The sequence below is a fragment of the Eleginops maclovinus genome, chromosome 9, assembly GCF_036324505.1.
Source record: "Eleginops maclovinus isolate JMC-PN-2008 ecotype Puerto Natales chromosome 9, JC_Emac_rtc_rv5, whole genome shotgun sequence".
Lineage (NCBI taxonomy): Eukaryota > Metazoa > Chordata > Actinopteri > Perciformes > Eleginopidae > Eleginops > Eleginops maclovinus.
This window is the reverse complement of record NC_086357.1, coordinates 28839759-28908865: the sequence shown is the minus strand read 5'-3', so window position 1 is coordinate 28908865 and position 69107 is coordinate 28839759. Positions and strand designations below refer to the sequence as shown.

The 69107-nt window shown below is 46.3% G+C and overlaps 5 protein-coding genes across 19 annotated transcripts in view; 2 read left to right on the top strand and 3 right to left on the bottom strand.

Moving 5' to 3' along the window:
* Window positions 1-2197, bottom strand: part of tbc1d23 (TBC1 domain family, member 23) — a 14001-nt gene extending 11804 nt beyond the window's left edge. For 2 of the 5 annotated variants that reach the window (XM_063891438.1, XM_063891439.1), the window contains exons 1-2: window positions 2080-2197; window positions 746-848 (exon numbers count right to left, since the gene is read on the bottom strand). In XM_063891438.1, the coding sequence (XP_063747508.1) occupies window positions 746-848; window positions 2080-2120 (144 nt within the window). In that variant the 5' untranslated portion in view covers window positions 2121-2197. Of the gene's footprint in view, window positions 1-745; window positions 849-1459; window positions 2046-2079 lie in introns of those variants that run through there. The other 3 variants (XM_063891441.1, XM_063891440.1, XM_063891442.1) reach the window with 3 other exon arrangements.
* Window positions 2198-3396: 1199 nt separating this feature from the next.
* tomm70a (translocase of outer mitochondrial membrane 70 homolog A (S. cerevisiae)) lies at window positions 3397-14846 on the bottom strand. The gene is made up of 12 exons (XM_063891807.1): window positions 14541-14846; window positions 13012-13185; window positions 11414-11540; window positions 10774-10883; window positions 10536-10684; window positions 8600-8807; window positions 8189-8323; window positions 8004-8111; window positions 7764-7880; window positions 7188-7285; window positions 6983-7105; window positions 3397-4885 (listed from the first exon to the last, which is right to left on the bottom strand). Exons 1-12 carry the CDS (start codon window positions 14772-14774, stop codon window positions 4732-4734), a joined length of 1737 nt encoding a protein of 578 aa, XP_063747877.1. The 5' UTR covers window positions 14775-14846; the 3' UTR covers window positions 3397-4731.
* Window positions 14847-19573: 4727 nt separating this feature from the next.
* On the top strand, window positions 19574-36898 carry cc2d2a (coiled-coil and C2 domain containing 2A). Of its 3 annotated transcripts, XM_063891482.1 has the most exons (39): window positions 19574-19654; window positions 19792-19873; window positions 20207-20260; window positions 20432-20512; window positions 20592-20736; window positions 21225-21316; window positions 21395-21496; window positions 21613-21693; window positions 22083-22259; window positions 22331-22484; window positions 24370-24506; window positions 24586-24717; window positions 24949-25158; window positions 25344-25450; window positions 26029-26169; window positions 26246-26402; window positions 26732-26985; window positions 27110-27290; window positions 27459-27612; window positions 27965-28112; window positions 28209-28347; window positions 28422-28625; window positions 28717-28809; window positions 28882-28973; window positions 29489-29503; window positions 30202-30369; window positions 30454-30511; window positions 30967-31076; window positions 31436-31532; window positions 31825-31923; window positions 32970-33140; window positions 33344-33547; window positions 34345-34434; window positions 34544-34657; window positions 34753-34887; window positions 35132-35308; window positions 35380-35438; window positions 35780-35954; window positions 36041-36898. In XM_063891482.1, exons 1-39 carry the CDS (start codon window positions 19641-19643, stop codon window positions 36224-36226), a joined length of 4989 nt encoding a protein of 1662 aa, XP_063747552.1. In that variant the 5' UTR covers window positions 19574-19640; the 3' UTR covers window positions 36227-36898. The 3 variants fall into 3 exon arrangements, with proteins under 3 accessions (XP_063747552.1, XP_063747554.1, XP_063747553.1); XM_063891484.1 differs by lacking the exon at window positions 29489-29503 and having other exon boundaries at window positions 35186-35308; XM_063891483.1 differs by lacking the exon at window positions 29489-29503.
* fbxl5 (F-box and leucine-rich repeat protein 5) lies at window positions 36723-44279 on the bottom strand. The gene is given in 12 exon segments (XM_063891485.1): window positions 36723-37778; window positions 38272-38420; window positions 38776-39168; window positions 39170-39397; window positions 39481-39563; window positions 39630-39781; window positions 39908-40033; window positions 40150-40335; window positions 40625-40817; window positions 42044-42139; window positions 43124-43339; window positions 44166-44279. Coding segments are annotated over 12 exon segments (1983 nt in total). The 5' UTR covers window positions 44250-44279; the 3' UTR covers window positions 36723-37701.
* A 778-nt stretch (window positions 44280-45057) lies between these two features.
* nek1 (NIMA-related kinase 1) lies at window positions 45058-65838 on the top strand. 9 transcript variants are annotated; one of them, XM_063892054.1, is made up of 36 exons: window positions 45058-45118; window positions 45795-45943; window positions 46048-46144; window positions 47378-47475; window positions 48031-48114; window positions 48200-48267; window positions 48354-48440; window positions 48801-48855; window positions 49384-49584; window positions 49668-49743; window positions 49892-50031; window positions 50137-50202; window positions 50354-50413; window positions 50542-50589; window positions 51005-51085; window positions 51220-51398; window positions 52423-52518; window positions 52875-52977; window positions 54129-54212; window positions 54294-54371; window positions 54784-54879; window positions 54958-55101; window positions 55179-55232; window positions 55517-55754; window positions 56605-56736; window positions 56835-57005; window positions 58620-58733; window positions 58773-58811; window positions 58887-58995; window positions 59500-59570; window positions 59651-59853; window positions 59948-60114; window positions 60560-60867; window positions 62154-62287; window positions 64091-64223; window positions 65248-65838. In XM_063892054.1, exons 2-36 carry the CDS (start codon window positions 45827-45829, stop codon window positions 65259-65261), a joined length of 3945 nt encoding a protein of 1314 aa, XP_063748124.1. In that variant the 5' UTR covers window positions 45058-45118; window positions 45795-45826; the 3' UTR covers window positions 65262-65838. The 9 variants fall into 9 exon arrangements, with proteins under 9 accessions (XP_063748124.1, XP_063748122.1, XP_063748127.1 ...); XM_063892052.1 differs by having other exon boundaries at window positions 58620-58811; XM_063892053.1 differs by lacking the exon at window positions 45058-45118 and adding an exon at window positions 45243-45269 and having other exon boundaries at window positions 58620-58811.
* The last annotated feature ends 3269 nt before the right edge of the window (window positions 65839-69107 follow it).

Genomic DNA, 69107 nt, shown 5'->3' with positions numbered 1-69107 from the left:
AGAAAGGGGACACCTTCAGAAAGGGACACCTTGTTCCTCTGTAGGTAACACAGTTCAGAGATTTAACTGAAATTGGAATCATAAAACAAATCCTCTGTCCGGTCTGTCCGGTCTGTCCGGTCTGTATGGTCTGTCCGGTCTGTCCGGTCTGTCCGGTCTGTCCGGTCTGTCCACTAAGGATGCTCACAGGATAGTCTCCTGACAGGTGGAACAGAGTGAGCTGTCACCTGTGTGTCTAATGTCCCCCCCTACACTGAAATATGTTGCAGGTATGCAGTCTGTCCCAGCTCCAGGAGAGTGGGTGTGTCCCTGAGACGTTTACATTATCTCTCACACTCGTCGTTCCCGTCTGTCCACTCATCGTGTCTGACACAAAGAATTCCTTAACGGCATAAAGGCGCTGACGACAGAGTGCTAAAGGTTCTGTCCTGATGCATAAAGCAGATTAGGATTAGAGTCTCCCAAAGACATGTGAAATACTCTGCATCGTTTACACTAATTAATCGGCTAATTTAGCAGAGGCATTTCTGCTTAATATTAGTTCAAATGTTTCTTTCCTCAGTTTGAATTAGTCTATACATGTTATTTGTATTTGACCTCAGAGTGAATATCATTCTTTTACATATTTCACTTTAATTTAAATCCCTTAACTGAAGCCCAAAGAGCAGCTCTGACGGGACGCTGCGAGTGGCTTCATTGTGTCTGTACTTCTTGTGTTTCGTACTGCTGTCCCGTTTCCTCTCACCTTCCACATCTTGGCTCTGTGCTGGGCCGAGCTCTCCTGGATGATCCCTCGCTCCGTCTCCATGTCGGACCCAGAGTCCAGAGCCTCCATCAGATCCTGGTCCCTGAGGGGGGACAGATCAGGTTTGAGGATTTTGTATACTGGATTTACTCCAGGTGAACTAAAGTCTGATTTAAGGGCTGATTATATTTACCATCATTAATCCAGATCTGCCTAGCAACTAAAGGGGTTAAATACAGGAGTAAAAGTACACAGTAGCAGAACATAGAAATACTTCAGACCCACTGACACTGAGCAGTGAGGTGAACTTTGGCTCGGACAGTTCCCAGGTGATGATAAACTCAGAGGAGATAAAGACATCTGTTCATGATATTTCATTGACCCCCCCACACCTAGCTTTATGAGTATATGGTGTTATTAATGCTTATACAATGGAAGTACTTCTACTTCAGTATAAGTAATAATACTCGCGGTATTAATGTGCTCTCATGAGTCCTGCAGTTTAATACACCTGTTTATAAAGCAAGGCCGTTGAGTCTAAAGATATTAGTGATCCATCTGAAATCAAGACGCTGTCACTCTGCTGCTCTGACAGCTGAGACACGTACAGATCAGATCAGCACACAACGTCTCGTAGAGACAGTCTGGAAGGCCTCGGGAAGACAAGACCAGTCCAAAGACCTCCGAGTGTTTCCACCTCTGTGAGGAACTCACCAGAAACGACCTGGGGAACAGTCTCTACCTCTGAGTCGAGCCCAATACTCAAGTACCTCAAATGTGTACTCGAGTACAGACTAGTACTTCAGTACAGAGTAGTACTCGAGTACATGTACTTGTAGCAGGTCTGCTGGGGTTCTGGCAGCAGAGGAACAAGGTCTGGGGTTCTGGCAGGTCCGGGGTTCTGGCAGCAGAGGAACAGGGTCTGGGGTTCTGGCAGCAGAGGAACAGGGTCTGCGGTTCTGGTAGCAGAGGAACAGGGTCTGGGGTTCTGGCAGCAGAGGAACAGGGTCTGGGGTTCTGGCAGCAGAGGAACAGGGTCTGCGGTTCTGGCAGCAGAGGAACAGGGTCTGCGGTTTGAAGGGAACCTGCAGGTTACTGTTAGCTGTCTGGCTAACAGGCTTTCTTAATACGTGTCACCGGTAGAAGTGAAGGGATGAGAACATGAATACTTGGACGGATCTAATTAGCATTAGCACGAGCTAACGGGTAGCATCCAGAGGAACACAGTAACTACGCAGTGTTATATTTAGCGACCCTCCTCTCAGGTGAAGCTGACCCAGGGTTTGACAGCGCTGTAAAGGTGTGCTAAAGGTGTGATAAAGAGAGATCCTCACCAGCTGCTCTGAAGAGCTTCCTCCTCAACACAGTCCGCCATGGTTGTGATGACGCAGCACGTCAATGACGTCACTGACGTCAACACGGTCGACGTGTTGAGCGTGTTGACGTCAGTGATCAATGAGCGACTGTTGCCTTGTGACTGCAACTGATCAACTATTCAACCAATCAACGAATTCTCCGATCAACTGATCAACTGAAAAACTGATCAACTGATCAACTGAAAAACTGATCAACTGAAAAACTGATCAACTGAAAAACTGATCAACTGAGCAACTGAAAAACTGATCAACTGAAAAACTGATCAACTGAAAAACTGATCAACTGATCAACTGATCAACTGAAAAACTGATCAACTGATCAACTGAAAAACTGATCAACTGAAAAACTGAGCAACTGAAAAACTGAGCAACTGAAAAACTGATCAACTGAAAAACTGATCAACTGAGCAACTGAAAAACTGAGCAACTGAAAAACTGAGCAACTGAAAAACTGATCAACTGAAAAACTGAGCAACTGAAAAACTGATCAACTGATCAACTGAAAAACTGAACTTGGGGCCTGTAAACTGTATGAACAAATTCACTCCAAACACAGCAGCACCCACGTGGTTGGGGTGTTCACACTCGAATGTGCACGGTGGCGGCCTACAGGGCTAAGCACTGGTTCTAAATGCAGGGGCCCAAGGTTCAGAACCCGGGAGTAAGGTGTGCCCTCATTGTAGTGGAAACTGGGAGACAGAGGGAATGAGACCAGCAGATATCAGATGAAGTCTGCAAGAGCTTAGGTTTATTAATGTCCCCAAGTGATCAACACTGTTCGAGTTAGCATGTACAATAACAGTCAATTATCTTTGATTCATCGAAATGTTTCAGGGAACGCTTTCAGTCGCATGTAGTAAAAATCATTTGAGATGTAGTGGAGTATTAATGAGCAGGAAATGATTGAGTGGAGTACTCAGTTACTCTCCGTCACTGATCATTATTACAGCACAAAGAATACAGAACTCAAGCTCGAGAGGTTTGAGGAACTGCTGCAAAGTTGAAACCGATTCCAGGAATTTATAACTTTATTAGGATTCATTTTCTCTTTCACTTTGGTCACTGTACAGATCCTAAAATATGTCAATGTAATCTATATCAAACACCCAGTGTGTGTGTGTGTGTGTGTGTGTGTGTGTGTGTGTGTGTGTGTGTGTGTGTGCTGGCTACATACATTTAGTTTGTTTCTGAAAGTTTAGGAAGGTTTCTGCAGAGAAGAACCGTCACCAGCTGCAGCTTCAATGATTTGGTTCCTTGGAGTTTCCACACATTCAATAAAATGTAAATACTTTTATTTTTTACAAAGTACGGATGCTACTGGAGAACCAAATCATGCACTGCATCAAGAGAAAAGCGATAAGGCTCGGGTTGTGACAATATCATTCGAAAAGGACAGAAAAATAAAAGGTTACTCTGTCAAAAGATGTAATGTTGCAGGACAAATGAACATTTCACAATAGAAAATAAATCTCAATTAAGCTAGGACACATGAATCACTATCCAACCCCTCGTGACATCTGACAAAACAAAGACAATCCCAAAAACAAAACTAAAGACATGAAGGACGTCTCGCCCAAAGTCTGTTATGGTTTCCTAGTATTCAAGACAGCACGAGCATTGCATTTACATTTATTTATAAAGTGAACATGCTGCACAAAGTATAAAAAAGAATTAGAGAAACAGGCAATCCCATCATAATTAAAACAAACACTTGATGCTAAGCTAACCTCCGCAGCCCGTACCCATGGGATCAGTTCCAGCATTACAAACACAGACGTTACACAGGGACTATAATCATTCAGAAAGTGTATGTTACACAGCCTGTGGTGTGTGTGTGTGTGTGCGGGGGGGGGGACACTTTAGATCAGCATAAATTAACGAGTGTACAGTCCATTCAAAAAGCTCTCAGTATTCTCCGCAAAAAGTCACAAAAGCCTTAAAGTCAGTAATCAACAGACGGCGCACACTTCACATAGTTACTACTCATTAGGTGTTTCAGGACCCTCCCTGTGCTCCTCTCTAGATAAGCTGCTCTGTATTCTGAGCGATGAGGAGGTCCGATGATGGTGGGGTTAAAGGGGGAGTTTGCATGTTTTAAAGTGGGGTAGCATGAGGATGTTCTGCAGTGGAAATCAGAGGCTGAACCATGAAGTGGTTCACCTGCTGTCAGACAGCCCTTTCTGCAAGGACTGAAGCCTCTCTAAAACATTCATTGAAGTTTCTGGCGCCCCGCCGCCTCCATCGGTGATTCATTTTACGTTTGGACCAACGCCACACAAATCAACTACTCAATCAAGGCAGCGTAAGACCAGAAACTCGGCTGTGACGTAGGATTACTTCTCAGTGGAGTCTGTCTGTTTCTCCAACCTCCATCTACTGACTACTCCTGTCCCTCATACCCACTTTAAATCACCCCAACAACCCCTCTAACTGCCCCCCTGAGGCCAGGACTGCAGCCAGGTGAATATAAATCCTTCTCTCTATGCTAACAAACCCCTGCTGATGTAAACACTGTGTATATATATTCAGGGCTCTGTTAGGGTCCAGTATTTTTTACAAATCAGAGTGAGGTGAGACATGAACACAGCGATGGTTGGAGACGTGTTGGCATTACAGAGTCGGAGGCTTCAGCCCGTACTTCCGGGCCACCTCGGTCTGAGCGTATGCGGCGTCACATAGCGAGTACAGGTGAGCCATCTCCATCTCTGACTTAGCCAGGTTTATGGCCTTGTTGAACATGTCGATTGCCCGGTCCAGATTTCCCCTGGAAACAGAAGGTGTACATCAGTATGTGGTGTCTCTACTTTAAAGAGTCCTCTCCTGCTGATGTTCAGGTGTATATCAGTATGTAGAGTCTCTACTTTAAAGAGTCCTCTCCTGCTGATGTTCAGGTGTACATCAGTATGTGGTGTCTCTACTTTAAAGAGTCCTCTCCTGCTGATGTTCAGGTGTACATCAGTATGTAGTCTCTACTTTAAAGAGTCCTCTCCTGCTGATGTTCAGGTGTATATCAGTATATAGTGTCTCTACTTTAAAGAGTTCTCTCCTGCTGATGTTCAGGTGTATATCAGTATGTAGCGTCTGTACTTTAAAGAGTCCTCTCCTGCTGATGTTCAGGTGTATATCAGTATGTAGAGTCTCTACTTTAAAGAGTCCTCTCCTGCTGATGTTCAGGTGTATATCAGTATGTAGAGTCTCTACTTTAAAGAGTCCTCTCCTGCTGATGTTCAGGTGTATATCAGTATGTAGAGTCTCTACTTTAAAGAGTTCTCTCCTGCTGATGTTCAGGTGTATATCAGTATGTAGTGTCTCTACTTTAAAGAGTCCTCTCCTGCTGATGTTCAGGTGTATATCAGTATGTAGAGTCTCTACTTTAAAGAGTCCTCTCCTGCTGATGTTCAGGTGTATATCAGTATGTAAAGTCTCTACTTTAAAGAGTCCTCTCCTGCTGATGTTCAGGTGTATATCAGTATGTAGTGTCTCTACTTTAAAGAGTCCTCTCCTGCTGATGTTCAGGTGTATATCAGTATGTAGTGTCTCTACTTTAAAGAGTTCTCTCCTGCTGATGTTCAGGTGTATATCAGTATGTAGTGTCTCTACTTTAAAGAGTCCTCTCCTGCTGATGTTCAGGTGTATATCAGTATGTAGAGTCTCTACTTTAAAGAGTCCTCTCCTGCTGATGTTCAGGTGTATATCAGTATGTAGAGTCTCTACTTTAAAGAGTCCTCTCCTGCTGATGTTCAGGTGTATATCAGTATGTAGAGTCTCTACTTTAAAGAGTCCTCTCCTGCTGATGTTCAGGTGTATATCAGTATGTAGTGTCTCTACTTTAAAGAGTCCTCTCCTGCTGATGTTCAGGTGTATATCAGTATGTAGAGTCTCTACTTTAAAGAGTCCTCTCCTGCTGATGTTCAGGTGTATATCAGTATGTAGCGTCTCTACTTTAAAGAGTCCTCTCCTGCTGAATTTCAGGTGTATATCAGTATGTAGTCTCTACTTTAAAGAGTCCTCTCCTGCTGATGTTCAGGTGTATATCAGTATATAGTGTCTCTACTTTAAAGAGTCCTCTCCTGCTGATGTTCAGGTGTATATCAGTATATAGTGTCTCTACTTTAAAGAGTTCTCTCCTGCTGATGTTCAGGTGTATATCAGTATGTAGAGTCTCTACTTTAAAGAGTCCTCTCCTGCTGATGTTCAGGTGTATATCAGTATGTAGTGTCTCTACTTTAAAGAGTCCTCTCCTGCTGATGTTCAGGTGTATATCAGTATGTAGTGTCTCTACTTTAAAGAGTTCTCTCCTGCTGATGTTCAGGTGTATATCAGTATGTAGTGTCTCTACTTTAAAGAGTCCTCTCCTGCTGATGTTCAGGTGTATATCAGTATGTAGAGTCTCTACTTTAAAGAGTCCTCTCCTGCTGATGTTCAGGTGTATATCAGTATGTAGAGTCTCTACTTTAAAGAGTCCTCTCCTGCTGATGTTCAGGTGTATATCAGTATGTAGAGTCTCTACTTTAAAGAGTCCTCTCCTGCTGATGTTCAGGTGTATATCAGTATGTAGTGTCTCTACTTTAAAGAGTCCTCTCCTGCTGATGTTCAGGTGTATATCAGTATGTAGAGTCTCTACTTTAAAGAGTCCTCTCCTGCTGATGTTCAGGTGTATATCAGTATGTAGCGTCTCTACTTTAAAGAGTCCTCTCCTGCTGAATTTCAGGTGTATATCAGTATGTAGAGTCTCTACTTTAAAGAGTCCTCTCCTGCTGATGTTCAGGTGTATATCAGTATGTAGTGTCTCTACTTTAAAGAGTCCTCTCCTGCTGATGTTCAGGTGTATATCAGTATTTGTATCAGTGTTTTCCCTTACCTCTGAACTTCGATGGTTCCCATGGTTTCATAAGCGAAGTCACATTTGGTGTCGATCTCGATGGCCTTACTGATGAGATCCAGCCCGAGGTCCAGGTCCTGTTTCCACTGGAGCTGTAACAGACTGGACCCATGGAACAGCGATGAACACATTTAAACCACACTTATTTTACAGTACGCTTTCATAATGGGGATCAAGTACTGACCCCTTGTGGACATATGTGGTAGCGTTGTCTGCCTCCAGTTCAATACACTTGTCGTACATCTCGTCAGCTTTCCCAAACTGCTGCTGATCGGTCAAAGCCTGGACAAAGACACCATAAAGAAGACTGTCTGGTCAATATATCAACAACACGCATCTCTTCCATTTCCTGTCTTAATCATACAGCTGACATTTAGTGAGACGATTTATTAAGTATAATCAACTTCACTTTCGAAGGTGATAATTAGAACTATATATTCAAGGTCTTTTTTATATGGTAAGGTTTTGGACTTTTGAAAGACATTTCAGTAAAACATCTTGTAACATTTTTTAACGTAATAATAGTCTCCAGAATATTTCTGTGTTTGTGTATTGATGCATGTGTAATAATATTTATATCTTCTCTATTTCATTCTATTGTGTTACATTTAGACGCTGTGTTTCTGTAGCCACGGTTAATCACATTTTACACAAATCAGAACCAGGTGACAGTACAGCTCGTAACGGAGGAGAGGTTTTCCAGAACTCTTGAGAAGTCTCCAGAGACGTGCCGGCTCAGACTATAGTGCGTGTTCTGTACCTGAGCGTACAGAGCGTATCCCTCGGCACACTTAGGGAACCTCCGGATGACGTCCTCGAAGCCGTCCATGGCCGTCTGCACCTGGGACGGGTTGTTTCCTGTGTACGCCTGTCTGTACTAAACACCAGCAGGGACACAAACACACACTCAGACAGATCTCTCCCTACGGTACTGAACGTGGCTCCACAGGGGGCAGCAGCTCATGGGGCTGCAGGAGTGTGATGAGACCTGATTCCCTACCAGAGCGAAGCACTTCTGGGCCTGAGCCAGAGCTGAGTCCGGCCTGAGGACGATGCACTCATCGAAGTCTCCCACCGCCTCGTCCACCTGGTCCAGCAGGATCTTCAGCTGGGAGGAGAAGCAGGATTCAGAGAGGGCACTACAGCGAGTCAAACAGCAGGTACACTAACATGTGACCCCCCCACCTGTCCTCTGTGGTGGTAGACGTCAGGGTTGCGCGTGTCAATGTCCGCGGCCATGTTGAAGTCCTGAGTGGAGAGCATGGGCTGCTGCTGCTGCATGTACATGCTGCCACGCTTTATCAGGGCGTTCGCTCGGAGCTGGGGGACAGAGGACAAGAGAGGACAGGTGAGGACAAGAGACAAGAGAGGACAGGGGAGGAAAAGAGAGGATAGAGGACAAGAGAGGACAGAGTGAGGACAAGACACAAGAGAGAACAGGTGAGGACAAGAGAGGACACAGTGAGGATAGAGTGAGGACAGGTGAGGACAAGACACAAGAGAGGACAGGTGAGGACAGGAATCAGACTGCAGGACAGAGGACAGGAGGCAGTCTCTCAGGATCCAGATGTGGAGGTCTGTGGTGATTGGTGGTACCTTGACGTTGGCGTCCTGCATGTTGATGACCCGGTCCAAGTCGGGCTGGGCGGCTGTGGCGTTTCCGATCAGCAGGTAGAAGGTGGCTCGGAGCAGCAGGGCCTCTGCGGTGTAGCGGCCTCCGGTATCCACCTCCTTGCTGCATTCGCTGATGATCTTATCGTAGTTCTCCTCCTCCATGAACTGCTTGGCCTTCAGGTAGCCCGAGCTGGACGGAGACACAGACCATCAGGAGCAGCCTCAGACCAAACCACTGTCTGTTGTATGTCCTTCTATATTCGTCATGCAATGCTGGAGGAACCTGACACCTCACATGTCCATCGCACCACTACACTGTGTCCCACATCTGGAGCCTCACACAGCTTCTGATTCATGAGGGGAATATCAGATATGATGGAGGATGGAGGAGGCCTTCAGTCTGCCACACATTATGTCCTCTAAAGGACGATTGGGGACACCTTAACTTTGATGAGGGCCTGATCACAAGACGGATATTTGGACTGTTTATTCTGGAAAGTTCATTACTGTTAATTCAAATCACATCAGTATGTCCTCTCTAACACCCGAGAGACAGACCGTATGTCCTCTCTAAACGCCCGAGAGACAGACAGTATGTCCTCTCTTAACGCCTGAGAGACAGACCATATGTCCTCTCTAAACGCCCGAGAGACAGACAGTATGTCCTCTCTTAACGCCTGAGAGACAGACCGTATGTCATCTCTAAACGCCCGAGAGACAGACTGTATGTCCTCTCTTAACGCCCGAGAGACAGACAGTATGTCCTCTCTAAACGCCCGAGAGACAGACCGTATGTCCTCTCTAAACGCCCGAGAGACAGACCGTATGTCATCTCTAAACGCCCGAGAGACAGACTGTATGTCCTCTCTTAACGCCCGAGAGACAGACAGTATGTCCTCTCTAAACGCCCGAGAGACAGACAGTATGTCCTCTCTAAACGCCCGAGAGACAGACCGTATGTCCTCTCTAAACGCCCGAGAGACAGACCGTATGTCCTCTCTAAACGCCCGAGAGACAGACCGTATGTCCTCTCTTAACGCCCGAGAGACAGACAGTATGTCCTCTCTAAACGCCCGAGAGAGAGACTGTATGTCCTCTCTTAACGCCCGAGAGACAGACTGTATGTCCTCTCTAAACGCCCGAGAGACAGACCGTATGTCCTCTCTTAACGCCCGAGAGAGAGACTGTATGTCCTCTCTTAACGCCCGAGAGACAGACTGTATGTCCTCTCTAAACGCCAGAGAGACAGACCGTATGTCCTCTCTTAACGCCCGAGAGACAGACTGTATGTCCTCTCTTAACGCCCGAGAGACAGACCGTATGTCCTCTCTTAACGCCAGAGAGAGACAGTATGTCCTCTCTTAACGCCCGAGAGACAGACCGTATGTCATCTCTAAACGCCCGAGAGACAGACTGTATGTCCTCTCTAAACGCCCGAGAGACAGACCGTATGTCCTCTCTTAACGCCAGAGAGAGACAGTATGTCCTCTCTTAACGCCCGAGAGACAGGCCGTATGTCCTCTCTTAACGCCCGAGAGACAGACTGTATGTCCTCTCTTAACGCCCGAGAGACAGACTGTATGTCCTCTCTTAACGCCCGAGAGACAGACCGTATGTCCTCTCTTAACGCCCGAGAGACAGACTGTATGTCCTCTCTAAACGCCCGAGAGACAGACTGTATGTCCTCTCTTAACGCCCGAGAGACAGACTGTATGTCCTCTCTTAACGCCCGAGAGACAGACTGTATGTCCTCTCTAAACGCCCGAGAGACAGACTGTATGTCCTCTCTAAACGCCCGAGAGACAGACTGTATGTCCTCTCTTAACGCCCGAGAGACAGACTGTATGTCCCTCTCTAAACGCCCGAGAGACAGACTATGTCCTCTCTAAACATGCTGCAGTGGATTAGGGTCTCTGACCTCTCTGTGACCTCGGCCGCCTCGCCCTCCTTGTCCTTGTCCTCGTCTTTCTTCTCGCCCTTCTGCAGCGGCTGGGAGATGATGTCGTCGGTGAACGAGCTGAAGTAGGACTTGATGAACTGAGGGGAAGGCATCATGGGCTCCCGGTTCTGCAGCAGAGAGAGAGAAGGATTACTGACGGTCCGGAGGAGGTACCAAGATCGGAGGTACCAAGATCGGAGGGAGAGAGGATCAGCACCTTGTATTTGTCTTTGGCCTTCTCCTTCCCCAGCTGCTTCAGCACCTTGTCTGCCAGCAGCATGCTCTGCTGGTTCTGGAAGGCCTCCAGGATACACACCGCTGTGACGTCTGCAGGGAACAGCAGACACACACATTACAGTTAAAGGCCCAAGAGGAAGCAGCAGGGATCCTAAGATTGACCCCTAAGGAACGCCACAGTTAGCTGACCGCTACCAGACTGGACACTTTCTGACAGTCTCAATAGAATCAGTAAAAACCTAGAGTGATGAGGAACAGAAAGGTATCATGGGAGCTGTAGTCTTTAACTTCTCCCTGTGAGACTGCTTCCGGAGGTTCTCAGCACCTCCTCTGATATAAACATATATTTATAGATGTAAAAATAGTGGATAAAGGTTCAGTTTGAGGTTCAAATCTGAGTTTCTGTTCGGTTGCCACTAACGTTAGCTCGGCTAGTTTCTGTCCCATCACTAACGTCCTTCATCAGTTCAAATAAAGAGCTAAGAGCAGCAGGATGTAAAAGGTGTTTGGTCAAAATGTGGAATCAAACTGGATGAAGAGGGGAAACCAGGCAGCAACAGGAGAGCAGACTCCTCTCTACTAAATATAACACAACACGTTATTGAACCACTCGGTCTGACCTTCCAGGCACTCCTTCCTGTTGTCCAGTTTCTCCAGAGCTTTGGCCCTCCTGAACAGAGCCTTGATGTATCGAGGATTCATCTCCACGGCCTGAGAGCAGTCCTGCACCACCTCGGCCCACTTCATCTGAAAACACAGGGGTTCAAACGAGACCTCGTTAAGACCTCGTTAAAACCTTTTTAAACATGAAAGATTTAAGGTTTTGAATGAAAATCTGACTCCCAGGATGACCTGCAGAGCCACGTCAGATTCAGGGAGCATGGTTTTAAAACGCTTACCAACATCTTTATGGCCTTTCTATTATTTATAGCCATTTATAGTGTCTAAAGTCCACAGGTGTTTGGATCCAGGTTGGTTTAGATTTGCTTCCAGTAAATGCAACTTCAAAAAGCATTTCATTTAGAAGACCTGTCAGAATTGTACCTTTGAGCCCTCTGGGGGCGTCCCCTCTCAAACCAAAATGATGATTTCCCACGTAAAATGTTAAAGTGATGCCAGAAACAATATGTCTGTTGGTCAGAAAGGGTTTAATGAGTCCAGAGATATGAAGATGGGTCACGTGTGTGGTCACAGCAGAGACAGTTGATGATTTGCAACAAGTCAGCCACACATTGACCGGAGGAGAAGCTGCCGTTAGCTGCAGAGGCTCCACTTCTCTTCACCTTGTGGGAAGAAGTTAGCGTGGCCAGGTATATTTCAGGTTCAGTGAGCATTTGACCTGCATGGGCTTCCATATGAGAGAACCCAAACCCTGCTAATATCTCCGAGGGTTTTATAAAGTGCGTCACACTGCGACAGTCTTCTTTAATTTTCACTAAGTCACTTTGTCCATATTCTTTTTGACTTGTGAGCGTCTGAAACCAGTACATGTTTCCACTGTGGGATCAACAAACAGGTTATAAGCACTTTTGGATACCTGGAGAATCCAGTGCACAACAGCTAGCGTAACTTCTTATCTTTTAAAGGAAATAAACAAGTGAAATGGAAAACAATGTCCTTCATTTATCATCAAATCAACATTAGAGCTGACTGTAGAGGAACCCACCGGACATGATATGCAACCTGGGGACGTTTATAATAAATATCAGCTTCAAAATGTGGATTTATAATCATGTTAGGACAAGGATTACAGGAAAGACAGCTTAAAGATCTGCCTTTTCCTTAAAGGAAATAAACCCGAAACAATGGAAAACAATGTCCTGCGTTTACCACCCTATCAACATCAGAGTAGATAACACAACCCCAGCACAAAGGTGCATCCTTGGGAGAATTTGAAGGAAATATCAGCTTTAAAATATGGATTTAAAGTTCATCTTGTCCAAGGATAAAGGGCGAAAACTCCCCGTATTCATGTGATTTGACTGTTTAAACAGAGGGAATGTAAGGAGTCGTCAGATCAGATTTAGAGCCTTCTCTCCAAAATGTCAGATATTTTAAGACCTTGAATTTAAATAACTGCCTCCGAGACACTTCAAGGATCGTGATAAAGCACTTGTGTTATTTGCATGATGCTCCATATCAAAGTGTAGCTGCTTTTAAAATCATTTTCAGTGTTAACAAACAGCCTCTGCCCGGATTTACAGACGGGGTTTCTGACCTGCTGCTCGTAGGCGGCCGCTCTGTTCTGGTAGAAGGTGGACAGGTCGGTCTTCTGCTCTGTGGGGCACAGGGCGATGGCCTCTGTGTAGCACTGGATGGCGTTCTCATACTTTCCCGCCTTGAAGTATTTGTTGCCCTTATTCTTCGCTGCCTGGGCCCGGTCCAACGGGCTCTGAACCAGAGGGGGAAAGCAACAGTTATTGTAACCTGGTGCAGACAGAACCCTGGCGATCATCTTCTACACTCTTAGTCATACTGGCATTATGTACTGTAGAGTTAGAGGGAAATGCATATTCTAAATGCATGCTGTTCTAAGAGCATCTCTTTTCTGTGAAAAATGAACGTATTCTGCTCTCTGTGGTGTTCCCTCTCCTGTAGTGTGTTCTATAGGTGTGTATGCATGTAAACGGTCTGCAGAGGATTATATTCCAATATTAAAGCATGGAAACACTAATATCAATCTGAACACGAGCAGAATATGTCCACTTTAACTTCTGTCGTGTCCTGCATGCTGTCCAAGTAATGTAGAAAAGCACTTTAGAACTACAGTTTAATATTTATCCAATCATGATTTTGGCTTTCCACAATTAATCGTGCATGATTAACTGAAATATTGATGTTCTATTCACTCCAATCGTAGAAACTCTTCCTGAATGTTGGTGAGTAATAGTAGTAGAATAGCCGTACACACTATTATGTACATACTTTTTTTCCAACTGTTAATTATTTTTAATATCTGGTGCTGTAATTCAATCATTTCCCAATTTGGGATAAATAAACATCTCTTCAGACAGAATAACATTACAATATCAAAAGGTACAGATTACCAAGTATTACCGTGCTCTACCCCCAATTTATAGCAGATTATTTACCATCTGGAGATATCTAGGTGATGGTTTAAAAGGTAATATTTGTAAGCAGGCTGGTTAGCCTAGCCCGGTGCTAGCTCAGTAGGCTAGCTGTCACTGGTGGTAACGGTGGAAGTCCTCATGTACAAATTGCTATATTTATGTAATAATAGTTTTATTCGTTGGTCTTTTGCTTACAATTGATCTTCTTTTACTGTGTTTGTGTATGCACCAAATACACCAATGCTAATTCTTGGAATGAGTAAACCTAGGTCTATTACCTGATCCTGGTTCTGATAAATGCTGCTGCACATTTCTGCTCCAAATCAAATGTTGTTTATTTTAAATGCGTTACAACAGTCTTAAAAGAGTACCTGTCAACAGCTACTACTAACAGAACTACTTTTGGCTACGTATTCTTCTTTCTGTGTGTCTGCATGCGCCATTCATACCAAAGCCAGTTCCTCGTAACCTACTTGGTGATAAACCCGATTCTGTATCTAGTTAGCCTAGCTAGCTGCTAACCTAGCTAATCCGGTGCTAGCTCAGTAAGCTAGCTGTCAGTAACGGTTGGTGTCCTTGAGGAAAACGACACCTTTGGACAGAAACCCCTCCGTGCTCCACTCACACAGGTGAAGCTATCATGATATATTATGTGCTGCAGTGGTGTTAGTGTTACCATGCTATCCTGCTCCTGGCCCCGGGCCTCGGGGCTGGCGCTGCCCTCTGGGGTCTTCCTCTCCCCGGAGCTCCTCTCCCCTGAACCGGTCTCTCTCTCCCCGGATCCTCGACCCTCCTGCCGGCTGCGGTTCCACAGGTACACCGCTCCGACCCCCAACACCAGGGGGGTGCCGACCAGCAGGGCCAGCTGCCAGCGGGGTATCTGAGGCTCCACTGGCTTAGAAGAAGCCATGATGTCCAACACAGAGAGACAGTGTTTTTGCCAGAAGCAGGCGGACAGAAAGCAGCAGCGTGAGAGGAGCTTCTTCTTCTTCCGGAGCGGAGGGGAGGTCACAGGGAAGGAAGAGCGCCGCCAGTGCAGGCAGGTCTTTAGTGGCCAGATGGTGGTACTACATCTTCCAGAAAAAGTTCAATCTAAGAACATATATTTGTAGGGAAGAGGATTAGGGCCACATGAAAACAATGTTTTGGGGGATGTAAAGTCAGAATTCTAACTAATGGGTTTATTTTTGTCGACACACGAGATCAGAATCAGAAATACTTTATTCATCCCAAACTGGGAAATGTTTGTGTTTCAGCAGCAAAATACAATATAACAAAAATAAGAAATATACAGATAAAATAGTGCAATGAAATGGAATATCAAATGAAAATATAATATAGGTGTAAAGTGTAAGGTGTGCGTGTTAAGTCCAGCTCACTGAGAAGCTATGGAGCAGAGAGTCCTGCAGCCAGAGGGGGGTTATAGGTCAGAGTTACTGCAGGGGGCAGGAAGGTTCTCCTGAACCTGTCCTTGTGACAGCAGAGCTGGAGAAGTCTGTTGGAGAAGGAGCTCTGCTGTCCGTCTAGCTGCAGGTGGAGAGGATGGGGTGGGGGGGGGGGGGGGTATCCATGATGGACAGCAGTCTGTTCAGAGTCCTCCTCTCCACCACAGCCTCAAAAGGGTCCAGTTTGATGCCGATGACAGAGCCAGCTTTCCTGATCAGTTTATTGATTCTGCTGGTGTCGCCGGCTCTGATGCTGCCCCCCCCCCCCCCCCCAGCAGACGGCAGCAAAGAACAGAGCATTAGCAACAACAGACTGGTAGTAGATCTCCAACATCTTGCTGCACACGTTGAAGGATCTCAGCCTCCTCAGGAAATAGAGTCGGCTCATCCCCTTCTTGTACACAGCGTCAGTGTTGGCCCTCCAGTTCAGTCCGTTGTCGAGGTGCACTCCCAGGTACTTGTAGTCCTCCACCACAGCCATATCCTCTCCCAGAATGCACAGGGGCCGTGGAGACGTGCATGGATGATGCCATCTCCCTCACCCTCCACACTTTCCCACCGGGACCAGAGGAACACTATAGGAAGAAGGCCGGTAGGATATTAAAGGACCCCCATCACCCCAGCACCAATCTGTTCTGTCTGCTGCCGTCTGGCAGACGGTACCGCAGCATCCGGACCAAGACCACCAGACTCAGAGACAGTTTTATACCACAGGCTATAAGACTGCTGAACTCCTGAGCTGTGTGAATGTCTACTCACATCTGTAGTACACACATATCTATATATTATACATATTACTCTTGGGTATTTTTTGCATTATTTTATTTATCTTATTAGCACTGTGTATGTTGAGTTGTTGGAGGAGCATGGGATATAAGATTTTCATTGCCAACATATACGTTGTATCAGCTGTGCATATGACCAATAACACCTTTGAACTTTGAACGTCCTCTTCCTCCTGAAGTCAATGACCCTCTCTCTGGTCTTGGCCACATTCAGAAGCAGATGGTTTCTTCCACTCCACAAAACCCTCCACCAGCGCTCTGTACTCCTCCCCCCGTCCATCACTTAAACACCCTACCACTGCAGGGTCATCAGAGAGCTCCTGCAGGTGGCATGACTCTGAGCTGTATGAGAGTCAGTGGTGTGTAAGGTGAACAGGAAGGGAGACAGCACAGTCCCCTGTGGGGCTCCTGTACTACCAACCACCACCTCAGACAGGACACTGCCCAGCCGGACACACTGTGGCCTGTCTGTGAGGTAGCTGGTGATCCAGGAGATGGTGGACCCTCATAGCCTGCAGCTGGTCCCTCAGGAGCCGGGGCTGGATGGTGTTGAATGCACCGGAGAAATCAGAGAGGGTGATTCTAACAGTGCACCCCGACCCTCCAGGTACGAGTGAGCACACTGCAGCAGGTAGATAACGGCATCATCCACCCCCAGGTGAGGCTGGTAGGCAAATTGCTGAGGGTCTAGAAATGATCTCACCTGCGGTCTGAGATGGGACAGGACCAGTCTCTCCAGCACCTTCATCACATGAGATGTGAGAACTACTGGCCGATAGTCATTGAGAGTCAGGGGGTGAGGGAAACAGGACCCAAGTGCAGTAAAACCAACGGGAGGCAGGTATGGGTTCAAACAAAAGGCGAGCTTTATTAAAATTAAAGCTGTACTTTCAACCAAAAAATAACCACACAAGAGACAAAAGGGAAACAGGGACTAAATACACAAGGGTAATCACCAGACAAGAGACAGCTGGAAGGGGGAGGAGAAACACAGGGGCAACAGATGAGCACAATGACACCATCAGACACAAGGAACCCCAAAGACAGGAAGTAAAACTACACATGACACAACAGAGGGAAAACCTTTCAAAATAAAACAGGAAACAGACCGAAAACAAGGATCATGACATTGAGCCCAGAAAGAGCAGGACGTCTTCCACAGCACCGGCATGGTCTCCAGGTGCAGGCTCAGGTTGAACAGGTGTTGTAGAACAGGAGTTTCAAGTTTCAAGGTGTTATTGGTCATATGCACAGCATATACAGTATATGTTGGCAATGAAAATCTTATGTCCCATGCTCCTCCAACAACTCAACATACATTGTGCAAATAAGATAATTAAAATAGTGCAAAAAGAGAGAAGAATATTTACAACAACAACAATACAGATTTAAGGAGGTGAAATATATACATAGGAGACAGCTGCAAGGCGCAAGTCTTCAGAACCCTGGGGCTGATGCGGTCAGGGCCTGCAGATTTGCCTTGGTGTAGTTTCTCCAGCTGTCTCTTATCCTTCGTACCTGATGCGTTTGCATCCCTGATCAAGATCAAGAAGTAATATTAGCTTTACATAAGTTTTACTTTCTGAAGAACACATTTATTTGTTCCCATTCATTTACTGATGAGCTCCACCTTTCAGACCTGAACATCTGACTGCATGATGAACTGACTTTATCCTCACCATGGTTTCTTTATTCAGAATGGAGAACTGCAGTCTGTCAGAGATCAGCTGTGCTGCTCTGGCCTCAGCTCTGTGGTCCAACCCCTCCCATCTGAGAGTTCTGGACCTGAGTGAGAACACTCTGCAGGATTCAGGAGTGGAGCTGCTGAGAGGTCTTCTGGAGAGTCCTCTCTGCAGACCGCAGACTCTCAGGTCAGTTCTCACACCGCAAACTCCTTTCTGTGCATGGATCGCTGATCGAGAGCGGTTTGTGTATCAGGTTCAGCGGTTTGACATGGAAAACAAATATGTGTGGATCAAAAATACACAAGTAAAACTTTTTACAGTATTTGGATTTTATTTACGTGAAATGGAACACATTTGTGTGTGCATTGAAAATACAAGTGAGAATGCTTCTGTGTGCATTTGTGCAGAGCCGGTCCACCCATTAGGCAGAATAGGCAAATGCTAGGGGCGCCCTCCATCCTTAGGGACGCCCTCCATCCTTAGGGGCGCCCGAAATGACGGGATTTAAAATAAAAATAAAACAAAACTATTTTAAATCTATTGTTTTAAAATCACAACACACACTACACCATGCTATAATGAATGTGTTGGCTATGCTGCGAATTTGCGAAGTTCAAGTCTAGTCAGTCATGTCAAAAACACCAAAGCCGTCTGGTTCCCAGGCCAGAAAAAGAAGGAAGAAGAGGAAGAAAACCGGGGAAAAGACAGAGGTAGTGTGACGAACGAATAGTTCATCAATGGTAACCTAACAGGCTATTGGAGCAGAGTGTTATTTTGGATAGTTTACCTTTCGCTTATTCAGTAAATAGCTACGTAACGTGCTTCCACCATACATACATTATGAATTCATAAGGGGAAGTTTGAAAGTCGATCCCGCTATTTGGAAAATGACCTTAATAATTTTGAGAAATGTGTTTTTTTTCTCTCTCTCAAATTTCCTGCATGAATGACAGTCATCAAACAAACCAGTAGGCTAGTTTAAGTTTATTGGTATCCCACCAGACATAGGTTCTGCAAGCAGATGCAATGCTTTCCTTATTTCTTTCGCCCTTTGTAATTAAAACTGCAACTATTTGTGTTTTCAATATTGATTACTCTTACATGTAAACCATGCATTATGTGAGAGAGGTGCTTGAATATTGAATTTTACTGCTTTTGTTTATGATAGGGTAGGTTATAATGTATTTTAGGCATTATTATTGTCTGGATTATACCATTAGCACCTTTTTGTATTATTACAATGCAGGCTACCACCACCAATGGTCACAGTGTTTTAAGCCACTTGTGTTTGGTGCACTGCATTTGTGTATTATGAGACTGATCCCCATATTTTTCTGAAACAGAAAATATGTGTCATTCGGGAAGCCTGGCCCCAGACGTCCTCCTCACTTCGTAATATACGTAGAAATCCCCTCGGGTAAACTTTGACTGATACCTGTCTGTGTGATTTAAGGGTCGTCTATCTCAGGGTCACTGGTTCGATCCCTAGCATGCTCTTGGAAATAACGAAGCTGTGGTAATTGTAGCGTAAAATACTGCAAATGAAAACGGAAGTTTGGTTAAGTTGCGGAGATATCGAGGCTTAAGTCTAGTTTCTTATTAAGGACATGTTCAATTGTACAGTTTTGACTGGCTTTTTGTTCACGCAGCAGCTAAAGGCAGCCTATCTGAAGTGAGACCATGTAATTTGTATCCAATCACAAGGACGTGTTGAACAGAATTAACGAGTACTAGCGAATCACAGCGCAGTAGGGTGGGACTTGTGCTTAAATCCAAGGTAGGTTGAAGAGTAGTGTATCTGCCGTTACTAGGCAGCCAGAACGGCTCTGTTTCTACCGTTAAAATAAACCTCTTCTCCGGCATGGCTTCATCAAGGTAACCACACTACCTGCTTTCCTGTTGTTCCGCACACTAACAACCTTAGTTAAAGGCTTAAACGTTCACATCATGTGTCTCAGAGTTCACGGTTAGCTTCTAGGCTAACCTTAGCTCTGCTTGTTTCTATGTTTTAGTGACATTCGAGAAAAACTGAGGAGAAAAAGACGAGCTTTACAGGAGAGTTTGGTCCGACACAGACCTGTGGACGACATCCAGGTGAAGTTCTATCCTGAATGAATGTACACATCTTGTTTGTGGGGGCTCAAAGCAGCATTTAATCCAGCTCAATCACACATAACGCATTTGAACCCCCACCTGTCATATAGTGGAACATTTCAATGGTCAATACTGGTACTCTGACTACGCTTTACTGTGCAGGAATCCTTTACTTTGAGTAGTTTTTAAGGAAAGGAGTGTTTCCAGCGTAGAGTATTTCTCCTGCATGAGAAGATCTGAACAACACTCACTGTGAGCTGTAGAGGAGTGTGCATCAGTAAGAGAGGAGCTCACAGTCAGAGCTGCTCCACTTCATCTCATTTTACTCCATAGGCTCTGGTTCCATCTTCCAAACTGAGTGAGGACAATCTGGAAACCACCATGAAGGTGTGTGTGTGTGTAGCTGTAGTTGGTGTGTGTGTGTGGGGCTCAACACTGATCCTCCTCTCTCATCTCTTTACAAATGAACCTTCTTTTGTCCAGCTGTGCTAAATAGCCGTGTGGATAGAAGTATAGTTTGCTGTTTGTCTTCTGAATGTCGTGCTTTTGTTGCAACAGGAGCCTCAAATCAGCGAGGAAGATCCGGGAGAGACTCTGAAACGAACGCTCAGAGCTCAGAGACAGAGACGGAAGAAAAAGGTACGCCGTCTTCTTTTCTCCGCCTTTACTGACCGCTTCGCTTCACACTATATGTTTAAGTATTGTCTCTGTGTCGCAGCTGCTTGAGCAGACGTCCCCCCGTGATGATGACAAAGGTGTGGAGGAGATCCCGAGCACTCAGCGCCACAGTGAAGAGGAGGGGTCTGCTGAAAAGGCTGCTGGCTCTGTGGTTTCATCAAGACCTCCGACTGGATCTCAGAGAAGTGGGTGTCCATGTCCTCCCTAAGCACATCCTCTCTACCTCCATGTCCCTTTGCTGGACATTATTAGGCTAATAAAAATCCACGGTCTGCCAGAGAGCGCTGGTCAAGATGGGATGCAAAATAAAAGCCTCTATTTCGGCACAGAAATGCACATGCAGGAACCAGATATTTCACCCAACATTTCCCCGAATCAAAGGAAAGTGTTTTGTATTCTAACACTGGATGGAAAAAGCAGATTTAGGCTTTTCTCTGTATCTAGAGTTCTAACTGAGGGAGTGATGTGTGTGTGTGTAGACCAGTGTTGTACCGAGGTCATTGACCCATGGAAGCTTTGACCATAAACACATCATAAGTAGCTTGATGGCCTCAAACACAGAGACGTCCATTGATCTATTCGGAGGTCCAGCACCAGACGAACAACTCAGAGACATGTGCCGATATCTGGTCTGAGGTCAGGAGCGATGATGCTGAGTATTACTTGTCTTCAGGTGTCTCCTGCAGAGCGCAGCAGGCCCCCGGCTCTCAGCTGCTGGAGAGCTCTGTGACCCGACGCCTGGAGGAGAAGCTGAGAGCAGCCAGGGTAAACACACTTTGAATAGGATGTGGAGACTTCCCGTTCCTGGAGAGAAAATGACAATGGTAATGTGTTGACTTCCAGTCCAGAGGGGAGAGCCTCCAGGAGCAGGAGGCCTCTGTGGAGCCGGCCAGCCGCCTGCACAGCCTCCGGGACCCAGACACCAGGACCAGGTTCGACAGGGAGGTAAGCGTCAGACACAGAGGGGGGTCCTCTAACAGGAAGTGAGCACCGAGCAGAGGAGGGTCCTCTAACAGGAAGTGAGCCCCGAGCAGAGGAGGGTAACTCTGGTTGTTTTGCAGGCGGATCCGGACGGAGCTGGGAAACCGGACGACCCTCTGGCTCTCAGCACCAGGGTCCAGTTCAGAGAAGCTGCCAGACGAGTAAGGCTGATTGCAAACATTTTGAAACCGAGAGTGGAATCTAGTTCACTGAAGGTTGTTAGAAAAAGGAGTTCAACAACAACAACAACAACAAGAAATGTATAAAGTACATATCATAAGAAAGTTGAGTTTGACTTAAATCAGTTGTTTTCTTTCTCTTCACTTTTCGAACATCTGACTGATTCAAACGACTCAAACAGTCTGAACAACAACACATGTTGTTGTTTACAGGGAATCAAAGATGAGAAGTAATGCTCAACTAAACCAAAGAGTCATTTCTTTTACTGTGGACTGAAATGGTTTATAGTTCCAATAGTGAGACCATCAATCACTTCTTATATTCCCCAAACTGTAATCCTTTATGTTGAGTTTATTGTCACTGCCTACAGAAAGGAGACGGACTGCCCACTGCGGAGGAGGCGTACAATTTCTTCACACTCACCTTTGAGCCGGATCCACGAGATGGGAACAAGACCAAAGAGAAACGCAGAACATCTGAGGAGGAGGAGGAGGAGGAGGAGGAGGAGCAGCAGCAGCAGGAGGGTCCAGATGGGAATGAAGATCAGGTAAGACACAGACCATAATGTGAGAAACCATTGTCCCCTCTTCTGAACTCTGTGTGTTCTCCGTCCCTCAGAATGAAGGCGCTCCTCTGGTGACGGACGGAGATCTGCTGCTGCTCCAACAATCCACACAGGACTTCCTGGAGATGAAGAGAGCCGAGTATCTCCGGTCCGGACAGCGCATCGAGCGAGAGAACGCGGTCCTCTTTACGCCCAGCCTCTCATCAGGTAACCTTTACACTATGAACCCCACCTCCTTTAAACACAGCACACATTACCGCCGCTGAGAGCTGGACGATGGATGAATCCAGCTTCAGGATCCTGACCTAAAAGAGGCAAAGGTTTCTCCCTCGCTGTATCCCTCCATAAACCAGGACATCCTGCCATAGGGGAGGGGTGTGTGAAAGCTTCAGGATATGGAGAGGAAAGAGTGTGTACAGTTTGGTGTGTGTGAGAGGATCTGGATGGTAAAACTCATACCTGTCTGCTGATCAAATATTTGCATCCCAGATATCACCATGAGACTCTCCACCTTCATCACTGACATCACCACCATCATCTTCATTTCTCCAGCTCTGACTTTATATGGAAACCAGGCGCTACGTGATGCTAACGAGGCACTATGTGATGCTAACGAGGCGTTATGTGAAGCTAAAGAGGCGTAACAAGGCGTTATGTGATGCTAACGAGGCGTTATGTGAGGCTAACGAGGCGCTATGTGATGCTAACGGGGCTTTATGTGATGCTAACGGGGCTTTATGTGATGCTAACGGGGCGCTATGTGATGCTAACGTGGCATTATGTGATGCTAATGAGGCGTTATGTGATGCTAACGAGGCGCTATGTGATGCTAATGAGGCGTTATGTGATGCTAACGGGGTGCTATGTGATGCTAACGAGGCACTATGTGATGCTAATGGGGCACTATGTGATGCTAACGAGGCACTATGTGATGCTAATGAGGCGTGCTAACGAGGCGCTATGTGATGCTAACGAGGCGTTATGTGAAGCTAAAGAGGCGTAACAAGGCGTTATGTGATGCTAACGATGCGTTATGTGAAGCTAACGAGGCGCTATGTGATGCTAACAGGGCTTTATGTGATGCTAACGGGGCGCTATGTGATGCTAACGAGGCATTATGTGATGCTAACGAGGCGTTATGTGAAGCTATTGAGGCGCTATGTGATGCTAACGAGGCGCTATGTGATGCTAATGAGGCGTTTTGTGATGCTAACGGGGCGCTATGTGATGCTAACGAGGCACTATGTGATGCTAATGGGGCACTATGTGATGCTAACGAGGCACTATGTGATGCTAACAATGCGTTATGTGATGCTAACGAGGCACTATGTGATGCTAACGAGGCGCTATGTGATGCTAATGAGGCGTTATCTGATGCTAATGGGGCGCTATGTGATGCTAACGGTGGGTGACTTCAGGGTTCATCTGCAGACTCAGTGAAGTAAACTCTTGGACATGGATTTAAGATGCTCTTTTTTTAGGGGGGGATTAATTTGGTTGCTATACTAACCATTAACGCTTCTGTATATTTAAAGACACATTTTTATTTCATTCAGCAAACACAATCATCAGTGTGTGTCGGATTCATGACTAATACTTCCACACGGATGCTTGTGGCTTCCTGTTATAAATGATACATATTTCTAGATTCGGGAGGCAAAGGTTAGTTAATGAAGTAGTGAATTAAATTCCTTGGTGGATCCGCGGTAAAACCCGGAGCGGACTTTCTGAGCTGCCTTTGTTTGTGGGCCAGTGAGCTGGATGAACTTCTGCTGGGGTTCAGACAAAGCGGACGCTTTGCTTCAGCTGAACTGAACTGTAGATTATTAGTGGTCTGACCTGATTCTGACCGCCCACTTTATTAAAACTGCAGCGGCATAGGTATCCATAAAGTTGGTTCAGTGATCTCTGCCTCTCCAGAGTGAAGGGCAGAGTTGTTCCTGAGCGGGTGATATTTAGGGACTTTGCCATTTGAAAAATAAAGATAAATTAAAGCTGTTATAAATCAGTTGTTACTTTTCTTTTTAAGAAATGTCATGTTGAACAGAGTTGGAGCCCCTGCTGCAGAGTAAGTGTTTTTCCTGTCTCCCAGTGGCGGCCCACATCAAACTCGCTGACAACATGAAGCCTCGCTACCTGGAGGATGAGGGTCTGTATGTGGGGGAAAGGCCCCCCGTCTCTCTGAGCAACCAGAATGTTCTGGAGAATCGCATCCTGCAGATGGAGGAGGTGAGGACCGGCTCAGTGCTGCTGCCTCTGGAGCTCTGTGGACCACTAAAGACATCTCTGTCTCTGAATGTGTCCCCAGGGGAAGAAGTGGTTCGGAGACGACGGCAGGATCCGGGCTCTGCCTGACCCCATCAAGGAGTCCTCCACCAGACCCCCCCTCTTCCACATGGAGGAGGACCTGGACCCTGCACTACACACTGTGTACAGGAAGGTCAGACACATACACATACACTCACACAAACCACACACCTCACACACACACACACACACACACACACACACACACACACACACACACACACACACACACACACACACACACACACTCCAACAGTCCAGTCATTACCCATATTTACCACTTACTCTCCCACAGATTTAAGGGTATCTCATGCTTCCTTTGAGCAGAGCAGTGCATGATGGGTGTTGTTGTGCTCTCCCCCAGCCGCTGAAGTCTAAGTATGCTAATCTGTACCTGTCGGGGGCTGCGGACCCCGAGGGGGACTACCAGCTGGATGTGGATGTTTCCGGGCTCATCTTCTCCCACCACCCCCTCTTCAGCCGGGAACATGTGCTGGGCTCCCGCCTGGCTCAGCTGTACGATCAGTACCTGAGCAGGCAGCGCAACAACCTCTCTGCACACCTCACCGACAAGGTCAGCCTCTCAGTGCGGGGGGGTGTAGCAGAGCTGTCCCCCTCCTCACGATTATAAATAGTATTAGTGCTGATAGCTCTCACCGATTAGAATTAAAACCTTGTACGTTCCAACTCTTTTGGACAGCAGTCCTTTAGCTATGTTAAATAAACTGTGTGTGTGTGTGTGTGTTCCCGGTGCTGCAGCTGAACGGACTGAGGAATGCTCTGAGGAATATTCTGGAGATCCATGGAGGACAGAGTCTGACTCCGGCCATGCAGCGCCGGATCTCTGAGTACAGTCTGGAGGTCAGGTGAGGACGGAGAGGGTCTCCTGCTCAGTCCTGCCTCTGAGCATCAGAGCAGTCTGCTCCATGAAGCCTCGGGGCTGCAGAGCTTCCTTTACAACTTTTAACATCCTAGAAACCGAGCTACCTCAACATTCCCCTGGCTGGTGCGCCTCCCTGCTGCAGGTGCACACCTGTATTACCAACAGCAGGGCCAATCACATTTCTAAAACCAGTTAACTAATGTTTAAAAAAACATGTAGGGGTCCAGAGATACTCACTTTAATCTGAGATAAAACAGAAGCAGCAGGTCTCAGATCAGAGAAGCAGCATCATTAGGACACTCCAGCGAGGAGCGTTTATTCTCAGCAGCTGTTACAATCAGGAGCATCTGTCCCAGAGACACATGCTGACTGCAGTGGGGGTTGAACCAGTGTTCCCCTTATCCAAAGATCGGCACATTATCCCACCAAACCACAGACAGGAGATCCTTTCCATCCCATAGTCTCTGCAGCCTTAGAGACCTCACAGCTTCAGAGCTCCATCTGGAACTCTGGACCTCACTGTGAATATAAAGCAGCTCTCTGATCCCCCGAATATAACAGGAGCACCAGGCAGCTGCGGGACAGCGAGCAGGAGAAGGACCGGGTTCTGCTGAGGAACATCGTCAGGGTGTGGAAGGAGCTGAAGACCCTCAGAGACTTCCAGAAGTTCACCAACACGCCCTACAAGCTGTCCCTCAGGAGGTAGAGCTCCAGCAGCAGAGCGTGGCTGGTCTCTCTGGGATCTTCTGCAGATTAACGTGGCTCTTTAATTCTCCAGGGAGAACGTGGACCGGGCCTCTGACGAGCGTCAGTGTGAGGGGGAGATCCTGGCTGAGGTGGTGGAGCTGGAGGCGGAGATGGAAGAGGACTACCAGAAGAAGCTGGGCGAGTACAAGAGGCAGCTGGAGGAGTGGAAGATCTGGAGGAGGAGACAGGTACTGCTGCAGAGAGCCGGGGTCCTGCTCAGAGACCTGACGTCTTATCCTGGTTTATCTTCTGACCCTCTGAACCCCCCGGTGCCTTCTGGAGACATCTCATCAAGATTACGAGACAGGGGATTATTAATAACTATTAATCTGGTATCTGGTTACTTTGGGATTATTAATAACTATTAATCTGGTATCTGGTTACCTGAGGGTGTATTCCTCAGGTTTTTCAGGGTCAGTTTCTCAGTTGCTAGGGGAGAGAGGGTCCTCAGTGATGTCATCCTGTATCTCTGGATCTAAATTCTTTTTCTTTATCCTGATGATTGTACTGTGTTCAGAAAGCCAAGAAGAAGAAGAGGAGGAAGAAAGGTCAGGAGGAAACCGAAGAGGAAGATGAAGAGGTGAGCGAATCAGAGGGCCCCGCTGAAGAAGGGCCCCCCAAACCGGGGCCCCCAGAGAAGCCGGACATCGTCTCCATAGAGCAGCAGGTCAGAGAGAAAGCCTCCAGGATCCGCAGGAAACCCGGAGAACCGATCCTGATACCCGAGCTGTCAGCGTCCGGAAACATCACGGCCAGCGAGGACTGCGGCAGGTACGCTGAGCACCTGTCCGTCCTCCCTGCTCCCTGCCGCTCTGTGATTGGCTCCAAACGTGTGTAAAGAGCAGCAAATGCAGACCTGTTACCTGATGATGTCACACTGTGCCTCCTCACGCAGCAGGGCTGAAGTCGCTCGCAGGGAGGACGTGGCAAAGCGCTCCCTCTTCATAAAGATCCTCTACAACAACAAAGAAGTCTCCAGAACTGACAGCCGGCCCCTCAGCGCCGAATTCAGGGTCCACTTCGGACAGATCTTCAACCTGAAGATCGTCCACTGTCCTCAGAGCATCGCCCTGCAGGTGAGCTCCTCCTGCTGCACCTCCTCCTGCTGCTCCTCCAGCTACTCCTCCTGCTGCTCCTGCTGCACCTCCTGCTGCTCCTCCTGCTGCACCTCCTGCTCCTGCTGCACCTCCTGCTGCTCCTCCTCTCCTCTTCAGGTTTAATGAAGGATCTCTTGTGTTGTGCAGGTGTTTGAGGAGGGGGGCTCCTCCTGCTGCCTGCTGGCTCAGGTGTTTGTTCCGGTGCCTGGACCCGGGGTGGGGGGCAGCAGCGTCCCTGTGGAGGAGTTTGAGTTCAGCAGCAACCAGAGAGTCCTGCTGGAGCACGAGGGCGTAGGAAGTGGTGAGTGACTCGATTTAACACCAGGACACCAGCGAGCCTCCTGCAGCCCCTCCCTCTCTGTCAGTGAAGACGTGTCCAGACATCACGCTGCTCTCCATGAGCTCTGATAGTTCTGGGGGGGGACCAGGCTCACACATTGATTTAGAAAGGTTGTTTGTGTGGAAATAAATAGCATCAGTAATGTACGTCTCCCTGCAGTTCTGCAAACTGCCCCTAGGGGTCCTGAACCACTGCTCTAAACCACTGGACAGATTTAGTCCTGAGGAGAGCAAGGACTGGGTCAGAACCAGCAGCACAGGAAGTGGTATGTGTGTGCATCACTTCCTGCCTGACGCCCTCTGTCTCCCCCCAGACGTCCCCCTCTCCTTCGAGGCTGACGGCAGTAACAAGCAGACGCTGCTGACCTCGGGGAAACTGTCCTGCTGCGTGTCCTGGGGGGTCGGGGAGGACGGAGCTGCCCTCGCCCCCCCGCTGTCCCAGCACCCTGCTGCCAAACACAGGTAAAGGTTTATCCAGGGACAGCTTTGGGACTTCTTTCAGAACTTTGACAGTCGTCCAGCACCCCCCATCCCTTCTCTCATATGCATCTCTCTTAGTGGTCCGGGTCGTCTCGATGCCGTCACATGTATCGGTGCCGCTGGACTGTACGACATGAAAAAGATTGGAGAGTGGGCCAAGCAGTCCCGCCTGGACCCCAACGACCCCAAGAACGCCTCCATCATGCAGCTGCTGAAGGTGCGTATCAGGATCTGTGGCGAGGAGACGTGCCGCCCGCTGGCTCTGAATCATGGTGTCTGTTCCTCCGTCAGGTGGCCAGCAGCGGAGAGGTGACGGCCCCGGAGTATTTCCGTCTGGAGCAGCTGCAGGAGGAATTTCACTTCGTGTCCGATGAGGAGCTGGAGTCGTCCAGAAGGTTCCGTCTGCTCACGCTCAGGAACCAGGAAGTGGCAGAGTTCAGGAACTACAAGTTCGTCCCGGCTCTGGAGAGGGAAGTCACAGAGAAGATGTTCCAGGTCAGACCTCCAAACGTCTACTGCTGCAGGGCATGATGGGAGAGAGGGGGGGTGCTCTAGTTGACTCGCTTCTGCTTTGGTTCACCTGCAGGACTATGAGAAGAAAGTGAAGGAAGGAGAGGTGGTGGACACTAAAGACCATCTGGACTCACACAGAGCCTTAGTGGCCAAATACCTGCAGAAGGTGAGCAGCATCTGAGGCGTTGTCCTCACACGCTTCATGATGTCACTGAGTCAATGTGCTCCTCTCCCACAGATCAGAGAGTCTCTCATCAACAGATTCCTGCTGGCCAAGCACCACTTCCTGCTGTCCGACCTGGTGATGGAGGAGGAGATACCCAGCATCGGGTAGATACGCACTGGCTTTCTTTACGGCTCCTTCGCTCCGATCACACACTTACACATGCTTTGAGGGCCTCTAAGGGGAGAACATCTCCATCAGTATTCAGGGTAAAGCTGTAGTTCAGGAGGAAGGAAGAAAAACTCATTTCAGTTTCAGCTTTGAGAATTTGTGATATTTCTATTGCTTGTTTACCACTGAATCTCATAAGAAATCCTAGAGCTTTTAAGACTATTTTCAAGCAGAAAAATCTAAATAAACAAGCAAACAGCAAACAAAGAGCCTCAGCTCCCTGGTGGGAATAATAATGAACCAAATGGACCGATATTGAGTCGATACCAGAGGTAGCACATAGACCGGTGATGTTAAACAGCGGCTGCAGGTATAGCTGAATGAAAGGTGGGTGCTGCTCCTCCGGTGACCTCTGACCTCCTCTGGTGAGTCTCTGAAGGGGCTCCATGATCAGAGTGACTGTAATCTGCTCCGTGTTCTTCTGTGGTTTTTCCTGCATGCATTATAACAGCGGTGCAGGGCCAGGGTATGACCTCCTTTCTCTTCACCCCCCGTGTTTCTCCTTTAGTGTCAGTACAGTAGTCCCCATGTGTAGACCCTGTGTAGCGCTCAGTCCTCCAGGATTCTGCAGTTTATATAGATTTGGGTATGTGGTTGTTTATTTCCCTGTGATTTAAAGATGTTTTGTACTTTTGTTCAGTGTGTTGTTGTTGTTGTAGTTGTTGTTGTTGTTGTTGTTGCAGATGAAAAAACATTTAACCAAATCTTTTTTATGGATCTTTTTCTTTAAGGAACTAAAACAGATTTTCCAGATTTTAAGTCAAAACATATATATTATATTACATAATCTGGAAAATACAAACTAATGTCTTTAATATTGTAGAGATGTGTTATACTTTCTGAACGAGTTTTTATAGATTACTTTTTAAGGAACTAGAAAAGATTTTTCTCTTTTAAAAAAAACCTGACTTTAAGTCAAAACACAGGAAAAAATCTACTTATTTCTTTTCCACAATTTTCTCTCAGGATTTCTGTAGCTAAATCATTATTTTTGAACTATTTTCAAACAGCTGTTATTGTGCCATCAGAGGCCATGAAATATAACTGAATCAGAGTTCTGATCCCAGCAGAGCCCTGGAGGCTCGGTGCTAACCCTTCAGGAGGATGGGTCTCTGGATCAGTGGTGGTCTGATGTGTATAATGATCATCCCTGGCTGTGTTCAGGATCCTGGGGATGAACCTGTTCAAGCTGGCTGAGCCGAAGCGTCCCCTGAAGCCTCAGAGGAAGGAGAGGAAGAAGGTGACGGCTCAGAATCTGTCCGACGGAGACATCAAGCTGCTGGTCAACGTGTTGCGGGCCTACGACGTCCCCGTCCGCAGACCCGGCAGCAGGTCAGCCCCAGGAACCACCTCCCTCACCTCAGGAATAACGATCAACCATGCTCTACACATGTGATCAATCTGCTCTCCTTTCAGTAAACCTGGACAGGCATCTCAGGGGGCCATACAGGGCAGTGATTGGCTCCACAGCCAGGTACTACACACTTTCAGATCTCAGAGAACTGCATCTACTGCGCACCTTTTATGATCATCATACAGAAATGAAACAGAGGGAACCAGCCGGTGAATCTCTCGAAGGGAGAACTGCCTTCAACATAAAAGCATAGTGAACTTGAATCCCCTTAAATAAACACATTGGTTTCTATTATGTTTCACTTCAACACTTTTATTTTCTAGCTGTTTTTGTTGACAGTAAACTTGTCATTATTAAGTGTGTTTATTACGAGAAGCTTTTATTGTGAAGGCGGCGTTGGGCTCCAGGCGGGTATTTATTGGAGACGGGTGGAGGTGATTGTATACAGCATGACTGCGTCCTCCTGCTGTTGATGTGTGAATGTTCACTGTGTCTTTATTTGATCTGAATATGTTTTAGAAACCTCATCTGATGCACAGCCTGGTGTTAATCTGATATAATGATGTGTGGTGCAGGTTCAGGTGAGGCCCTTTGTGGAGGTCTCCTTCCAGCGCACGGTGCTTCAGACCACCACCGCCGAGGGGCCGAACCCCTGCTGGAACGAGGAGCTGCAGCTGCCCTTCAGGTGACCCAGTAACTGAGCATCCCAGAGCTTTACTCTGAGTCCCCATCAGAAACATATCCATGTTTACGTCTGTGTTTCATCACCTCTGACTCCTGACGGGGGCCGATCCAAAGCCCCTCCACCCACTCATGACCTTTGAAGGCCCCCTGCTATGCAACATGCACTTTGTAATGTCTGTAGTACACAGATGTGCTCCCAGACGTCCTCCTGCTGCTTCACTGGTCGTGTGTTATCCTCAGTAATATGATGATGTATCTGGCAGTCAGACCTTACAGTCCTTCATACTTCCCCCTCAAACACGTCCTGAAGGGACACAGGTAGCAGTCTGAACACTAACATTAACCTCTCCTCGTCTGCAGCGCTCCTAACGGAGACTACAGCGCCGCTGCCTTACAGTCCGTGAAGGACGAGGTCTTCATCAACATATTCGATGAGGTGGTTTATGAGACCGGAGTGGTGAGTCCAGCAGAAACTACATCATCCTGTAACTGTGCTGTTAGTCGTGCTGTACCACAGTATTTACACAGAAATACAAGCTGAATGTAGGAGGTCTTCACCAGCTCTGAGGACCTGCAGGAGAACCAGCTGCGTTCCTGCAGGGCTTCACCAGCTCTGAGGACCTGCAGGAGAACCAGCTGCGTTCCTGCAGGGCTTCACCAGCTCTGAGGACCTGCAGGAGAACCAGCTGTTCTCTGAACGTCCTCTGAAGCCTCCCTCTGTTGAGAGCACTCTTTCTCCCCCTGCTCAGAACGACCGGGACAGAGGGAAGTCCATCCACACCCGCCTGGAGAAGCACTGGCTGGGCTCTGTGAAGATCCCCTTCAGCACCATCTACTCCCAGAGCCGGGTGAGAGGGCTCAGGGACATGGTGACATCATTGTGGGACACTTTTCTATCGGCTAGCACTCACTCCAGCACATTGTACCTGATATACGTCAGCAGGAGAGGACTCTTTAAAGTAGAGACTCTACATACTGATATACACCTGAACATCAGCAGGAGAGGACTCTTTAAAGTAGAGACACTACATACTGATATACACCTGAACATCAGCAGGAGAGGACTCTTTAAAGTAGAGACACTACATACTGATATACACCTGAACATCAGCAGGAGAGGACTCTTTAAAGTAGAGACTCTACATACTGATATACACCTGAACATCAGCAGGAGAGGACTCTTTAAAGTAGAGACACTACATACTGATATACACCTGAACATCAGCAGGAGAGGACTCTTTAAAGTAGAGACACTACATACTGATATACACCTGAACATCAGCAGGAGAGGACTCTTTAAAGTAGAGACTCTACATACTGATATACACCTGAACATCAGCAGGAGAGGACTCTTTAAAGTAGAGACACTACATACTGATATACACCTGAACATCAGCAGGAGAGGACTCTTTAAAGTAGAGACACTACATACTGAGATACACCTGAACATCAGCAGGAGAGGACTCTTTAAAGTAGAGACACTACATACTGATATACACCTGAACATCAGCAGGAGAGGACTCTTTAAAGTAGAGACTCTACATACTGATATACACCTGAACATCAGCAGGAGAGGACTCTTTAAAGTAGAGACACTACATACTGATATACACCTGAACATCAGCAGGAGAGGACTCTTTAAAGTAGAGACACTACATACTGATATACACCTGAACATCAGCAGGAGAGGACTCTTTAAAGTAGAGACACTACATACTGATATACACCTGAACATCAGCAGGAGAGGACTCTTTAAAGTAGAGACACTACATACTGATATACACCTGAACATCAGCAGGAGAGGACTCTTTAAAGTAGAGATACTATATACTGATATACACCTGAACATCAGCAGGAGAGGACTCTTTAAACTGAGCTGTTTCTCCCCCCCCAGATTGACGGGACTCTGAAGGTGAACACCCCCGCGGTGCTGCTGGGCTACAGTAAAGAGCGCAGCGCTAATGGAGGCTACGACGCTCTGAGGAGCATCAGCGAGGGAGCCTTCATCACACTCTACATCACCATCCAGCCCCAGCTGGTGCCTGGAGAGACTGTCAGGGAGAAGGTGGGTCAAAGCTCCCAGCATGCATCACTGTGCTCCTCACTCGTGGTCTGCATCAGCGGTTGGTCTGTTTGTCCTCCTCCGTTCCTCTGGCTCTGCTTCTTGACGCTAGATTAAGGAAGGGAAGGTGACCTGCCCTCAGCCACTGCATCATCGTTAATTTAATGCCCTGACCTCTGACCTCTGACCTCTGACCCTGGTTTCAGTTCGACAGTCAGGAGGACGAGCGTCTGCTGGCCGCGGCAGAGCGTTTTGAGCGGGAGGCGTCTCAGAGTTTCCCCGACCGGCCGTGCGTCTGCTCCGTCATCGACCTCAACGGGAAGACGGTGTTCATCACGCGCTACATCAGACCCCTCAACCCCCCCCAGGAGCTGCTGGACGCCTTCCCCAACAACCAGCAGGAGGCCACGGTCAGTGGGGGGGGGGGACCCATAGTGACCCAACAGAAATAATGTCTAAGATTTTAGGTCGTTAAAAGAGAAGCAAATAAACGATAGAAAGAGGACGTTTCGAATAAATAATTCAAACAGCTGAGAGGAGCAGAGCCGAGGAATCCAGTACGGTGAAACATCAATAAATATATAAAATAATAATAAATAAAAAATATCAACATAGTCAAATCATTTCATACACAAACAATATGGAAAGATAAACCAGTATCAGGCTTTACTCTAACCCAGTACACCCAGTATCAGGCTTTACTCTAACCCAGTACACCCAGTATCAGGCTTTACTCTAACCCAGTACACCCAGTATCAGGCTTTACTCTAACCCAGTACACCCAGTATCAGGCTTTACCTTTCCTTTTTTCTGGAGAGGAAGTAAAGGAACCGGAGCTCTGGATGTATTTGTTGTTGGAGGAGCGATATCTGACTCAGCAGCTTTCAGACGTGAAGACACTATTATTCTAATGCAGGATCTTCACCTGAAAGTGGGCGGGGCCTAATTTAGACAGGAAGTGACGTTATACTGCTATATTTTCCTCGAAAAACATCTGCAGGTTCAGAAGAAATAATAACTAAAATCACAGAACATGGAAATACACTGAAGAGAAATCTGATGCAACCCTTTTCTAAATATGAACTGAAATCCTTTCTTTATTGAGGCTCTGTGTAAACATGTGTTAATGTTACAGGTTGTATGTGCCCCTCTCCTCTGGTCCTCTGTATGATGCACTGTGTTTCTCTCTGATGGTACCCCCCCTCAGGCTCTGGTTGCTCGGTTCGTCTCTCTCATCCCGTCTCTGCCCGACAGAGTCTCCTTCTCCGGGTCCTGCGACCTGTGGAGCACTTGTGATGTGAGGACCCTCTCATTCAGTAGTCTGACATTAAGCTCCTCCTCTCACAGTAACGCCTCCTCCTCTTCCTTTTCCTCTTGCTCCTCCTCCTCCTCCTCTGGTTTTACAGCAGTTCCTGACACTGTTAGCAGGAGACGAAGAGGAGCATGCGGTCCTGCTCTGCAACTACTTCCTGTCTATGGGCAAGAAGGCCTGGCTGATCATCGGCACGGCTATACCGGAGGTGAGGACAGCGCTCTGTATCCCAGCGGGACTCAGGGGGATTCCAGTCTGTGTGGGGGGGGTCTACCAGGGGTTGACATTTTGAAATCTCCTCAGGGCCCGTCAGCGTACGTCCTGACCCTGGAGCAGAGCCGCTTCCTGATCTGGAACCCGAGCAGCGCTCAGTGCTACGGACAGTACGACACCTTCTGTCCTCTGCAGAGCGTCGGCTGCATGGTCAACGCCGACAACGTGAGTCAGCAGAGTCTTCATCACATCTCAGCACTCTTCATCAGACCTGTAGTACACACTCTGTGTCCCACAGGTCACTGAGACCCCCCTTCTAATGACTAACAGAGCTTCCTCTGTGATGTAGTCTCTGAGAATACCTGAGAGCCTGAGACAGAGTCAGAGCACTGATGTAAGGGGGGGACAGCTCCCACCTGAAACTGGAGCAGCAGCTGGGCCTCATGGGAATACTGGTTTCATTTCACAGGGACTTCTTCAGGTGTGTTTGACAGCAGCAGGTTCTCCTGTGCTCTTCCTCCAGGTGTGGTTCAACGTCCAGGAGTACGGGTCTCCGATGACCCTGAGTTTCGACACCTCTAAAGCCAACCTGTGGAGGCCGTTCTTCTCCAGAAGCTTCTCCCACCCCGGGCTCTCCAGTGTGCAGGTCAGTGGAACCAGAGGATCAGCTGCTGGGTTTGAAGCTCTGACAGACTTACTAACACCTCCCTCCTGCAGCCGGAGCAGCTGCTGTACCGCCGGGCCGACCGAGGGGGGGCCGCAGAGCTGCAGGACCGGTGAGTACCTGCTGAGAGGAGAGCAACCTCTGACTGACTGTCTGTCTGTCTGTCTGTCTGACTCTCTGTCTGTCTGTCTGTCTGTCTGTCTGTCTGTCTGTCTGTCTGACTCTCTGTCTGTCTGTCTGTCTGTCTGTCTGTCTGACTCTCTGTCTGTCTGTCTGTCTGTCTGTCTGTCTGTCTCTCTCTTTTCTGTCTGTCTGTCTGTCTCTCTGTCTATCTCCCTGTCTGTCTGACTCTCTGTCTGTCTGTCTGTCTGACTCTCTTTCTGTCTGTCTGTCTGTCTGTCTGTCTGTCTGACTCACTCTCTCTTGTCTGTCTGTCTGTCTGTCTGTCTGCAGGATTGAGAAGATCCTGAAGGAGAAGATGATGGAGTGGCGTCCTCGGCACCCGACCCGCTGGAACCGGTTCTGCACCTCCACGCTCAAACAGTTCCTCCCTAAACTGGAGCAGAGCGGGGGGAGGGACGGGGAGGGGCACCGGCACGAGCTGCAGAGCATGCTGGGAGACCACAGGGTGAGTGACGAGGCAGAGCAGCACACTTCCTCTTGTAGACATGCTCTTCACGTGTGGACCTGGTCTCTCTCTCTAATCCGCCTCAGATCTCGGGCTTCCCGCTGCACCTCCCTTTCTCGGAGGTCCGGCCCATCGTGGAGGCGGTGTTCAGCACCGGGGTCCACAACGTGCACGCTCCTAACGTGGAGTTCGCCCTGGCTGTGTACGTGCACCCGTACCCGAACAACGTGCTCTCTGTGTGGGTTTACCTGGCCTCGCTCGTACGCACCTGACCCTGGAGAGCTGTCATCTGAAGAGCTTTGTTACTGAACCGGTTTCATGTGTTCCGCTCAATAAATCACGCCTTCTGACATGATGCCCTTCGGTGTTACTGGACTGCTCACTGACCTCCGTTAGGGGGCGCCAGAGCTCCCAAGGGAGGTGGAAAGGCCCTATTTGATTTAATGTGACTAAAGTGTTGGTGTGAAAGTTTACAGTTAACAGATCATATATTATGCACTTTAACTGAGACTGTCTGCTTTAATATACACAAATATTCATAAATCATCTCACAGTACCATGGACAGGGAGACGCTCGTGTTGCTGTTTGACTGAAATCATGATTTATTTCATTTTAAAAATGGGGGGGGGGGGGGTCTTCAGGATTGGTTGGGGGAGCAGCTGTGTATCCTCGTGGCTGCAGCGCGTCTTTAGCCGTAACTCCAATACGTCTTCAGAGTTGACTTCCCTGCTCTGCCACGTTTCCATTTCAATGACCAACAACAGCTGTATTTTTGAACCCAAAGACTTTTATTGATGTGTTTATGAACATTTCCAGAACTCCTCACGCCAGACTTTGGAACAGACATGGATTGTTATCTCCACTTGTTTTTAAATCCCTCATATGAACATTGGTCTTGTTATCCCTCACATCGGAGTGCATAAATACAAACAAAGCCAGGTGATCAACATGTGGTTTCATTAAGGTGCAGCAGGTGTTATTTCATTGGTTAACACACCAGAACCCACAGGTTTCCCTCTCCAGGAAACGTGTTTAATTGTTGCTGACTCTAAACAGGACTGCAGGAAATATTACATCATGTCCCTCCCAGTGTCTTGAGTCCGAGGTGCCGTGTTTAAATGTCCAGATATATTCACTTTAATGCTATGCACAGAAAAGCAGCAAAACCCAGATTTAAGAGAGTTTACATCAATTATCATATTTAATTTGTGTTTCGTCAATAAGCACTCTCAGTCCTGTGTTTATAGTCCTTTGAGAATGATTCTATATTAATAATCAGGAGACGTTTCAGTGGTTCAGCTCTGATTATAACCAGCAGAGTATAGTCACCAGTAAACAGAAACAAACATGGTCTCACTACAGAAAACAAAACCTTGCTTACGCTCCTCTAGGTTTTTACTTTTTCTAAACCCAAAAAAAGAAAATAAGGAACCAGTATTTACATCTTCAGACACTTCAAACCATCAGAGGTTCCTCCCAGTTAGAGGCGATGGAAAGGACAGCATGTGTTTTAGTCTGGTCCAGGAGCCTGATGGAGTGGCGGCTGGGGGGGATAAAGTGCAATGAGAAGGTGTGTGTGTGTGTGTGTGTGTGTGTGTGTGTGTGTGTGTGTGTGTGTGTGTGTGTGTGTGTGTGTGTGTGTGTGTGTGTGTGTGTGTGTGTGTGTGTGTGTGTGTGTGTGTGTGTGTGTGTGTGTGTGTGTGTGTGTGTGTGTGTGTGTGTGTGTGTGTGTGTGTGTGTGTGTTTTCACTCTCCAGAGCGGCAGCAAACTCTGAAGCCGCACTGCAGGTTCTGACAGCCGCTGGCCGTGTCCCCATGAGGCCCTGCAGACAAACACACTGTCACACTCAGGGGAACACACCATCACACACTCGGAGGAACAGGCCGTTACACACTCGGACGAACACACCGTCACACACTCGGAGGAACACACCGTCACCCACTCGGACGAACACACCGTCACACACTCAGAGGAACAGAGAACACACACACAGGTTATTTAACTGACGATGTGTGTGTGGATTTCTCCTGAATTCAACAGTAAGCTTTTCAAATGTTTAAAAGTAGAAGCCTGTTGAAGGCAGTATGGTCTGATTGATGGAGAGGAGTCCTCTGTAGAACCTCTGACCCGTATCTCAACAACAGAAAACCTCACTGTAAACCTGGCTCCATCACAAACCCACTGACCTCCACATCAGGAGCTGACATCAATATCTGACACCTGAGTGACGGACACCTGAGGTAGATTATAACCCTCTTTAAAAAGCTCCTTTAGATTTCCCAGAAGGTGTGTGTGTGTGTGTGTGTGTGTGTTACCGTCGATGTTGTCGCAGTAGTAGAAGTGCTCGTCGTTGAGGGAGGGGCAGACGGACACCAGCTCCTGCAGCCCCACCTCGGTGATCAGAGGGCAGCCCGACAGGTTCAGGTGCTCCAGGGAGGGCAGCCCCCCCCGCTGAGATACGGCCCTGGAGACACACAGGTAGATTTTATTCAGTCACACGGTTCCATAGACTGCCTGACCATGGTGCCGGGCTCTTGTGGATTAAAGCATGATTCGTTAACTCCAGGATCTGATTTACTGCAGGCACATGACAGGAGTTGTTACCCAAAAGGGGCGTGGCCTAGCGTAGAGGGGAGTAGCTATCGTCTAACATGTAGTTTAAAAGCTTTTATAACAGAACTCCTCCTCCTCCTCCTCCTCCTCCTCCTCCTCCTCCTCCTCCTCCTCCTCCTCCTCCTCCTCCTCCTCCTCCTGTCTGTGTCTGCAGACTCCACTCTGTGTAAACAGGGAATGAAACCAGTTCTGGTTCTGTTATTCACCTCAAACCCAGATCTGTGACCTTGTAACACCCGGAGAGGCTGAGGAACTTCAGGGAGCGCCTGGTCTCCATCCTTTGCCCCCCCCTGGGGCATTGCGGGCCCCCCGAGGAGAAGCATTTAGTCCGAAACTCTGCAGACCCAGAGAAAGTCCTGAGGGTGGGGTCAGAGCAGCAGGTGGAGTGACCACAGAAAGCCTCAGAGAGCTGCTGTAGCAGTAGGGGGGTGTTAGAGCTCCTCCTGCTGCAGCAGCAGCCCCCCCCCAGCTGCGCCTCCACAAAGCTCTCAGGGAGGGACAGTCCCCCCCGACGGCTCCACTCTGCGGCGTCCTCGATGTCGGCCAGCTCGGAGGGGTCCAGCAGCCACACCTGGGAGGGGGGGATTCTGCGGCCCCCCCCGCTTAAAGATGAGGGCCTGCCTCTTCCTGCCCCCTTCTGGGTGCAGGCTCCTCTCCTCCAGGGTGACGGGGGTGGGGGGGCTCAGAAGGAGCTTGGCTCGTCGCTCTGAGCGTCGGTCGGGGTCTCCAAGCCCCCCCGACAGCCTCTTCAGGCAGCCGTCAGTGATCTGCTCACAGCCCGACAGGTCCAGGTGCTGCAGGGGGGGGCAGGAGCCCGGGGAGGACCAGCTGGGGGGGGGGAGGGGGGGGGGGGTACAGGTCAGTACAGTTTGAATGAAACAGGACTCATCCAGCCTAAAGGACCTCCTTACCTGTCGAAGGCAGAGTCCGTCACGGCTGTCTGGGTCAGGTCCAGGTGGGAGATGTTGGGGCAGAAACTGAGGATCTGACGCACCTGGGGGAAAGGTAATGTGAGATCTGATGTTTACATTCAGGTGTTTACAGAGTGGGGGCTGCGTACCATTTTACTGGAGACGGTGGAGCTGTAGGCCAGAACCATGGACCGGACAGACGGACCCACAGCGGGCAGGAGGCTCTGGATGATCCCGTTCAGAAGACTCTTCTCTCTCTGAGCCGCGGTGAAGGCCAGGCAGCCTCGAGAGCTGAGGGACTCTGAACACAGAGAACAACAGCAGCACTCATAAGAACAACAACAACAGCAGCACTCATAAGAACAACAACAACAGGACTATATCTTGAATCCTCTGTCGCTGCACATGATCATGTGTCTCAGCTCACCGGACTCATCCACGTCAGCGTCCTCGTCCCACTCCTGGTAAGCCCGACCCTCCTTCTGCCGACTCCTCACCCACTCCTCATCCGGCTCCTGGTCCAGGTCCCCGGGGGGGCCGCTATAGTAGTCTCCTGCAGACAGCAGTGCAACACTTTAACTAGTGGAGGTTCTGTCTCTGCCGGGGAAAGCAAGTTTATGAATCGGTGTTTTGTTGCTGTCAGCAGCGGCGGGGCGGGGGGGGGGGTACCTCTGGCCCAGTGCACGGGGTACAGGTGTCTCCACAGGGAGCCGGTCTTGGCGAGTTCGGACCAGGAGCCGCACACCTGGCTGCAGCGGCAGAGGTCTGCAGGACTCAGGAAGTGGAAGAGCCTCAGCAGGATCTCTGCAGGAAGCTGAGCGATGTGGGTCGAGGGGTTCCTCTTCTTCTCCAGTTCTGAGGAAGAGGCAACCACAGAAGTTTTACAGCGGCTACTTTAAGGACACATTGATCTGAAGATACTATGTTTTCACAGCTGGGATCAATAAAGTTAATCTTATGTTGTTTAGCTTTTTGTCTGCGGGTGCACAATCTACAATAACTCTATTTCCATATTTCCATCTGCTGTATCCAGAAATATTTACTTCAATACTGAGAACTGGATCTTTGCTTGAAGCCATTCTTCTCACAATGTGTGACCACCAGCCCGGTGCCTGCAGGGTGTGTAGAGTGTGTGTTCACTGACCATAGTCGCTCTTCTCGTGGTCGGCGTATTTGAAGGCCTTCTGCAGCTCCTCGGCCTGACTCCACAGACTGAAACCCTTCAGCAGGTCAGCCGCTCGGCCCTGGTGCTGGCTGCAGTGCTGAGCGATCACCTGCTTCTTGATGTCCTTCAGCTCCTCGTACGTGAAGTACTGCATCAGCATCGGCTGGAACACCTGATCAGATATCTCCAGGTTATCCCTCTGCTCTATTAAACACCTGATCAGATATCTCCAGGTTATCCCTCTGCTTTATTAAACACCTGATCAGATATCTCCAGGTTATCCCTCTGCTCTATTAAACACCTGATCAGATATCTCCAGGTTATCCCTCTGCTCTATTAAACACCTGATCAGATATCTCCAGGTTATCCCTCTGCTCTATTAAACACCTGATCAGATATCTCCAGGTTATCCCTCTGCTCTATTAAACACCTGATCAGATATCTCCAGGTTATCCCTCTGCTCTATTAAACACCTGATCAGATATCTCCAGGTTATCCCTCTGCTCTATTAAACACCTGATCAGATATCTCCAGGTTATCCCTCTGCTCTATTAAACACCTGCACCACATCTGCCGCTCAGAGAGTCCTGCTGTGAACCCGGAGATGCTGGGACCACAAAGTATAAGATGGAAATGTAGAGTAGGGTATCCAGCAGATAGAAACTGCCGGTTGATAACCTGCACGTTACCAGCTCCCCACCGAGATGCGTCTCATCTCGGACCCGGGCCTTTTTAAATCCAGGCTAAAAACCTACTTATTTAGGATGGCTTTTAATACCCAGTAGAACGATGGCGCTTTTATCTTATTTTATTTTATTTGACTTTGCTGTATTTTATTGCTCTCACTGTTTTTATTGTTTTTAAATTGTTTTTATTTCTGTCTTTTTATTGTTACACTATGTAAAGCACTTTGGTACTCCGAAAGGATTGTTGTAAAGGGCTGTATAAATAAAGTACATTACATTTACATTTACATTTACGTTGGGCAATTAGCACAATGTGTGTTCATTAGCATTATAGCTTATTTGGACAACAGTTAGACAATGACTTGTCGATGTGGATCATTTTGGAGTGGTTTTGGAGGTTAGTGAGGACGCTGAATCCATTTCTGATATTTTCTGGATCAAACATGGCAGTGTTAATAAGAAAGTGGACATGTTTGTACTCCATGTGGGTTGATTTTGATGAATACTATGATTGATATCATCAAACGTTGGGGTCTCAACATGTCTGGGTTCCTTGAGACCACATCACTAGGTTATAACTCAGATGCAACAGCATCCCTGCATAATGAAGGACACAGTTGATGTCTTTGTTTGTCTTACTCTTACCCAGTCTCTGGGGAATCAATGAATGAAATGTTGTTATCTAAACAATAAAATGGATGTTAACATGTACCTCTTCTTCCTCCTTCATGTGGGGCAGGAAGTCCTGTGTGAACGCTTCCAGCCTCTCCTTCAGCTGCCGAGCGTAGTTCAGCTGCTCATATTCACTCTAAAAACACAACAGTTGTTATTTCTGTAAGAAGAAACATCCATTTCTTTCATAACGGGACCATCTAAATGGTAACTCAGCTAATAGGATTCATAGTAGGGATGAAGCTCTTTGAAAATTTGCCAAAATGAAGATATTGTTCGACTCCTTTTGGGAAATGGCTTTAACTCAATGACATATTTACTGAATTAAGGAAACAAATAGGAGCCCATTAAGCTGCTAAACAGTCCTTAAAACAGCCAGGCCCCACCTCTGTTGCACTTTCTATGATCTACACACGCCTGTCACAGCAGGGGATCTGGAAACAGAATGCATTGTGCAAAAGGTGCATAGAGTATCAGCGGCTTCAGTCTTTAGCAGTAAAGGTCGCCCTCCTTTCTGCAGTGAAATTAAAAGGCAGAATTAAAAACCGCAGCACAGTATTTTTCTTATCTGAGGAGAAAGATATTTCCCCAAGGACAGAGATGACTATCTCAATCCAAAAATACCAAATGTTTAACAAACAGTCGGGGCACAGCGGATGTTCAGATTTACACAGTCATTCTGGAAGGATTTATTTTTGGTTTGCCCGTGGATCGAGAGGGAGAACAATCCCTCTTGTATTGTGTTAATCAGATCACAAACACAACCCTTCCTTTATTAAACAATTCAGACCAAACGTTTCTGTATCCGGCCATTTGCTAATTAATCAAATCTAAAGTTGTAAGCACATCAAATAGTGAGGAAAGCTAGTTTATAAGACGAGGATAGAATTTGTAAAAGGGTTTTAATGACAGCACTCTTATATTGAGCGTGCATACAGGAGAAACAACAATTATGGTGTGGATGGTACTGTATTCTGAGTGTGTCTGACAGTATATTTAGTCTGATGACAGAGTGTTAACATCAACCATGAGCTGAGCTCTGCAGAACTGCATGTTTTAGCTTTAAGTAAAGCCTTACTGCCATGGCACCACAACAAACTATTGCATATTTTATATTTACCTTTACGTTGCGCAAGCCTTTTTCAAAGAGGGACAGCATCTCTGAGAGCTTGTTGTCAGAGTGCACGTTGTACACGGTGCAGCAGCGCTCCTGCAGCAGGCCGATGATGTACTCGTTCTCAATCTGCTCGTGCATCTTAAACTCTTTAAAGGTGGCGCACAGGGACTGCAGAAACGAGCGGAAGTCATTGTTGTTGGAGAAGTTGGTTTTGGACAGCTGTGGAAAAGCAAAGAAGAAGTTGTTTAATATAGAATGTAAAGTCATTATAGTGATATCCAAGTTTTTATACTATGCAGGAGTCCCACTGCTGCTATTAGATTATAATACTTTGTAATTCCCATATAAATGGAAAGTATTCACACTCTTTCCTTGAGAAAAAGTATTACTGAACATAACTAATGGTTCTGGGTTATAGAAAAGGAGACACTCAACAAGCTATGTTTCTTTCCACCACTGGACACACGTCTACAATTTAACAGACAGCCTGGATAGGAACAGTGCTGATGTCAGATTAAAAGCCCCCTGTGTTCTTCACATTATAACATGTGATGCTTTAAGCATGTTGCATAACAACACAGGTAAACCAGTTAGCAAGCCTTAGCTGTGTGTCATCTTTAAACCGTATAGTTATCGGCTTAGAACATGTTTCAAAATGCAGAGTAAACCTGTCTACACACTGCTAACTACACGTTTATAAAACCCCAGAATGGAGAGATAATATTATGATAGTGTATTAGCTTTGACTGCTACAGTTAGCATGTTAGCTGTAGCAGTCAAACGAATATATTAATATATTAATGTATGTAATGTATATATTAATGCTAATGTATTAAGGTAGTTCCTCTATACACTACGATAGTATATTTTCTTTGAATGCTACAGCCAGCTAGCATGTTAGCATTCGAAGCTAATATACAATCATAACATGTTAGCTTTGATATGCTAACTTGCTAGCTCGCGTGCACCCGTCCGTTGGTCACAGAGCGTCAGTTAATCCTTCATAAAGCTCCACACAAAGACAGAGTTTATTATTAACACCCACCTTATCGCAGTACAGGCCCACCAGCTGCTTCATCCGCCAGTGAGGGCCGGTAAACACGTCCACCTCGTCCGGGAAAGGAGACATCTTTACTGAGGCTCAGTGCGTCATCTGAACCACAGACCGTCACGTGACGGAGAGGATGGATATGGAGTTATCGCAAAGTTATTTTTACTAGAAGTTTTAATTAAATGATATATAAATGTTTCTGCAGATGTTCTTATTGTCAGTTATAATATCATATTATTGTATAAATATCATAACTGTTATTATTAATATTCATATTAACATTTGTATTATTATTAACATTATTTGTTCCTCTTTTTTTCCACATACTATTATTAATTGTATTCCTATTATTAACATTATGATTAAATATTATGATGATTATTATTTTATATTAGTTTGTACTATTATGGTATTGTATTTGTGTCCCATAGAGGATTTATAAGAATAAGATTAATAACAATGACTACATATATTATATATTAATGAAATTATGAAGGAGTTAATAAAAATATCAGTCATCAAATAAACAGCTTTATGTGCAATTATTCAGATAAATGGAAAACAAATGACTCTTTAGATTTCTATAGATTTTTAAAATAAATTAACGAACAATATCTCGCAGGGAATAGTAGACCTCTAATCGGACTGAAATGCATGCATGTTTTAAAACATATTTTAAGATATGAGGGGAAATCATTTGTTCTGGATCAAGTCTATTTGTTGCACGTCCAGGATTGGCTGGGGGTTGCTATGGAAGATGTCCACAGCAACAGTCACATTGGGGGCGGAGACTACGACTGTCTTCGCCGGTGAAACATGACGGACAGCCGTATTAACCAATCCCCGTTCGAGAATTACAATGCTGGCCAATGAAAATGCAGCAAAACGAGAGCGCTAGGGCAGCAGTAGCAGGTTAGCAGAGACGGCGGCAGAGAAACAGACTAATGGTAAGCTAAGATGACCACTCATCTACATTTACACACTGATATCTGCTAAGTGAGGCAGGTTACTTATACTTCTTATTGTTGTGTGTACTGACAGGGTGTGTATCTTACGAAGGAGAGTCTATTGACTGTTTATCTAACATATAACGCTAAGGTAAGCTAGGTAGCTACAGTGTGTTTTTCCAGCATCACAGCATTACTGTATATTTATATTGTTCTATATACAGGAAATACTAACAATTACACAACACTGTGTACTGTGTGCAGGTCTGTGGGGCTATAAACCAACACCAATCCCATTGTATTCATAGATGTCTCTGGGTGTTGGACTGACAAACAGAGGAGATGTGTAGACAACATGGACAGATTCTGTCTCATAAAACTCCAACCTTGAATCAATTAACAGAGAAACGAATATGCAAGTTAATAATAAACTGGACCAGACCCAGAGTGCTTTCCCCCATCTGCCCATATACAGGTTTATACATAATTAAATAATTACCATGGCATTTTATACATTATTTTATACATTAAAAGAGAGAGAGGATCCTCTGAGGAATATAACACAACAAACAGAGGAGGTCATGACTCTAAAAAAGCCAAAATGCTTGTTGCTTTACAGGGAATTTTCCAGTTAATCGTCTATTGCTTCTACATTTAGTTTTAAATCTCTTTGCAGACCCAGCATGAGGAGCCAGCTCTTGCACTAAAATGGAAAAGTATGAAAAGGTGAAAAAGATTGGGGAAGGTTCGTTTGGAAAGGCGATCCTCGTGAAATCCAAAGAGGATGGACACCAATATGTCATCAAAGAGATTGGCATATCTGCAGTAAGCATAACGCTGCAGCCTTCACCTGTCACTGATAATACCAGGAGCTCACCTGTAACACCTGCCGCTCCTTATCCCTTACTCTCTGCTCCTTATTGTAACAGATGTCCAGTAAAGAGAGGCAGGAATCTCGTAAAGAGGTGGCTGTCCTCGCCAACATGAGCCATCCCAACATCGTGCAGTACAAGGAGTCTTTTGAAGGTACTCAGAACATTTAGATTTATATTCTAATCTCTGTAATTATCACATTTTATTCATAAAGCAGTTTAAAAACCAAACGACCAAAGAGCTGTACAGAGAAATAAAAGATCATACAGCTTTTACAAACAAGTAGAGGGGGGAACACAGAATAAACAATAGTAAAAACAATACACCATTTAAAAGCAACCGGGTGCAGAACGCTGAGGAGAAGAGGGGGCTTTCAGGACGGACAGTGCAGGAGCCTGTCTGATGTGGAGGGGCTGCAGCAGCCAGAGCACGGCCCCCTTTGAGCTTTAGCTTAGGTCTGGGTACAGTCAGGAGCAGGGGTTCAGCTGAGCAGGAGAGGGGGGTGTAGGGGTGTGGCAGCTCAGAGAGGGAGGGCGGGGCCAGTGAGGGATTCAAAAGTAAATCAATGGTTTTAAAGATCCCCTACTCTGCTAGATGCACTTTTTGCTATCATATGGGGTTTAATGACGGCAGCGTTTAGCTGAGTCTCTCCGTCAGAAACTCCTCTCTTCAGACAGATCTGCATGACGCTCCAAAAAGGCGCGACCAGATTTAGCTCCAAAAGGGAGTGGCCAGCTTCAGCTCCAAAAGGGAGTGGCCAGCTTCAGCTCCAAAAGGGCGTGGCCAGCTTCAGCTCCAAAGGGGCGTGGCCAGCTTCAGCTCCAAAGGGGCGTGGCCAGCTTCAGCTCCAAAAGGGCGTGGCCAGCTTCAGCTCCAAAGGGGCGTGGCCAGCTTCAGCTCCAAAGGGGCGTGGCCAGCTTCAGCTCCAAAGGGAGTGGCCAGCTTCAGCTCCAAAGGGGCGTGGCCAGCTTCAGCTCCAAAAGGGCGTGGCCAGCTTCAGCTCCAAAAGGGCGTGGCCAGCTTCAGCTCCAAAGGGGCGTGGCCAGCTTCAGCTCCAAAGGGGCGTGGCCAGCTTCAGCTCAGCTCACATTTAAAGCGACAGTCACAGAATCAGCACTTTCGAAAACGGGGCTGAAACAGAGGGATTGCGGACATGCTAAATTGTATGATCTGTTTGGTATTTGAGCAAAACACGTCAGAGACAAGTTTTTAAAATATATTTGAGACCTATAATGTATGCCAGAAAAGAGCATAATAGTACACCTTCAAAATGAATCCTAAGAAGTGGCAGCCAGTGCTCATGTTTGCCCGGGCCAGGTTACAGCCGTGCCGGGATCTTTCTTTCTTATTTGCTTCCTATGATTTCTCTTTTAAAATGTCTTCCAGAGGGCGGCTGCCTGTATATCGTGATGGATTACTGTGAGGGGGGGGACCTCTTCAAGAAGATCAACTCTCAGAAAGGAGTTCGGTTCTCAGAGGAGCAAGTAAGACCCCCTGTGGACTGAATTACATTCACTGCTGCTGCTCCATACCTCTGTCCTCGGAACACGGTTTATCCCTTGGGTTGTTTTAGCCTTAAAGGTCCCCTCCCTTCCTTGCATCTCTCCGTGCATCCCTAATGGGAGGGACTAATGCGCAAGGAAAAGACGCAAGTGAGGGAGGCAGGGATCCGAGTTAAGAGAAGTACCCACAGAATCAGAGCTTGAATAATGATCTGTTTGGTGTTTCAGCCAATCAGAGCCAGGCTCTGGATATATCTGAGACCTGGAATCTACGAGCGAGAGGATAACAGGAGAGCTTTAAGAATAGCTTAATGGAAACGGTGTAATGAGTGTTTATCACTATCTTATTTAAACACTGAATTATTTGGATAATTGTGAATATTCTCAGAGAGAAGTGACTGGAAAAAGCTGCCAGGTTGACTCTCATTCTCGGGAACGGGGAGCCAGATTTGAATAGGAATAGAGTAATACAACACTGTTAATGTTTCTTTATCCTTTCATTTTTCATGTCTATTCACCGCCTGCTGCCCTTGGTAGATCCTGGACTGGTTCGTGCAGATTTGCCTGGCACTGAAGCACGTGCACGACAGAAAGATCCTCCACAGGGACATCAAATCACAGGTACCCCAGACCTCCCCTCACCCATTTAAAGCTGTTTATTTCTCCTGTTTTACTTTATTTATGATCTTTCATTTTGTCCACAAAGAACATATTCCTGACTAAAGACGGGACCGTACAGCTCGGAGACTTTGGGATTGCACGGGTGCTGAACAGGTTTGAAATCCACATGATCTGAGTTGATTTTGCAGATGTTTGCAAAAACAATGTGTGTGAAAAATAAAGCATAACTCGTCCTACAGCACTGTGGAGCTGGCGAGGACATGTATAGGCACGCCGTATTACCTGTCACCTGAGATCTGCGAGAACAAACCGTACAACAACAAGAGGTGTGTGTGTGTGTGTGTGTGTGTGTGTGTGTGTGTGTGTGTGTGTGTGTGTGTGTGTGTGTGTGTGTGTGTGTGTGTGTGTGTGTGTGTGTGTGTGTGTGTGTGTGTGTGTGTGTGTGTGTGTGTGTGTGTGTGTGTGTGTGTGTGTGTGTGTGTGTGTGTGTGTGTGTGTGTGTGTGTGTGTGTGTGTGTGTGTGTGTGTGTGTGTGTGTGTGTGTGTGTGTGTGTGTGTGTGTGTGTGTTACATTTAGCTTCACAAGGTCCCAGTTTTCTGTGATATAAAAGTGACTGTTTGTGATTGGGTGTAAACCCCCCCCCCCTGAACTGATCCCTGTCTGTCTGTCCCCCCCTCCTCTGCAGTGATATTTGGGCCCTTGGGTGTGTCCTGTATGAAATGTGCACCCTAAAGCATGCAGTAAGTACTCTGTGTGTGTGCTGTTTACTGATTAATGTGAGTGTGTTACGCTTGTTTTGCTGAGTCGGGGGCTCTCTACCCTGCGCGCTGTGATTATTGACCCCTTCGGACACAGCTTGTTTACCCAGATATCTAATCATCTATATGAAGATGTAAATACCTCAGTCTAGTTGGTCCGGGTTGTTTTATGTCTTAAAGAGTTGCTAAAATAAGTTAATTTGCACTTAAAGCTCCCCTATCGTGCACTCCAGGTTTCAGATACACAGCCCGTCTCTGATTGGCTGAAACACCAAACAGATCATTGTCCCATAACCCCCTCTGTTTCAGCCCTGTTCCTAAAGAGCGGATTCTGTGTAGCTTTAAATGCTAATGAGCTGCTGCTGGCCACGCCCCTCAGAGAGCTGATTGGTCTAGAAAAACACATGGTGACATCACAGTGATTTTCAGAGAGGTTTTCATAGAGATGGATCAGGATAGAAAGAGAGGGGGATCTTCCTTTATTGTGTATACTTGCCCCCCCCCCCCCAGTTTGAAGCGGGCAACATGAAGAACCTGGTGCTGAAGATCATCCGGGGCTCCTACCCCCCCGTCTCCGTGCATTACTCCCAGGACCTGCGCTCGCTGCTGGGCCTGCTGTTCAGACGCAGCCCCCGAGAGAGACCCTCCGTCAGCTGCGTCCTGGAGAGACCCTTCCTCTGCTGCAGGATCCAGAGGCTGCTCTCTCCACAGGTACACACACACACACACACACACACACACACACACACACACTCGTCAGTCTGAATTGACTCATGTTCCTCTCCTGACTTCAGATCATCGCTCAGGAATTTCGCCATCATTTTCTTCACAAGCAGCCTAAAGTGGATGTGGGGGTGCCGGGACCACCAGGTAAGGAATCATGGGGGGGGGGGTCTAAAGATTTGACGATGCTCTGTGATTGGCTGGTGGGAATAGAGAGGAAGCTGTTAGGCTGAGCTGGGGCATAGAGACCCTCCTCCTGATTGGACTGGCTTGAATATCTCCCTTGTGTTTCCAGCCAAGCGTCCGACCCCCGGCCCCCTCCCGATCGCCCCCTCCCAGAAGATCACGAAGCCAGCCTGTAAATACGGAGTGCCTTTAAGGAAGGATGCCGCCAAGAGACCGGCTGACAGGAAACCGGCTGTGAGACACACACCGGTGGGTCTGACTCTCTGAGGGAGGGGGCTGCTCCCATCTGTGTGTTTCCATCATAGTGTGTGTGCCGACTCTGAACACCCCCCCCCCCTGTTATGTGTTGCTTAGGCCCCTCACCCTGCAGCCCCACACAGAAGAGTGAGTCAAGTGGAGGAAGAGAGGAAGAAACATGAGGTACAGCTGAGAGCACCCCCCCCCCCCCCCCACCACCTTCATTTGTCTTCGCTCCATGTTCTCATGTGTCTGTGTCCCCTCCTCACTCTGGTCCCAGTGACAGCCCCCCCCCCCACTCCCGCCTCACTGTCTCTTTTCCCTCCTGCTGCAGGACGGCATGAGGAAGAGGAGGATGGAGCTGATCGAGAAGGAGAGGAAACAGAGGGAGCAGGTGGGTGGTGTTTGAATGTGGGGCTCCCCCTCCTGTAGTGTGTTCTACAGGTGCATGTCAATGGTCTGCAGAGGGTAAAGTTGCCTTAAGTTACTCATGGACGCAGCTGACTGAAATGTTCCCTCCAGATGTTCCTGTTCAAAGCAGAGCAGATGAAGAGATATGAGAAGGAAAAGGTTTGTGTTTCTCTTGGTCTCATCTGACTCACATTGAAGGTTTTAAAAGCTGTTCATGAGATACGCTGGATAATCCAAGTACTGCAGAACCGTGCCGTACTGTAGATTTAACCTACCTGGTGTTCAGATTAAAAGGAACAAAGTGCAAAGGAGGGAGGGGTAAGCAGCAGTGCTGTGGTTTCAGTGGGACATTTTCTCGTTTCAGCAGCATAACAACAAGGCGTTGCAATCAAAATAATATAGCATTTAAAAATATACACTTGGGACAAACATCTAAACAAAGTCTAAAGCAGGATATGACAACTATTTTGATCAAAACCCTAACCCACCGTACACATTTGCCTCTGTCAGGGGGGCTTTATCTGAGAGGGTGAGCTCTGTGACGTGACCCTGTGACCCCTCTGACCCCTAACAGATCAGTCGGATAAACCAGGCCAGAGAACAGGGCTGGAGACACGTGCTGAGCTCCAGTGGAGGCAGCAGCCCCGAGAGGAAGGTACTGAAGGCTTCCGTATTCCACCTTTTACCCCCGAGTGTTCCAGATGTCCTCCTTCAGGAGATACAAGCAGTGAGACAGGAGGACACCTTCAGATCAATCCATTCAATCCCTTAAACATGTCTCCCCTTCAGTGTTTTGCAGGGGGGGGGCAGCGGGCCGTCCCGGGCTCAGCTCAGGGTCCGGCTCCAGCTTACGCTCCCAGTAAGACTCCCTATGAACACTACCACGCCGCTCTGGACCAGATGTCCAAACCCCAGCAGCGGGGAGTCGGCCAAGATGGAGCATCACCAGCCCCAGGCAACCCGGCACGGTGCGTTCAGGGTCCCTGGGTTTACAATAAGGAGTCCTTGGTTCTGTCTCACAGAGGGTCACAGTTACTGTGTGGCAGCAGCCGGGGAGCTGTGCGGGGGGAGGGCAAACCTTAATAATAAGGGCTTCTGACTCTTCTGACACCCGGCTTCGTGCTCCTGCGTTGATTGAGTTTAGAGCTCATATCTGCAGAGTGTCAGCTGTGAGGCTACACTTGGGTTAGTGGGGGCTGTGTCTGCAGAGCCTGGGCAGTGTTATTGAAGAGGTTGATGCTAAAGGTTGGGGGACGTTGTCAGGAACGACTCGGCAGCTGCGTTTGAACATATCATGTGCACAGCAGCTACGTTATGGCATTGGAAATCTAAGATCCAGAGCTCCTCCAACTTTATTATAAAAGGACAATAATGAATACAGAAAATATGAACCAGTCGTTTAAATTAAAGATAGTGCAGATGAAGTAAATACCACAATAAGCTCAATGATGCTGAAAGAGACGACTGCAGGATTCTGTGTACATGTAAACCGTTAACTAAACAACAACAGGAAGTAAGATTAAAGATGGTACAGTTTGTTCTGCGTACATATTAACTGAAGGTCAGTGAATGCAGTCCTCTCGCTCTCCACACAAGCTGTGCGTTCCAGTCCTGCAAGTTTGGAGATTGCATCGGGGGGGGGGTATATGATTATTTGTAATGGTATACTTCTTCTCATTATTCTTGTTTGTGTTCTCTTCCACTATGACTGTGTGGTATTCCTGTCATGCTATATCCTTTATTATTTCTGCTTGTCTTCTACGTTGAAAAGAGAAGCATGATCCCCCCCACAGAAGAAGTCCGTCCTGCTCTTGCAGCTTCTTCACAATGAAAATATTTGAAAGGAAATGGCATCAGGAGGAATTTCAAAGCACTGGCGTTCAAAAACCTCAGCAGAAATGTTGAATGTAAAAGCTGATATCCGGTGCAGCCCCTTCTTTGTATTCAATGTGATTTAAGCTTGTTGAATAGCTCCCTTCTGGTCCTCTGCAGGGTCCCGGCTGCTGCAGGCCCGGTCCTGAACCCGGACGCCATCAAGAGGGAGCTGCAGCGGCTGCAGCAAGGCTCCAAAGCTGCTCACGTCAGCAGGTCGGTGAACAGGATCCTGATCAGTGAACCGCTCGCCTGATGTCCTGATGTTACTGAAAGTCAGAGTTGAGGCTTCATTAGGAGAAACGGTGGCTCTCAATAAGGGTTTCTCTAAGTTTGTTTTATCCTTACCTTTTTTAAATTTCCCCTCTGTGGGACGAAGAAAGGGATTCTGATCTGAGATCTTTTACTTTAGGAGTTCCATAAAATTCCCACCAACCAAAGTCTTTTTACCCGCTCACTCTGACCTCACAACCGTTGCAGCTTTTTAAGAGCTTTCTTTTCTGGTACGAACCTTTCCTCCACGGAGTTATTTTGGTTAATTCTCGTGTGCGTGTGTGTGTGCGTGTGTGTAGGCCCCGGGGTCACATGGCTACGGGACGGGCCTATCAGGTGGAGGAGTTTCTGCAGAGGAAGAGAGAAGCCATGCTCAACAAGGTCCGTGCGGAGGGACAGCTGGTACGTAGAGTCGTAGTGAGCTGGGAAACCAGTCGAATCCCAGTTTAAAAAGAGCTTTGAGAGCTTTCCCTGGCTGAGATTGTGCAGCTCAGCGGGATCAGAGAGGGGTAGATGTTTCTCTACTGCTCCAGCATGTCTGTGATTCAGCTCTGTGGGGGGTTCATGAGTAACAGGAAGTGAAATGTTTACTGGGAGAGGTTTTAGAGTGATGGGACTGTGAAGGAGCTTCTTTTAAATGTGGTTATAAATGAGATCAAACGCTGAACAGGGGACCCGGCAACACCTGGCAGCAACCTACGGGAGCCGGGGGGGCTCGCTCCGCTGCAGGAGGCCCAAAGCCACTCGAGAGGAGGAGGTATGAGTCGGTAACCCCTCCCCCCCCACCCTGATCACAGCACGCCGTCCTTCATCCGTCCGAAAAAAACTCCCATAATGCACCCCTGCATCTCTGACTCATGACCCCCCCTCTGCACACCGGGCGACATGTTGTTTATTATTTGGGCTGTTGTTGATCACAGCTGTGAACCCATTGTTTTTGTTTGTTTGTTGTCCCTTTAAGTAACCACTCCTCTGTGTTGCAGCTTGCTTTGATTGGATGCTCATCTTTCTGTTGCATCGTGTTAATGTGCACACGCTAATGTCATAGCATGTTCCAGCGTGAAGAGAGTTCGCCTATAAGGAGGTTTTTAAATAAATATCGAGACCAAAGCATCGACTGAACACAATTAATTATAAACAACAACAACAAGATATACCTCCTGCAGAAACATTGAGACCAAGCGATGAGTGACTTTTCTAGCAACTTGTTCCGATCAAGAAGGAGCCGAAAATACAGCTGTTATATTTCCGTAGTATTTCGACCACCAAGTTGCTGGAGACTAAGAAGCCTTGAGTCGAGCTTTGGGGGTTCTTCATCTCAGACATACAAGCCTTCACAGCATTTTGAACCCGTATTATAATCTTATGTGGAGAAGCTACAGCGAGTACTACAGACACAACCCTCCAGTTTGTTCACCTGTTGCTCACATGTTGTCCACATGTTGTCCACATGTTGTCCACATGTTGCTGCGATGCACTTATCATATATCAGGGAACCTGTACTGCATGTCTCCTTGGTCTGAGCGTGCAGTAACTGTCCTGTCTGTCCTCAGGAGTATCTGTCCAGACTGAGGCAGATCCGCCTGCAGAACTTCAACGAGCGTCAGCAGATCAAAGCCCGGCTCCGAGGAGAGAAGGTGCCCACCCCCACCCCCACCTCCCCCTCCAGAGAGCTTTTCAATGGGAGTCTTCTGACCTTCCCTCTCCTGTGTTTTCAGTACGACAGCGACGGGTCCGACAGCCAGGAGTCAAGCGAGGAGGCCGAGCTCCGGAGGAAGAAGATCGAAGCGCTGAAGGTGAGTCTGCCTGCAGGACCACACCTTTTACAATATGCAGAGTGAAAGCAGGAACATAAACCAGTGATGCAATGACCACATTTAGAGTCAAATGACAAAAAAGAGTTCACTGATGTCAGTTAATCTCAGCTCTTTTCAGTGAGGCAGGATTACAGTCTGTGATGTTTAATCTGGGACATCTCGTTCATTTAGTAGCTGTCCTTTTAACTCATGTTGGTCCTCTTGGTGTTTTTAGACAGTTAAAACAGGCTTTCCAGCTCTTCTTCTTCCTTAATATTGCACATTGAAGCTGGAGGGCTTGAGGGGATAAAGCTTTTCGACCGGCGTTCTTTGGCTAATTAAATAACCTTTCTTAATTGGATAAACTATTGTGTTGGTCGTTCTAATAAATGCTGGTATTTACCCCTGTCAGGCTCAAGCTAACACCCGAGCTGCTGTACTGAGAGAGCAGCTGGAGAAGAAGAGGATGGAAGCGCTGGAGAGGGAGAAGAGAGCCTGGGAGGAGCACGTAAGCTCCGTCCGTCCTGACATCACCTCCTATGTGCACGGCTGTGAGTCTGACCCGGGGTGCTCTGTGGTGTTGCAGCTTGCAGCTCGGGGGGTGAAGGCTGGCGCCGCGGGAAACGTAGCATCGGCGACGGCTGCTTCCTCTGACGCTGCGCAGCCCTCTCAGCCAGACGCTGCTGCTACAGCTATCTCCATGACGGCCGCCCTGAAGAACGTCGGAGCAGTCAGTGTAACCTCCATCACAGCGTGCCATCTTCATGTCTCGGTATGTCATGCTAATATAAATGTTGTCTGTGGCAGGTTACTCCACTGAAAGAGAAGCCAGCTCAGCCGGAGACTGCTGCGGTCATCCAGGTGAGAGCATGATGTGACTCCTCCATTAAAGGGACACCTCCTAATCAAATGATGTAGTGTTTTATTATTTATATCAAGTGTCTTCTTTTGTATTATTCATTGTTCTTCTTTTGTATTATTTTTTACTTATTTATCACTTCCACCTTCATGTGGATTGAGGTGATGCGTGCTGTGTCAGCAGAGCCAGCCTCATGTTTCCTGCTGCAGTTAAATTAAACAGCTTTACAAATACTGAACTCTCATGAGGAGGGGATTCTCCTGTTGAACACTCTAACGCTGTCCAGAGTGAGAAGAAGCAGATCCTGCGCCGACTCAACCAGAACCTGAAGGCCCAGAGTCCGGTGGACGAGGTGGAGGAGTTGGTCCCCCCCCCTGCAGAACCAGGCCCTGCCGCCCCCCCACAGAACCAGCCCGACGCTGCTAACGGAGAGCGCAGGAAGTGGGAAGCTGCAGAACTGCCGGAACTTCCTGTGGCTCAGCTGAGCTTGGGGGAAACCTGCTCCACAGCCAGCACCTGTGCCAGTGAGTGGACACGCCTCTGGACAAAATCTAAAACCCTTTTTCTATTTGTTGTTGTTGTTGTTGTTGTTGTTGTTGTTATTATTAGTGGACTTGTTAGTATAATAATTATTAGTTCAAGACTCTTATGTTGTTGATTCACTTGTACATGGATTAGCTGGGACCTAGAGAACAAAGCTCACTGCCTACCATCATTTACAGACTGGTTTATAACTCCCCCCTGTAGAGGGGGCTCTACAGACTGGTTTATAACTCCCCCCTGTAGAGGGGGCTCCACAGACTGGTTTATAACTCCCCCCTGTAGAGGGGGCTCCACAGACTGGTTTATAACTCCCCCCTGTAGAGGGGGCTCCACAGACTGGTTTATAACTCCCCCCTGTAGAGGGGGCTCTACAGACTGGCTTATAACTCCCCCCTGTAGAGGGGGCTCCACAGACTGGCTTATAACTCCCCCCTGTACAGGGGGCTCCACAGACTGGTTTATAACTCCCCCCTGTAGAGGGGGCTCCACAGACTGGCTTATAACTCCCCCCTGTAGAGGGGGCTCCACAGACTGGTTTATAACTCCCCCCTGTAGAGGGGGCTCTACAGACTGGCTTATAACTCCCCCCTGTACAGGGGGCTCTACAGACTGGTTTATAACTCCCCCCTGTAGAGGGGGCTCTACAGACTGGTTTATAACTCCCCCCCTGTAGAGGGGGCTCTACAGACTGGTTTATAACTCCCCCCCTGTAGAGGGGGCTCTACAGACTGGTTTATAACTCCCGTTGTGGAGCAGCGTGTCCAGGGTTGTTGTTCACGGTTTATAGTCTGTCTGATTTCCTCTCTGCATGGTCCTCTGTGTCTCCTGCAGAGCGTCCGTCCTCTGTGTCTCCTGCAGAGCGTCCGTCCTCCGGGGCCGACAGGAAGAAGTGGGAGGCTGGAGTCCCTCTGGTTCTGTCTGAGGCCCAGAACACTCTGGAGGAGAGCTGCATCAGAACCATCGGTGAGTCCCCTCTCCCCTAGAAGACACCAGAACCATCTGCACCTGACACAGGTCTCATCGTCCCTCTGTCTCTGATGTCTCTCTGTCTGATGTCTCAGAGCAAACGGTGGGTGAGGTGATTCAGATCTGTGGGCTGCAGGAGGACGGGGTGAGGAAGGTGTGGAGGGCCACTCCGGACTCCCAGGTCCTGAGGGTCCTTCAGGAGCTGCAGCCCCTCACCCAGCAGCTGGGGGACAGCTCCCTCTGTGAGGAGACGTCCAGCAGCCCTGGTGAGTATCCGGTGGGAACACAGAGGTTTTGGTTAATGATGATACTGGTTTATACAGCTCTTATCGGTTTGGCACCCACGTATCTCATCGAGCCCTGAGGTCCAGCGGGCTTTTGAAACACCCCTAAAGACCCCGAATTAAAATGAAGCAGCTTTTTGAAAACGAAACCCCCTTTTTTAAAGGTGTTTTTATTCTTTTAATATTTGGTTATTTTGATATTGTTTTATTTATTTTACAGGTTTTTTTAAAATCAGAATTCCCTTTTTTAAAATAGTGGTTAAATCATTTGACTTCTATTAATGTTATTAATTATTACAATTATTTTATCGATTTAATTTAATAGGTATTTATATTTGATCCTATTTAGTGATTCGTCAGACCTCTCACTGCTGTGTTTCTCAAACTCTTATTTAATGTGTGATTGTTGTTTTATCGATTTGAATTTGACTTCATTTATTTGTCTTTTTATTATTACCTCTGTAAAGTGACTTTGAGCATCTGTAAAAGCGCTGACAAAATACATTTATTATTATTGTTATTAATATTATTAATATTATTAATATTATTAATATTATTATTGTTATTTTATTATTATTATTATTATTATTAATATTATTATTATTTTATTATTATTATTATTATCATTATTATTATATTATTATTATTTTTATGATTATTATATTATTATTATTATTATATTATTATTATTATTATTATTATTATTATTATTGTTTTATTATTGTTATTATTATTATTATTAATATTATTAATATTATTAATATTATTATTGTTATATTATTATTATTATTATTATTATTATTTTTATGATTATTATATTATTGTTATTGTTATTATTATTATTATATTATTATTATTATTATTATTATATTATTATTATTTTTATGATTATTATATTATTGTTATTGTTATTATTATTATTATATTATTATTATTATTATTAATATTATTATTATTATATTATTATTATTATTATTATTATATTATTATTATTATTGTTATATTATTATTATCATTATTATATTATTATTATTATTATTATTATTATTATTATTATTATATTATTATTATTATTATTATTATTATTATTATTTTTATGATTATTATATTATTATTATATTTATATTATATTATTATATTATTATTATATTATTATATTATTATTATATTATTTTATTATTATTATTATTATATTATTATTATTGTTAATATTATTATTATATTATTTTATTATTATTATTATTATTATTTTATGATTATTATATTATTATTATTATATTATTATTATTATTATTATTATTATTATTATTATTATTATTGTTTTATTATTATTATTATTATTATTATTATTATTATTATTGTTATTATTATTATTATTATTATTATCATTATCATTATTGTTATATTATTATTAATATTATTATTATTGTTATATTATTATTATTATTATTATTATTGTTATTATTATTATTATTATTATTGTTAATTATTTTATCATGCAACGTTAAATGACTCCAATATCTTTAGTTCCATTTCAAGATGTTCTGTTCTGATTATCTGTACTTATTTTGTCCCCTGCCTTTGATGCCTCCTCAGAGAAGCCTCACCTGTCAGTGGAGATCGTGAGGACGCCTAAAGAGGAGGTGTTGTCTCTAAAGGAGGAAGTGTTTGCCGTTGAGACAGCGCCTCCTGCTGGGGTTCAGGGTGCAGCCCCCACAGAGCCCTCCCACAGAGAACAGCCTGCAGCAGACCGACAGACAATGCCACCAAGCCTCTCTGAGATCCAGGGTAACACTCAGCCGGATAGATGAAACCTCACCTCCTCCTCTCTAGACTCTAATTATCTGTCCTGAATTCTTCCAGATCCAGCATACATAGAGTCGATGGTTTTGGAGGAGACGCCTACACCCTCCCCTGCTCCCCGGGCTGATGTGCAGCAGGCCTGGCAGCAGGAAGCCCAGCAGCCGCCCCTGTAACCCTCCACACATTTCTATATTCAAGGGATAATGAATCCACCAAATAATCCTCTGTTCATCACTTTCTTCCCCATGGTACCCGGAGTTCTTGAAGAATATGTCTGGATGAATTGAGGTTTTATTAAGAGCAAAACTGTAGGAAAACGTCTGTTTACACAAGCCTGCCTCAGTAAAGTCTCATTCCTGCGCTCACTTACACTTCTTCAAGAATAAGGTAATAGAGGGAAACAATTTACAGCGCTTCCAAAGATCCTTAGAGTTTCAAAAGGCATTTAATTAATTATTATAAATATGGCCCTAATTTATATTCAAAGGTGATATCAGAGTCTTAAAAATGCTCAGACAGAATACTTATTTTGCTGTTAATATCTGAATATAATGCGTCCTACATAAGGTTCGTCATAAAGTGGCATTAATTAGTCTTGTGCGGTTTTTCTCTCTCGTTTTTTGAACCATCCTACAGTTTATGCTCGATAAACGAAAGTGTGTTTCTGTTGCAGGCCACCAGAGGGCGTGATGAGACCAGCAGGGGAGGCAGAGAGGAGGTCAGAGAAACCAGCAGAGTCTCCAGGTGAGGATCAGTTCCTCTTCAAGTGTGATGATAATGAATAAACTCTAGTGACTTCATATGATCTATTACCCCCCCCCCAGCTTCAGCAGTAGTGGAGGAGCCCCTGTTTGTGAAGCTGGTCTCCCCGGCCCACCGCCGCACCGCCGCCCTGCTGTCGGCTCAGTCCTCCTTCGATGAGTCGTCCTCCTCCCGCTCCCGCTCCGTCTCTCCTCTGCGATCCAAGCAGCACCAGGCCCTCCTGATCGGCCTCTCCACCGGCATGTTCGATGCCAACAACCCCAAGGTCAGCGCACCCCCCCCCCCCCCCCCCCCCCCCCCCCCTTCTTGCACTGGATTCCCTTCCTGTGTGAGTGCGTTGACCTCTGCGTGTGCTACAGATGCTGAGGACCTGTTCCCTCCCGGACCTGAGCCGGGTCTTCAGTCCTCAGCAGGACTCTGCAGGAGCTAACAATGCTAACGATGCTAACGCCGCTCCGGATAATCGTCTGGAGATCGAAGACCTGGAGGAGGCGGCGAAGGATGAGGAGCAGTCAGAGATGGAGGAGTAAGAGACCCAGAAAACAGGCATCAATGATATTGGAGACATTACATATAGATATCGAGTCATAACGAACACAAAGAAGCAGGTTGAAGCTCTTGATAATGATATACTTTACATAATATTAGATGTATTCTGAATTGTTGTCACGTGATGGTTGGTCTCAGCGGGGTCATCCATGGCTTCAAAGTGTACCTAAATGAGGCGTGAAGGACAACGGGATTTCTCTCCTGGAAGGTTTGTCACCAATCATTTCTGTGAAAAAAGAAAATCTGGCGAAAAATTTCAGTTTTCACAATCGCCATCTCCGAGAAATTGTGTAATTATGACAATCTTTATTAGAAAACATCCCATAATAACCTGCTGCTGGGCTCTGGGGCTTCTGTGACTGGTGCCGTTAGAGACAGCATTAGAACATGTGATCTGTAATAATGATGTCCCCTGTCCTCAGCGCGTATGAGGATGAAGACCTGCGGGACATCCGGGCCTCGATGGAGCGCCTCCTGCAGGAGGAGGAGGAGGGGGGGTCTGGAGACTTCAACGGCAACCCTCCAGGGGGAGAGGAGCTGTTCAACAGGATATCAGCCGAGATTCAGCAGGACAGCAGGATGGCTGTGGATGATGATGAGGAAGAGGAGGAGGAAGAGGAAGAGGAGGATGATGTCTCTAACGGGAGTCCTGAAGAAGCAGGGGAGCCGCTCACTAACGGGGCGGAAGAGAACCTGAGTAACAGCGAGCTAAACGAGGAGTGGCAATCAGGTACGGAGATCCAAATGTTTCCCTCAGATTAAATATGAGCGGGGGGGATGGGGGGGGGGGGGGGCTGAAACATTTTCAGAATTTAAATAATTATTTTATTTTACGTTTTAAAAATGTTTTTCATTAAAAAAAAAGTCAGATTTTATTTGTTCATTTATTTTGAAAGACTGTTTTGTGCAAGCAGTGCAGATGAGAGGTAGGGAGACAGAGGGGGAGACAAAGGGACCCTTTATTTTATTTATTTAAACTAATCTTTTCCCAAATTCAGTTTTTCTTTAAACTTTTTTATCAAAGCTTTGATAAAAATACATCTTTTTAAGCTTTCTGAATGTTTTCTTGTTTTTTTGATAAAATCTTTTCAGAATATTTAAAAAACATCTTTTTGAAAAAAGACACAAAAGAAGTTTGGGTGAGAATTAGCTGGAATTTCTTTGTTAGTTTTTGACTTTTTTTTTCTTATAATTTCTTGAGAAATCTGAGAACTGTGTTTCTGCTTAACTCCCAACCTGGCTTTTCTTTTTATTTTAAGGAGCCACAGAATGTAAAACTGTATTCACGTTGGCAGAGTGGAATAAGGAGAGCTCGGATCACTGAGCTGACATACCGTGAACCTCAAACACCGTGTTTCCTCCTTCACGTGCAAATCTTGAATATGCATCAGAGCGGTACAACGGGCGCATTACAACACTCCCTGTGTGTGACGTCACACACGGTCCTCCAGCCCCACATCTGCACACACCAGCTGCTGGAAACACTAACGCTAACACTCACCACTCCGTAACGCTGCTCTCCAATCTCCGACCAACTGGCTGTTCTTCAGATCATCGGTTCCCTCCTCCGATAGAGTCTCAGACTGTGAGGTTGATGCCAACAGCCTCCATGGTTCCTCTCACAGTTTAGCTAACTTCACTTTCTTCTGTGGGCTCTGAGGCAGCCATGGACTGCTCCTTGTGAACCAGCCAATCAGAGCAGAGCTCGTCATCATTATTTAAATGAGACAATTCAGCTCGTTTAGTTCTAGGACCAAATCATAGGGTAGTAAATGGGTCTGTAAAACTGCATCTGGACCTTTTTTGGATCAACCAAAGTGAAATACCTTCTTGTGGACGTCAGAACACTTCATATACCAGATGGATGCGTTCTGTGGCACCTTTCATATGTTTTCCTCCCGGTTCTTTCACTTCAATGTAAAAATGGTGATATTTGTTTTCTAAATATCAACCGCCTGTTTTCTCCTTTACCTGCTGTTATTTTACACCCATGTTGATGATCTGTTTCCCTCACAGACGGCAGTGGGGAGGAGGGGGGGGGCGAGGCATCTCACAGCGACAGCATCTTCAGTCGTCTGGAGGAGCTGCGCTTCAGGCTGGAGCAGCAGATGGGCTTCGAGAAGTTCATCGAGGCCTACAACAAGATCAAGGTGTGGACGTCGAATACATCTGGCTCCTTCTGTCCTTTATCTCCCCGATTCCTTCTCTACTCCCTGATTCTTATCCCTGATTCATACTCCCTGATTCTTATCCCTGATTCTTATCCCTGATTCTTATCCCTGATTCATACTCCCTGATTCTTATCCCTGATTCATACTCCCTAATTCTTATCCCTGATTCTTATTCATACTCCCTGATTCATATCCCTGATTCATACTCCCTGATTCTTATCCCTGATTCATACTCCCTGATTCTTATCCCTGATTCTTATTCATACTCCCTGATTCATATCCCTGATTCATACTCCCTGATTCTTATCCCTGATTCATACTCCCTGATTCTTATTCATACTCCCTGGTTCATACTCCCTGGTTCATATCCCTGATTCATACTCCCTGGTTCATATCCCTGATTCATACTCCCTGATTCATATCCCTGATTCTTATCCCTGATTCATACTCCTTGATTCATACTCCCTGATTCTTATCCCTGAATCTTATCCCTGATTCATACTCCCTGGTTCATATCCCTGATTCATACTCCCTGATTCATATTCCCTGATTCATATCCCTGATTCATTCTCCCTGATTCTTATCCCTGATTCATACTCCCTGATTCATACTCCTTGATTCTTATCCCTGATTCTTATCCCTGATTCATACTCCCTGATTCATACTCCCTGATTCATACTCCTTGATTCTTATCCCTGATTCTTATCCCTGATTCATACTCCTTGATTCATACTCCTTGATTCATACTCCTTGATTCTTATCCCTGATTCTTATCCCTGATTCATACTCCCTGATTCATACTCCCTGATTCTTATCCCTGATTCTTATTCATACTCCCTGATTCTTATCCCTGATTCATACTCCCTGATTCTTATCCCTGATTCATACTCCCTGATTCTTATTCATACTCCCTGGTTCATACTCCCTGGTTCATATCCCTGATTCATACTCCCTGGTTCATATCCCTGATTCATACTCCCTGATTCATATCCCTGATTCTTATCCCTGATTCATACTCCTTGATTCATACTCCCTGATTCTTATCCCTGAATCTTATCCCTGATTCATACTCCCTGGTTCATATCCCTGATTCATACTCCCTGATTCATATTCCCTGATTCATATCCCTGATTCATTCTCCCTGATTCTTATCCCTGATTCATACTCCCTGATTCATACTCCTTGATTCTTATCCCTGATTCTTATCCCTGATTCATACTCCCTGATTCATACTCCTTGATTCTTATCCCTGATTCTTATCCCTGATTCATACTCCTTGATTCATACTCCTTGATTCATACTCCTTGATTCTTATCCCTGATTCTTATCCCTGATTCATACTCCCTGATTCATACTCCCTGATTCATACTCCTTGATTCTTATCCCTGATTCTTATCCCTGATTCATACTCCCTGATTCATACTCCCTGATTCATACTCCTTGATTCTTATCCCTGATTCTTATCCCTGATTCATACTCCTTGATTCATATCCCTGATTCTTATCCCTGATTCTTATCCCTGATTCATATTCATTCTCCCTGATTCATATCCCTGATTCATACTCCCTGATTCATACTCCCTGATTCTTATCCCTGATTCATATCCCTGATTCTTATCCCTGATTCATACTCCCTGATTCTTATCCCTGATTCTGGATGTCATTAAAACACATGTTTGTTATCTTTCTAAATGTTGGGACCTTTTTAATAATACAACATGAGGATACATTACTATAATAATGACTTGTTTGTTTGTTTGTTTGTTTGTTTGTTGGTGTTCAGGCGATCCATGAGGACGAGGATGAGAACATGGCTCTGGGCTCCAGCCTGGTGTTCAGCACTCTGGGGACGGAGCACCAGCACCTCTACCCCAACATCCTGCACCTGGTGATGGCCGACGGAGCCTACCAGGAAGGTGAGGGTCACAGGAGGGCAGCTTTATTTATCTTTCATCATCATTCAATTCATACCTTCCACCAAGAGAGAGGAGGAGGAGGAGGAGGGAGAGGAGGAGGAGGAGGAAGAGGAAGAGGGAGAGGAGGAGGAAGAACAGGGCAGTTCTATTATCTCAAAGAGGGTTATTTCATCATCAAAATTCAATTCACAACTTCCGAAGCTGGAGAAAAACTAAACCAGACTGCAGACAGAGCAAGGTTAAAGAGGAGGAGGAGGAGGAGGAGGAGGATGTGGATGTGTCCTCTCCCTGTAGAAGAAGATGTGAGTCTTCCTCTGGTCTCTGTTTTACTGTCCTCAGTACGAGGATGAGTCAGACCCCCCCCCCCAGAGGACTGAACTCCCCCTCAGGGAGAGAGGTTTCTCCCTCTGCAGGTGAGGCAGAGAGTAAACCTGTGATCTGTGGAGATGCAGGATAGGAAGCCCTGCTCTCTCTCGCCTGCTGGGAGGTCTAGTTCTTATTGAAGGGACAGTTTTTATGTTTGGAGAGGAAGTGAGGAACTTGTAAACTGCAGTAGAGGAGGATAGGAGTACTTGTACTAGGATCTACTCATGTACACTTTGACTGGAATATTTGAGCCACCCTCCCTCGGTCCTTTCCTCGTCACTTTGATTTATTTTTTGAAAATTGTTTGAACATTTTCCACATCATTTGTTAAACACATTTCCCCTTTTATTTTCACACATTTTAAAAAGTCTTTCCTGTTCATAATATTATCCGACATATTCCACTTTTTAAATTTCACTTAGTTTTGGACATTTCTCATCATTCTTTCCTGATATATTCACCTTATTTCCAACCCTTTTTAAACTTCTCTTACTGTACCAATTTATTTAACTTGTTTTTTCTGAATTTTTTAAAACATATTTTCTCTCTCTCTCTCTCTCTCTCTCTCTCTCTCTCTCTCTCTCTCTCTCTCTCTCTCTCTCTCTCTCTCTCTCTCTCTCTCTCTCTCTCTCTCTCTCTCTCTCTCTCTCTCTCTCAGACAATGATGAGTGATGTTAGCTGCAGCGGCGCCGCCGGCAGCTACGACAATCTGCCGGCTTTCTGAAGTCTTCCCATGATGCACCTCTGTCAGGAGGACCTATGCATGCTGTGTCGCAGCCGCACATCGGACAGTGTTTCAGGCACACTTGCATGATGAGAAACTCCGGGCTGCACCCCGACACCAGACACAACTTTCTAACCAGTGTTCAAGAAGTGCTTTAGCAGAAACTTGTGGCCGATTACCAAAGTCTAAACTCTTCCGCTGTGTTCCTCTTCTGAAGATCTCTCAGGTCGCTTTTTTAATTTCCACTCATCGTCTCAGAACCAGTTCAACCTCCTTTTCTTACTCTTTTCACAAAACAAAAACTCAATAATTCCTGAAAATGTTTTCCACATTTCTTACTGTTTTACTGTGTGATGGGGGGGGGGGGGCAGTTATTAACTTTATGATTATTACTTAACTATTGTTCATCTTTATACTAAATAAAGACTTTTTTTAAGAACTGGAGGAGTTTTTTTCCCACCGCACTTCCTCTTCTATTATTACCAATGTCTGGAGGCTTAATGCACTGAATAAATAAAATCTATCTGAACAGAATTTCTCCTTTACTACCAGAATCCATCCAAGCAAACAATGACTACTTCAGATTCTGCTAAAATAATCTTGTTCATTTAGAGAAACAGCATATCTGAAATCTAACAACCCCTAGCATCCTCTAGCATCCTCTATCATCCCCTAGCATCCTCTAGCATCCTCTAGCATCCCCTATCATCCTCTAGCATCCTCTAGCATCCTCTAGCATCCCCTAGCATCCCCTATCATCCTCTAGCATCCCCTATCATCCCCTATCATCCCCTATCATCCCCTATCATCCCCTATCATCCCCTATCATCCCCTATCATCCCCTATCATCCCCTATCATCCCCTATCATCCCCTAGCATCCTCTAGCATCCCCTAGCATCCCCTAGCATCCTCTAGCAACATCTAGCATCCCCTAGCATCCCCTAGCATCCCCTATCATCCTCTAGCATCCCCTAGCATCCCCTAGCATCCTCTAGCATCCTCTATCATCCTCTAGCATCCTCTAGCATCCCCTATCATCCTCTAGCATCCTCTAGCATCCTCTATCATCCCCTAGCATCCCCTAGCATCCCTATCATCCTCTAGCATCCCCTATCATCCCCTAGCATCCCCTAGCATCCCCTATCATCCTCTAGCATCCTCTATCATCCCCTATCATCCCCTATCATCCCCTATCATCCCCTATCATCCCCTATCATCCCCTATCATCCTCTATCATCCTCTATCATCCTCTAGCATCCTCTATCATCCCCTAGCATCCCCTAGCATCCCCTAGCATCCTCTAGCATCCCCTAGCATCCCCTAGCATCCCCTAGCATCCTCTAGCATCCTCTTAAAACAACAACAAAGCGAGTGAAACAAGACAGGAGGAACAATGATATTAAAATCAATGAGTCAGGACTGAAGGTCAGGGTCTGTTTCTCTGGAGGGTCCCAGTCTCTACCTGGAGAGACAGGAACCGAGGTGCAGGTGGGAGTCAGGAGGGCCCCGAGCCCCCGACCATTCATCCAGGCAGACAGGAGCACGCTCAATCAGCCATTTAGATTAACTTACCCAGAATTCATTGCAAAAGTTAGTTAAAACAGTCAAAAGTTTCACGTGTGTGTTTAAATGTACTTTACTCTCCAGCTCTTACTATAGAGTAACACATGATGGGGGTCATAATAAAGTGTGTGTGTGTGGGGGGGGGGTGTTATAGTGCTCCTCCTCATAAATCTGTCTTTACGGCTCCTCTGCTCCTCCTGAACCAGAGGAGTTTAAATCCCTCTTTACGACCTCCATCCCAGAGGTCACTGCTGCTGTCTCAGTGTGAAGGTCGCAGGAGGTCAGAGGTCAAATCATGATGTGTTTCAGTCATTTAACGAGGCCCTGTTCTGCTGTCGGGTGAAGTCCTCCATTCGACTCCGTTGTTTACTCCTGGAACACAGTGACATCACTGTGTAACACTAGCGTTACTGTTGGTTAGCGCTCCAACACATGGTACGTGATAGCCTAAGGGGCGGGACATCTCGAAGCGGTTGACCAATCAGAACAGAGCCGGCTTACATAACCAATGTTGAGGTGTTGACTTCCGTGGAGGACCTGCACGTGTCTGTGCGGTGGTTGCAGCTGCATCCTCTTTAAGTGTTCGTCCCACTTCTGCTCCAGTATTCTGACTGATGGGTACAGCTGTGCTGGTCTTCTTGTAGCCTTCACCTTTGCGGTGTGAAGACAGGATTTTCTTTCTCAGGTCTCGTGACATTTCTCTTCCATGTGGTGCTAACGACATGAACTGGGAAGGGGGTTTCTTTAAGTAACACCCTCTTATAGTCTGCTAGACACCTGTGTAATGAGTCATTAGACTCACCTGTGTAATGAGTCATTAGACTCACCTGTGTAATGAGTCATTAGACTCACCTGTGTAATGAATCATTAGACTCACCTGTGTAATGAATCATTAGACTCACCTGTGTAATGAATCATTAGACTCACCTGTGTAATGAGTCATTAGACTCACCTGTGTAATGAATCATTAGACTCACCTGTGTAATGAATCATTAGACTCACCTGTGTAATGAATCATTAGACTCACCTGTGTAATGAATCATTAGACTCACCTGTGTAATGAATCATTAGATTCACCTGTGTATGAGTCATTAGACTCACCTGTGTAATGAATCATTAGACCTGTGTAATGAGTCATTAGACTCACCTGTGTATGAGTCATTAGACCTGTGTAATGAGTCATTAGACTCACCTGTGTAATGAATCATTAGACTCACCTGTGTAATGAGTCATTAGACTCACCTGTGTAATGAATCATTAGACTCACCTGTGTAATGAATCATTAGACTCACCTGTGTAATGAATCATTAGACTCACCTGTGTATGAGTCATTAGACTCACCTGTGTATGAGTCATTAGACCTGTGTAATGAATCATTAGACCTGTGTAATGAACCATTAGACTCACCTGTGTAATGAATCATTAGATTCACCTGTGTATGAGTCATTAGACCTGTGTAATGAATCATTAGACTCACCTGTGTAATGAGTCATTAGACTCACCTGTGTATGAGTCATTAGACCTGTGTAATGAATCATTAGACTCACCTGTGTAATGAGTCATTAGACTCACCTGTGTAATGAATCATTAGACTCACCTGTGTATGAGTCATTAGACCTGTGTAATGAATCATTAGACTCACCTGTGTAATGAGTCATTAGACTCACCTGTGTAATGAATCATTAGATTCACCTGTGTAATGAATCATTAGACTCACCTGTGTATGAGTCATTAGACTCACCTGTGTAATGAATCATTAGACCTGTGTAATGAACCATTAGACTCACCTGTGTAATGAATCATTAGATTCACCTGTGTAATGAATCATTAGACTCACCTGTGTAATGAATCATTAGATTCACCTGTGTATGAGTCATTAGACTCACCTGTGTAATGAATCATTAGATTCACCTGTGTAATGAATCATTAGACTCACCTGTGTATGAGTCATTAGACCTGTGTAATGAATCATTAGACTCACCTGTGTAATGAGTCATTAGACTCACCTGTGTAATGAATCATTAGACTCACCTGTGTAATGAATCATTAGACTCACCTGTGTAATGAGTCATTACTCACCTGTGTAATGAATCATTAGACTCACCTGTGTAATGAATCATTAGATTCACCTGTGTAATGAATCATTAGACTCACCTGTGTAATGAATCATTAGACTCACCTGTGTAATGAATCATTAGATTCACCTGTGTATGAGTCATTAGACCTGTGT

Excerpts from the sequence above, each read along its gene's own strand:
- tomm70a (XM_063891807.1), bottom strand. The coding sequence starts at position 14,774 with ATGGCTTCTTCTAAGCCAGTGGAGCCTCAGATACCCCGCTGGCAGCTG. Across the intron at positions 11,541-13,011 it reads CGGCCGCCTACGAGCAGCAG|ATGAAGTGGGCCGAGGTGGT; the intron begins GTCAGAAACCCC and ends CTGTGTTTTCAG. Across the intron at positions 10,685-10,773 it reads AGGCCAAAGACAAATACAAG|AACCGGGAGCCCATGATGCC; the intron begins GTGCTGATCCTC and ends TCTCTGCTGCAG.
- cc2d2a (XM_063891482.1), top strand. Across the intron at positions 22,485-24,369 it reads TACGCCCAGCCTCTCATCAG|TGGCGGCCCACATCAAACTC; the intron begins GTAACCTTTACA and ends CCTGTCTCCCAG. Across the intron at positions 25,451-26,028 it reads GAGTACAGTCTGGAGGTCAG|GAGCACCAGGCAGCTGCGGG; the intron begins GTGAGGACGGAG and ends CGAATATAACAG.
- nek1 (XM_063892052.1), top strand. The coding sequence starts at position 45,827 with ATGGAAAAGTATGAAAAGGTGAAAAAGATTGGGGAAGGTTCGTTTGGA. Across the intron at positions 48,115-48,199 it reads ACAGGGACATCAAATCACAG|AACATATTCCTGACTAAAGA; the intron begins GTACCCCAGACC and ends TTGTCCACAAAG. Across the intron at positions 55,233-55,516 it reads AGACTGCTGCGGTCATCCAG|AGTGAGAAGAAGCAGATCCT; the intron begins GTGAGAGCATGA and ends AACGCTGTCCAG.